General features: G+C 43.1%; 4 protein-coding genes across 15 annotated transcripts in view; 1 reads left to right on the top strand and 3 right to left on the bottom strand.

Moving 5' to 3' along the window:
• The window catches only part of rxrba (retinoid x receptor, beta a), a 34,185-nt gene extending 28,014 nt beyond the window's left edge, over positions 1 to 6,171 (bottom strand). For 8 of the 10 annotated variants that reach the window (XM_063185554.1, XM_063185561.1, XM_063185558.1 and 5 more), the window contains exons 1-3: positions 6,088 to 6,171; positions 5,297 to 5,447; positions 3,865 to 4,094 (exon numbers count right to left, since the gene is read on the bottom strand). In XM_063185554.1, the coding sequence (XP_063041624.1) occupies positions 3,865 to 4,094; positions 5,297 to 5,312 (246 nt within the window). In that variant the 5' untranslated portion in view covers positions 5,313 to 5,447; positions 6,088 to 6,171. Of the gene's footprint in view, positions 1 to 3,864; positions 4,095 to 5,296; positions 5,448 to 6,013 lie in introns of all 10 variants that reach the window. The other 2 variants (XM_063185555.1, XM_063185556.1) reach the window with 2 other exon arrangements.
• A 6,992-nt stretch (positions 6,172 to 13,163) lies between these two features.
• sdha (succinate dehydrogenase complex, subunit A, flavoprotein (Fp)) lies at positions 13,164 to 32,393 on the bottom strand. The gene is made up of 15 exons (XM_063185553.1): positions 32,314 to 32,393; positions 30,960 to 31,043; positions 30,521 to 30,682; positions 29,241 to 29,384; positions 27,843 to 28,007; positions 27,132 to 27,280; positions 24,434 to 24,558; positions 23,293 to 23,461; positions 21,616 to 21,811; positions 20,208 to 20,379; positions 19,463 to 19,581; positions 16,512 to 16,623; positions 15,375 to 15,505; positions 14,484 to 14,597; positions 13,164 to 13,891 (listed from the first exon to the last, which is right to left on the bottom strand). Exons 1-15 carry the CDS (start codon positions 32,371 to 32,373, stop codon positions 13,805 to 13,807), a joined length of 1,989 nt encoding a protein of 662 aa, XP_063041623.1. The 5' UTR covers positions 32,374 to 32,393; the 3' UTR covers positions 13,164 to 13,804.
• Positions 32,394 to 32,677: 284 nt separating this feature from the next.
• On the top strand, positions 32,678 to 35,527 carry ccdc127b (coiled-coil domain containing 127b). Its single transcript, XM_063185565.1, has 6 exons — positions 32,678 to 32,743; positions 32,935 to 33,054; positions 33,720 to 33,888; positions 34,184 to 34,268; positions 34,621 to 34,737; positions 34,934 to 35,527. Exons 2-6 carry the CDS (start codon positions 32,940 to 32,942, stop codon positions 35,237 to 35,239), a joined length of 792 nt encoding a protein of 263 aa, XP_063041635.1. The 5' UTR covers positions 32,678 to 32,743; positions 32,935 to 32,939; the 3' UTR covers positions 35,240 to 35,527.
• A 14,987-nt stretch (positions 35,528 to 50,514) lies between these two features.
• oxr1b (oxidation resistance 1b) overlaps positions 50,515 to 68,814 on the bottom strand; it is a 96,227-nt gene continuing 77,927 nt past the window's right edge. For 2 of the 3 annotated variants that reach the window (XM_063185550.1, XM_063185551.1), the window contains 7 exons: positions 65,244 to 65,412; positions 60,113 to 60,193; positions 57,298 to 57,423; positions 55,018 to 55,170; positions 53,887 to 53,982; positions 53,455 to 53,528; positions 50,515 to 52,300 (listed from right to left, as the gene is read on the bottom strand). In XM_063185550.1, coding sequence (XP_063041620.1) covers positions 52,165 to 52,300; positions 53,455 to 53,528; positions 53,887 to 53,982; positions 55,018 to 55,170; positions 57,298 to 57,423; positions 60,113 to 60,193; positions 65,244 to 65,412 — 835 coding nt within the window. In that variant the 3' untranslated portion in view covers positions 50,515 to 52,164. The remainder of the gene's footprint in view (positions 52,301 to 53,454; positions 53,529 to 53,886; positions 53,983 to 55,017; positions 55,171 to 57,297; positions 57,424 to 60,112; positions 60,194 to 65,243; positions 65,413 to 68,814) is intronic. The other variant, XM_063185552.1, reaches the window with a different exon arrangement.

Below are 68,814 nucleotides of genomic sequence, written 5' to 3'. Positions count from 1 at the left end.
TAGTGTAACCTACCTTTTGGCAGTATAGACCAATGACAAAAATATTGTTTCAGTTCGATATTATGAAATTTGATATTGTTTGACAGAAATAAAATAACACAATAAAAAAAATCGATATATTGCACAGTCCTAGTCTACCTGTAGCCTTGAGACTCAAGCTGCGATCCGATAGCCTACTCATTTTTCAAGGGCTAAGCATTGTTTGGTAATTTCCATAACAACGGAATGCCCCGACCCCCCAGTGATACAGCCGTTTCCATCTGACTGAAGGGGTCAAGAGCTCGTGTCACAACCAGCGGGATGGCTGCGGACGTTACCATGGCAACATAAGCTTGTGGGAGAACCCAAAACACCGTCTGTGGCACCGGCTGATAGAGAGGTTTACACATCACGACAAAACCTTAAAGGTGCACGGTGTAAAAGTTGTAGTAGTTTATTTCCAGAATTCACGCTGCCCATTCACAAATGTTCCCTTTTTAAAAAATACCTACCACCACCACCATCAAATTCTAAGTATTCTTAATGACAGGGAAAATTGTACTTTTTATACATGAAAAGAGGATCTGGAGACATTGGCCAATGGACACATTGGCCGCCACTTTGAATGTCCAGATATAGACATTTTTAGCTGCAAAACTTACTGTACTTTGGTCAAACAAATATAAAATTTAGTAAATATTCACAAAAAGATCAAATTTGGCAATAGGCAGCACAGTTTAAATCAGGGGTGGGGAACCCATGTCTCGAGGGCCGTCTGTGGCCCTTGAGGCCATTTTATCCGGCCCCCGGTATAATTTTAATGCTATGCAGCTTCACATGAAATATGACATATTTTGTAAAGGAATCTTAGAAAATACATGTGCAATACAATTAAGTTATATTCAGGGGACCTAGAGAAGGTGTGGTGTGTTATATAGGTCTCTGCCTTCAATATAGGCCTAAAGTGCATGGGGAAATCCTGGTTTGTTTTCATAGTACGGCCCTCTGAGGACTTTTACGGCCCTTGGATGTGTCCCCTCGAATGAACAAAGGTTCCCCACCCTTGGTTTATTAATAATAATAATAAACAGCATAAGTTGCAATACCTACTCTGACCACCATCCAACACAGTGCACAGTGTACCACAGCAAGCAAGATAATGCAAAATAGACCTGGCCACTCAAGGTAGGGCAGGGCCATTTTCCAACCTTGAACTCTCAGCAGAATACTTCACGACAATAAATCCAACAGACATGACCGAGAAGGCTACAGGTGACGGCTGTAAATAACTGGGGGTGAATGACCCTGGGTCAGTAAAATAGGGCTTCTAGCTAAAGCCGGGCATACACTGTGCGATATTTTCACTCGTGGGTTGTAAGCTTCTGCTCACACTGCACGATGGAATTTCACTGTTTAAAAGTTCACAACTCACGACTCACGTCCTCACACTACACAAGCCGACAGTCGGATGCGAGCGAAATGCTTCCACCGTACGACGCGACAGGCATGTTTCCCCGGTCTGCAGAGGAGGGAACATGCGCACCTGAGGTGGAGATGAGGTCACGCTCAACAGCGAATCGCACGGCCCTATTAATTTGTGCATGTGAAGTGTCCAATCGGGTCGTAGCACTGCTTTAACTGTGCGATTTACGCACGAGCCACGACCAGAATTTCAAACCGTTTTGATTTTCTTGCGACCCTGCGATTGCACGATTGTGAGGCGAAATCGCTTGTCGTTACCCCATGTACACTGCACGATGCGAGACTCACGATTGACCTGCGATTGAGCAAGAAATCAGCCCGACTCTCAAAAAGTTGTGCGAGTGCCAAATCGGGGCAAAATCGGGGCAAAAGTCGCACAGTGTAAGCCCAGCTTAAGTCAAGTGTTCTATTTAGGTGTGGCTTTGTATTCTTCTCCATATTTGAGTGTTTCACGGTAACTAACTGCTACAATGAAACAGGGTCCAGAAAGATACCTTTGAAAAATCCACCAAACTGACTTGAAATGCTTATCAATTTCAATAATGCCAGAAAGGAGATCAACTTAACTACCCTTTGACACTGATTCTGCACGCTTCAAGCCAGCAAATGTTGGATATGTCAGAAATGATTAATACAAAATGTATCTGGCCAGAGCAAGATCACTGGATGGAAAAAAAGGCAACTCCTCCTGGTGTATTGCCAGAGGCCTTGACTAAACCTGATGCAAAACAAGTCCGAACAACTTTCAAGACCAGTGCCAAAACAATATGATGCATCATTTAGATTTACGTAAATTTACTATTAAATTACAATGTGTTACGTGATAGATTGATTTAATTGCTGATATGGAGGTAAAACGGGCCTATGTGTCATGTAGAGAGCAGACATTACATTATTACTGGTGCATTACACTTAGCTGACTCTTTAATCCAAAGTGAGTTACAGTAGTTATTGACAGGGTATTGGTTATAGTCCCTGGAGTAATATGGGGTTAGGTGCTTTTCTCAAGGGCACTTCAGCCATGGAGTGAAGAAAGCAGGGAGTGGAAGGGTGAGATTCGAACCTGCAACTCTCTGATCTCCCATCTCCTTACCCATCAGGCCACAGCTGTCCAGCAGACACACCAAGCAGTGTGAAAGGAGGTGAATGAGATGCACCTGAGAGCAGAGAGAGGATAGTACTTCCTCCGCATTACCGGGTGAATACACCGGCGACAACAAGATCAAGCAACAGAGAATCGCTGGACTGTGCAGCCAGAGCGATACGAGCGATAGAAGCAACAAAGTATGTTCGTTAAAAGCAGAATGCCAGCATTCCAATATTCCCATATAGCATCACCGCATCATAGCTAATTTGCATAATATTCGCTCAAGTCCAACTACAACACAAACCAACGGTGGCTAAAGTCGTGCGAATCACCACTAGTCGCCCAAATCGCTTTTGTTGCGTGACTCAATACAAAATCAACTACTTCCGATGCTGGAATCACAATTGTCACACTTGGTCTATTCATGCCTTTACAAGTCAGGCTTTGATACTAATGTTAGCATACAGTTCCAAGTTTTTTTTCTTTTGAAAGGAATTCAAATATGGCGTGCAATGGCTAGAGAACAAAAAAACTCACTAGTAACTTAGGTTTTTCTTCTTCTTTTAAATTCACAAATAGCGTGCAATGGCCACTGAACAAAAAACTACCCATAGCAAAAAGTTTCTGATTTGCAAACTTGGTGCTTTCTTAATCTCACTGACAGCTCATCACAGGATGCCATAAAATTATATACACAGAGTGGCTAAAAAAAATGTCACTACCAACAAATTTCTCACACACACGGATACCGTTGGACCGCCTTTAGTTTTGATTATGATAATCATTTGCCGTTTTATTTTTTGGGGGTTCATAGTCGACGGAAGGTGTGTATGAGTGTGTGTACTGACCTGCGGACTGCTGATGGGTCCATAGTCGATTGAGGGTGTGTGTTTGTGTGTGAGTGTTGAGTGTGTGTGTGTTTGGACTGACCAGCAGGCTGTTGATAGAGGGTATGTGTTTCAGTGTGCGTGTGTTATTTATAACAATGTGTGTGTGTGTGTGTGTTAGCTGACCTGACGGCTGCTTATGGGTCCATACCTAATGGAGGGTGTGCCGGGCAGGCGAGCCCATGGAGGAGCTGATGACTGATACCTGACACCTATGATGCAGTGTGTGTGTGTGTGTGTGTGTGTGTGTGTGTGTGTGTGTGTGTGTGTGTGTGTGTGTGTGTGTGTGTGTGTGTTGACCTGCGGGTTGCTCATGGGTACACAGCAAGTGACGTGTGTGTGTGTGTGTGTGTGTGTGTGTGTGTGTGTGTGTGTGTGTGTGTGTGTGTGTGTGTGTGTGTGTGTGTGTGTGTGTGTGTGTGTGCTGACCTGCGGGCTGCTTATGGGTCCGTATCCAATAGAGGGTGTTCCGGGCAGGCAGGGCGAGCCCATGGAGGAGCTGATGACGGAGAAAGGGGAGCCCATGCTGCTGATGGGGCTGTTCACTGCCGACGTGATTGGTGGCAGCGACGTCATGGCGGCGGCTGAGGGAGCCAATGGTGGTGAGCGCTGGCCAGGGGGCGGGGACGACACAGACGAGCTGTCAGGGCTGCGGGAATCTGATGGGGGGGGTGGGGGGTGTGTAGGTGGAGAGAGGTGTGTGTGATGTTGAGGTAAGACGGTGAGGTGGAAGTAGGCAGAGTTGGTGTGTGTGTGCATGGAGGTGGGGGTAGTGTGGCGGGGGGGGGGGGGGGGGTGTAAACAGGGTTAAGAAGAAGAAGAAGAAGAAGAAAAAGGAGAAGGAGAAGAAGAACATTAAGACAGTTAAACACTCAAAAAAGGTAAGGAAAAAAGTGTAAAAACAGAACAGTCCAGACAGCTACAGTCTGACAGAGTACAACCACACAAACACAAGATCTACTGGTTATGCAACCTCAAAGGTCACAGGCTAAGGCATGGCAACACCAAATTGCACCAACTGGTTGAACATTGCCGTGTCAAATCTAACAAAACGGGACTGTGTTTATACTCATACGCTTACGCTGTGAACTGCACTTCACAGAACACTGATAACCACAATGCACATTGTACCTGAGGGAATAACTGGGCAAGAAATGTGAATTCTTAGTTTTTATTACTGCCTGCATGTGGGGTGTTTACAGTGCCCATGGTTTGTAAAAGGGCAATTGCATGCCAGGGACGAGCGAAAAATTAGCGTCAGTGGAGAAGAGCTAGTGGAGTCGATCTGAGTGCAGTTCCTTGCAGAAGCTCCGTCGACTGCTGCCCTATCAATCCATAGGACACAATTCGTTCAATTGCACTCGAGTAACCCTATCCTCTCCCTTCTAAATGTATCATCTCGAACAGTAATAACAGCCCTACAGTACATGTAATTATGATGTAGCAAGATTACACCGTCTGGGTGAAATTTGTATCACCATCACAATGGACTGTTCTTTCATAAACAAAGGTTGTAAAGCGCTAAATCCCTTTGAAGTGTGGTAATAAACCTTGACGAATGGTTTGTTTTATGGCTGCCAATCGTTTACAACCTCTTACACTTTTCATAAGACGGGCAAGAAAGTGAAGTTATTTTTTGGGGATTCTTCACTTGTTGGGCCTATGTAACGACAGAAGAACAAATGCAAAATGTAAGCTTATGCCTGCAGGGATATAATAACTAAGGGCATTTAGAAAATCACGCGTTTAGCACAGCTACAAAGTAAACCAAAAAAATAAAAAGGCCCTCATTAATATTAACCTGTAGGAAAGCCAAACCGTTAAACATTTATGAAAAACTATGTTTTTTTCCGCAAATTACCTCTACTGTCGCCCATGACGAACTCCGATAGCACAGCGGCTTGGTTCCTCGCTGGAAGCCCGATCGACGTGCTTCTTGCCCTCCCAATCACTGAACTCAAGACCGCGGACGTGGGCCCGGGCCGCTGGGGTTTCTTCAATCAGTAATCCACCTAAAAATTGAACAAAAATGCCATGCAACAGACGTGATGCTTCTAGGCTGCATTTCGTTATATGACTGCACCACAATAGCATGCAACAAAATGCATTCTGAAACTTGAAAGTAAAACCCAGGAATACAATTTATGTCGAGCGAATGTTATTGTGCAGGTCACTTCGCCAACAGCTTGGAAGCCACGATAACAGCTATCGCTAGCAGCTCTAGTGTTGACGTTAGCAATAGCTCACTAGTCGACAAAATAATGTCTGCTTTCCATCGTTTAAACCAAGTTAACATAGGATATACATAACATAAAGCATTCACAAACCAAATATAACAATCGCGTTTAAGCAAAGTGTAAAAGTGTTCGAGCTAACCGACGTTAGGCCTAAACTATCTATCGGCCAGAAGGTGATTAGGGGACTAAAGCAGGATGCAGGCTAGCTAGCACTAGCCTAGCAAGAAAGAGACAACAACAGACGGAAACATCGCACTCGCAAGCTGGTGGCCAACCTCATCGTTTATCGTGCTAGACACAATATTTCTATATCAACAAAGAAATTACGGCTGCAGACATACTAACGTTATATTTCCAATAATGCCGCCTATTTCCAGAAATGTGAAATGTAAGGCCTGAAATATTCCTCTCCCACCTCCTGTCTGCCCCCAGCGTTTGCTTCGTCGTCAATCCTTCTTCACTGAAAAGGAAACAGTATTTACATGAGGTGCCTAGAAACTGGCGACATTTTGGCTCCCACCAAGAGGCACCGAGGAGCCAAAATGAATACTCTAAATTTTGGCATTGATAACGATACAATAATATAATGCAAAATGAAAACGATTGTTCACTTTTTATGGTAAATAGCATATTCACAAATTAGTGGCTCAGGCAGGCTGATATTTTTGTCTAATAACGGCAACAGACTGCTTGATCAAGCTTGATTTCCCAGATAGGCCTATGTGTGCAACCCTGGAGATGATGTTCTGTCTAGCTTTGTCATTATGCCTCATTTCCTCCCAGTCCTATCTGGCAGAGGCTATTTGAAATAGTTGTAGCATGTGCTTTTTGTATCAGATAGCTTGGTGGTAGCTGTTTAATTAGGGTTGAGCAACATCTTCCACAGTTTAGGCTACTTAGAGATATAATATTTTTGGCAGCCATCCAAGTCAAGAACCTCTCCCGTGGCTACAGTTTTCTCATGGTAAAGCGACTTTGTCCATACAAGAGAGACCTATACTGCCATCGTCAGGTCAAGACAATCAATTACACTGCTGCTGCCCTATGTAGCCTTAGCAGTTGACCAGCGGGCCCATTATAATATGGGGCTATTATAAAGTTGAGTTTTCTGTGGGCATCATCAGGGTAACAGAATATTGCCGTCAGTTATGCATTATAGACAGAGATGTAAGAAGTAGTAGGCCTACTCTAATGTGATTATAACTCTAAAACATGATCTTACACACAGTAGCTTATGCAGCGAGGATATAAAACGCATCAGATAAATGTTATTTAAATGTAAAAATGTAAATGTACAGCAGTTATTCCAAAGTAGGCCTACCTGATATAGACGCATGGTTAAAGTAGGCCTATGTCTACTAGTTTTACTTCATACACCTCAAATTTAAGACACACAATTTGTATCATCATCACTCAGAACAGAGGTTTTCCTTGCCCTGCTTTCACTGATAATTGTCTTTAGACAAAAGAGTTCTGAGAGTGCAACAGTAGGCCTATTTTATTTTTTTTGAAGTTGGTGGGTTAGATAATGAACTGCTGTGGCAATCAACCCAATAACCCACTTTTAGTACTTTGCGAGACTTTGGCTCTCCTGGAGTCTCATATTATTAGACATGGTGAAGTAAGGGACATGTAGGGGTAAGGCAGGGGTGGGGAACCTTTTTCATTTGAAGGGCTACTTCAAATTCATCTGAGGGCCGTAAAAGTCGTCTATGAACACAAACCAGGATTTTCGCCTTCACTTTAGGCCTATGTTGAAGGCAGCCACCTTTTAAACAAACACCACCTTCTCTAGGTTCCCTGAATATAACTTAATTGCAAATGCAATTTCTAAGATTCCTCTACAAAATATGTCATATTTCATGTGAAGCTGAATAACAATCAAATTATATCGGGGTGCGGATAAAACGGCCTCAAGGGCCGCAAACGGCCCTCGAGACATAGGTTACCCACCCCTGGGCTAAGGGCATGAACTTGATGGTCAACATATAGCCTATTCCATATCAATGGCACATAGAACAACTGTGAAAAGAAACACTTAAAAAATAATGGTTACTTAAAAGTTTTATACACTATCAACAAAACATTTACAAATAAATGTAAATGAGCAAGAAACACTAGAACTATGCACTCACCGGCCACTTCAATAGGAACACCTTTACAACTTTTCATTGAGGCACATTTCTAATCAGCCAATCACATGGTGGCAACTCCGTGCAATTATGCATGTATGGTTGAGATGATCGGATGCAGCATCATAATGGGGAGGAAAGGTTATTTAAATGACTTTGAACATGGCATGGCTGTTGGTGCCGGAAGGGCTTGATCAAGTCAAGTCAAGTCAGCTTTTATTGTCACTTTCATCATATGCACAAGACATACAATGAAAAATGAAATTACGTTTTCGCCCTATACCATGTCAAGACAAGACATTTAAAAAAACCCTGTCATTTTTCAGACTGACATAAAGTGCAAGACAGGACAGGTAACAGTGATGGACTGGTAACAATGGACGATAATGAATACAGTATAAATGAACATTTAACATTTAACATTTAACATTGAACATGTAACAGAGATAAGATAAAGAAAGAATGTAGACACTATAATAGAAATAATAACAGTGAAAGAACAGTGAAAGATCTGAGTATTTCAGAAAATACTGATTTACTGGGATATTCACACACACAACCATTTCTAGGGTTTACAAAGAATGGTCCGAAAAAGAAAAAATATACAGTGAGCAGCGGTTCTGTGGGCAAAAATGCCTTGTTGGTGGCAGAAGTCAGAGGAGAATGGCCAGACTGGTTTGAGCTGATTAAAGGGCAACAGTAGCCTCTAGTGTAGATGGGGTTGCCGGCAGGCCTATTCACTATTTGCTGAAAATACCAACTACATCATAACAACATTGCTAGGACATTACCGAGAGCCTTAAGTAACAGATTAAGACATAGCCATTAGAATTTTGGTGACAGTTAGATTATGATAGGCTCTGTGCTAAGGGGTTAAGTCAAATAACCACTCATTACAGAGGTGTGCATAAGAGAATCTCTGATTACACAGCACATCAAATCTTGAGGTAAATGGGCTACAGCAGCAGAAAACCACATTTGGTGCCACTCCTGTCTGCTAAGAACAGGGAAATGAGGCAACAATTTGCACCTTAAACAACACTAGAAGATTGGAAAAATGTTGCCTGGTCTGATGAGTCTTGATATATACTGCAACACTCAGGTGAATGGCCAGAATTTGGCGTCAACACATGAAAACATGAATCAACCCTGCCTTACATCAACATTTCAGGCTGGAGATATAATGGCATAAGGATATTTTCCTAACACAATTTGGGCCAATTAGTACCAATTTATCTTTGTTGCCTACCCAAGTACAAACCCCAACTCCATAGAAGTTGGGACGCAAGGTTAATTGCGAATAATAACAAAATACTGCCATTTTCAGAAGTCTGGTTCTGACCTTAGTTGGAGAACGGTATATGGAAAACATATCAGCCATCAAAACTGACCAAAATTATTGTTTTGGGGGATATTCATGAATATGTAAATCCAACGTGTCTCAAAAGAGTTGGGACGGGGACAATAAAAGGTAACAAATGTCAAGGAAGACTAAAAACAAAACAAAAGACAACACTTAAAAGTTAATAGCATTAACTGATGAGATGCTTTTATATAAAAACAGTGTTGATTCCTATCTTGGACATGATTTCAACAGCTTAAATGGTAGGTGTATTCCTTGTCATGTTTTGCAATGTTTTCCTTTCTGTAGTGCTTACAGTGTGACAGGTCTTGACCAAAAGTCTGCCATTTTATGTCCTGCTGGTCCTTATGTTGGAGTTTAACTGTTAAAACATAGTAGAGAATACAATTTGTCCTACTATGTGGCAAAATATATTTATATTGCACAAGTGGCTTTTCATGCTGTTTAAAACCCATTTATTTAATTCAGTACTGTATTCAATTCTATAGGTGAGTTAGAACAGCTTAACCAATGTAGACTACTGTCTACTACTGCATCCCCATGCTATCATGGAGGCTGACTTTTGAAGTTAGCACTCACACAAGTTGCATGGTCAATTTTCACTGTAACACAGGATGTGCAAGACTGTATTATTTTCAAAAAGAATTTACTTCTGCAACTGCTGCTGACTTCTGTAAGCAAAGGACAGTTTCCCATGTCTTCTGGGTCTATTTCAAGTGAGCTCGGGTGGATAGGAGAATGTTAAACCCCTCTATCATTTGCACACATGAAGCGTCCTTAATATGGTCAAGTTTTCACTAGCTGTAATTCTGGGAGTGCTAGAGTGAGACTACAGCCAATATATATTCCATGATGTCATGAACCTATACAATGATTTTAATGACAAAAATAGGTCTTATATACACTCAATCACAGTAAATCAAGAGAATTCAAAACTTTATGTAATAACTATGGTAATTGTTCCCTCTGCATCTTTAATTCTGAGTGACTCAGCCTCTTTGTGATTGTCTTATACCTGGACATTCAAATTGTTCATCAGTACAATTCATTTTGAAATGTTCTTCCTTGTTGTTTTATCTTATTTGGATGTTTATAACATTTCACTGATCCCCGTCCCAACTTATTTGAGACGTGTTGCAGTTATCAAATTAGAAATGTCCCCTAAAACAATATTTTTTCTCGGTTTTAACACTTGATATGTTGTCTTTTCACTATTCTCCATCTAAGGAATGTATTGAATGTTTGGAAAATGATAGCATTTTGATTTTATTCTCTGTTTACCAAACATCCCAACTTCACCGGAGTTGGGGTTATTATTGCAGGCCTGATTATCATCGACGTTCAAATCTCTTCGAGACTTGGTCTGACCAAGAGTATAACAATTAACATTTTCCAAACAGCATAGTTGACCCGCCTCCCTTGGTTTGCTTATATTCATTTGCTTACTGATAAAGTGGGAGGAGTTCCCATATTTTCGGGAACTCAGAAAGTACTTTCATTGCTCTTGACCTGACTAGTTGAAACGCTGAAAGTGTTGCGTCTCTCAGAGGGCACAGCCTGGCTAGTTAAGGCAGTTCTGAAGGCAAAAACGGGTCCAACCCAGCACTAGAGAGGTGTTCCTAATGAAGTGGCCGGTGAGTGTATGAACACAGCAGGCACTGTCCTGAGATGAAACCCCATGATATAGAAGCGTCCAGAAGGTAGCCTGGAAAACCAGCGCCAACTGCTGGACGGCAACATGTTTTGCCTGCATTTGGTAAATTAGACATCCAATCCATTTAGGCTGGTTGATCAGGCTATCCGGAAGGCACTCATCAAACCTATCTGTGCTCCACTCCACTGTGCAGCTGCATAATTGGTCATTACTCATTTACAAACATTTCTGAAATGTTTTGTGGAGTATTAGTTCATTAATACATTATAATACTGTGTTAAAGGGTTTATGAAACGAAAACAAAGTAAAGGAATTTGACCATTTCCAGGACAGATTCTGAAAGTTCTAAGCCTTGTGAATAAAATGGGATATTGTCTGGGTGATATTTTGTCCTAAAAGTAATGTTAAAACGTTCCCTATGTTTACTTTTTTTCGTGACATGCAAATTTTATGCAAATGATATGCGTGACATAGAAGGGGAAAGTTCACCTCATTCCACCTTGTTCAGATCAATGGCGGCTAGTACCAAAACAAAGCGCAGTGTCAAGCAGTGTGTTGCTGGAGGGCCGAACGGTGCCAGCTGCAAAAATGGCTACTTGACAGAAGGAATATCTTTGCACAAGTTCCCTTCTGTGAAGAATGATGGAACTGTGGCCGACAAGGAGAAGGCTAAAACAAGCTAGGGCTCTGTGGATCCAATGCGTGGTTTTGAAGCAAGCTTCACCACAAATGTGGAGATCGCGGGCATGGTTGGACTGAAGAGAATGCTATTGCCTCAAGCAGTTCCAACAATTGACATCGCCGGCGTGCAGACTGAAACTCCCCCTGTAACTGCTTGGGCACGAAGACAGTTGAGTGCACTGCTTGGCTTTAGGCTACTCATTTTATCTTGTCCATCTGCTTTGTATGTTGTTTTCAGGAAAGGGTAATGCACATTACATGCCAAACCGATGCGAATGCTCTCGGAATATGCACTTTTTGTTGATTGCCTTTCAACTGGTCAATAAATTGGTTTTGGGAGGATATCCGCGCATCAGCGTGGTGCTCTCGGTCGAGGACAGCCAACTCACAGACTGGTCTACTGCTTAGCGAATAAACGGAGATGCACATAGTGTAGGCCTACTTTGAAGCGTTGATTGTTTGTTTTTAGTATTGTGGTGCACGTGTGGCTGACGTTTGGACACACCTCGTCCTCAGAGTCAGGGTGAGGGACACGCGACGCCTGTGACTTTGAGCACAAAAAATAATAATAATGATAAACGCTAAAAACATGCTGAGGACTCAGGCTATCTAGGGTATTTTTCCAACAGCCTAATACCTCCGTTTTGTCTCTAGTTGATGATATTTTTGCATGTAGCCTACATGCATTTAAATCACACTATATCGCGCAATTGAATCAAAATGCCCCCCATTTGTCAACAAATACACACGCCATGTCATCTTTGGGTCATGGCAAAGCGCCCTTAGCAACCGTAACCATAAACAAAACGAACTGTCAGGCTATGTCAACAACCGTCACTTCGCCTGTCAGACATGTCACTTTCTGCAGATGTATCAGTGCCTCTGAAATAGATTTGTGCTGCTGTTTTTTTTTTCTCATGAGGTTGGATGTGTGGTTTTTTCGACACGCTGATGTTTGTATCAGAATTTTGGTTCCTTTATAAGATGTGGGTCCATCAAATGTGTGTTGTTTTCTCAGATCGCCATACTAGCAAACCAGGGACTCTCCTCTTTGATGTCACAGCCCAGCTCATTAGTCACACCAAATTTCACAGAATTCACACTTTGAGTTGCCATTTTCACAAGTTCCTCCAGGATGATTGGGTTCAAAGTTTCATCGATGCTATCAGAAAAAACAAGGCTTTAATGGGAATGACCGTTTGTTTTCGTTTCATAAACCCTTTAAGTTTGTTAGAGGGACTGTTCTTTGTTTTAAAGCGATGCCAAAGTAAAAACTACATGAACCACTTGTCTCTTCATACGAGTTGTCTTCCAGACAGCAATGTATTGGGAACTAAAATCAAATTTTAGTTTTGGAGCAATTGTGGGCCAATGTTTAAACTCTACAGTGATTCTCAAACTGTTGGCCAGTGCCCTGAAGGTACTCCGAGTGAGTCTTGAAATCTTTTTCTAAAATCACAAGATTTGTGTTATTTTTGACTAGTTATTTGAGTTTTATTGTTCACTTGGTAAGATGTGAGCCCCTAACATTTGTGAAAGTTTGAAGTGGGCCCCAAATTGGAAATGGTTGGGAACCCCTGCTTTACGTGATAAAGCGTTAAATATTGGAACAGCAATGGAGCAGCTTTGTCTACATTACAAACAAATGCTGGATGGCAAGATATTGTTCAAACAGAGGACAACAGAGTATCTTTATTGAGCTTAAATAAAGCCTACAAAAACAATCCAACATGCAATTTTTATAATAAAGAACTTAACATACTGAGTGTGTGTGAGACCATTGTAAATGGAAGGCCACGAGAGTTAAGACCAATAGAGTTAAACAATGTGATAAGCCTGGAGGAGCGCTTCCCCATTGCATAACATGCTGATACAGAAGTTTGTTGCCTCATAAAACGTTAACCTAAAGAATTACTCAATATTTAAATATTAAATATTTCATTTATTTGCTTCAAAGAACATAAGCAAAGGCGATTTATGATGTCACTAATCACTCTTTTCTGCAACATGGTACAGTAAAATTCAGTATAGATATACAGTAAGCACAAAACAATCCACACTGTTGATTGGCTGAAGGTCGTATGTTGATTAAATAGTTTCTTTAATCGATTCTTATGTGTTGTGCTGAATGAACAGCGTGCAGATTCAAGTCCATGGTAGCTGCTGCAGAACAGAGATCTTCCTTTTTCTTTAAAAAATAAAAACCAAAGAGATGGTAATTGAGAAGTTCAAGACAGAGAGAGAGGGAGAGGGAGAGACAGAGAGATAGAGAGAGAGAGAGAGAGAGAGTGTGCGAGTGTGATTAGTAGGAGCGGATGGCTGGGGGAATGGCAGCACAGTCCTCCATGTTCAATGTGTCGTCGATAACAGGTCTGTACTCCAGAGACACCTGAGGGAATGGAAGCAAAAAGAAAAAAATATGAGTTTGCATTTTAAAATGTTTTTTTGTTTAAAAAAAAAAAAAAAAAATTCTCATTTAAGATGGTCATGATGTCATTGTGTGTGTAACACATTACCCTACCAGGACTTTTACTTTGTCTGTCTGTCTGTCTGTCTGTCTGTCTGTCTGTCTGTCTGTCTGTCTGTCTGTCTGTCTGTCTGTCTGTCTGTCTGTCTGTCTGTCTGTCTGTCTGTGCGTGCGTGCGTGCTTGCGTGCGTGTGCCTGTGTGCGTGCGTGTGTGTGTGTGTCTGTGTGCGCGTGTCTGTGTGCTGCTGTAAGGCTGATTGCTGTACTCAAGTGTGTGCGCTATACGTTTACTGCAATATACAATAATATGTATTAGTTCCTTGTGTATTTGTGCATTTATGTAAGCTGACAGATACCTTTATTTCCATCGGGATTAATAAAAGTACTTTACTACTGTACTCCATTACCATTATGCGCAACTTTTCTTCCACAGAGCTCTTATACAGACAGACAGACAGACAGACAGACAGACAGACACATACACACAGATTACTTGAGTGATCCTCATGCTCACCTTGCCAGTGGCTATGTCCACGTTGGAGAGTGTGTGCTTCCTCCAGTGCTTCTCGTAGGGCACCTTCTCCTGACCCTGCAGAGGCTTGGAGTAGTCAAACTCATCCACACGGTCCTACACCGGAACAGAACAGAAACGCCATGTTGATATCAGCTTACAAGCCCATGAAACACTTACTTTGTAGATCATTGATCTTGATATTGTATCAATTGGCAACATTTGTATTTTTTTCTTTTTCAAATCTCAATTGGTTGCTGCTTGTACAGGTAACCACAGGATTCAGGCACATACCACACTTTTGATTTTCCATGACTTCACGGCACCGTGAATGTGTGGAATTTTGTATACTCTTTTAGGGATAAACATGAAATGTGACCCCTTTCAAATCACCTTATGGTGTTACATAATAATACTTTTCAATAATTCAAAATATTGTCAATGCATATATTGTAATATGCAGTATCATTGATTCAGAAATAATCATAACTGACAAATAGAAGGCTGTAGTTACATAAAAAAAAAACTGAAAAATCCCATGGCTTTCATTGAATTTACAACATTATCCATCCCTGTTACTTGTCCTGTCTTGCACTTTGATGTCAGTTTGTAAATGACAGTCCTGTGTATGTCTATATCCTTTCATTGTATAGGGAGAGAGAAACGTAACCATGGGAACCCTGAGTGGTGTAACCATGGGAACCCTGAGTGGTATGACCATGGGAACCCCGAGGGGTGTAACCATGGAAACCCGAGGGGTGTAACCATGGGAACCCCGAGGGGTGTAACCATGGGAACCCCGAGGGGTGTAACCATGGGAACCCCGAGGGGTGTAACCATGGGAACCCCGAGGGGTGTAACCATGGGAACCCCGAGGGGTGTACAGTATCTCACCTTAAAGTCCTCCCTGGCGTGGGCCCCTCTGCTCTCCTTGCGGGCCTCTGCTGACACGATGGTCTGCACGGCGTTCACCATCAGGTTCTGCAGCTCCAGCGTCTCCACCAGGTCAGTATTCCACACGATGCCTATGGACAGGAACAGGACAAGGAGATGTTGGCATGGGAACGGTTAAAATAGAGTATGGCAGGTAGCAGGCTTCACTCAGGTTTCTTGATTAATTTTGAGGGTGCTGGCCCAAATGAAATAGACTTAGAATCAAAGAGAAGGGGGCGCACCTTGCATCAAACCGTTTTCTTTATTTTTGTGCACAGATGCGTTTCGGCGTGTGCCTTCCTCAGTGTGCACAAGGCGAAACGTGTCTGTGCACAAAAATAAAGAAAACAGTTCGATGCAAGATGTGCCCCCTTCTCTTTGATTCGAACGGCTAAAATAGTCATGATGACTGCTCCACGACAGGTCACTCACTACTTAAGACGGAAAAACAAGACATAGGTCGTCTCCACCAAGTCTATGAAACTGCTACACTGCTACATAACAGGTGGTCTCTGTGTTCAACGGCATAGGTTTGGTTTGGAAAATGTTGGGGACAAATTGTCCAGGGTTCATATTTTCACTTTACAGGTATATTTGTCACAAAGTGGTGTAGACAAATTGTTCAGGGTTAATATCTTCACATTTTATTTGCTATAAAGTCGCAGGGCACAATCAAAGGACGGTCAATTGACCACAGCTATCAGCCAATCAGAATCGAGAACCGGACTGCACAGTGGTGGATACGACTGTACACCGCTGTAAACAGGTGTTGAAATAAAACTACAGAGATAACAATGCCACAGTAAATTAGCAATATACAGTGCATGACTTAATAGTACTCTTTTTATTCATTTATTTATACTGTGTAGAGAGAAATTCTCCCTTGACTCAGCACATACATTGTCTGACGAGATATGCAACAATATTCAATGTACAACAATATTTTTTGTTTGGGCCTTTTTGGTCACTTCCTCCTTCCTGCTTAAAATAATTTAATAATAACATTTTTTCCCCAATAATAATGATGCATATTACCAATACCAACACCCATTTCACATGCAATCACCATATTTAGTGCAGCCAAGCAGCAAAACCAACCTCTGTCAAAGGTCTTGATGTGATTGAGAGTCTGGTAGATTTCGTCCATCTTCTCGCACCCCTCCTTCAGCACCTCCCCGGTGCGGAACACGGCGGCGTGGGTCTGCATGGTCTGAGGACACGTGAAGGTCGAGGGAGAGAGGGAGAGAGAGAGAGAGAGAGAGAGAGAGAGAGAGAGAGAGAGAGAGAGAGAGAGAGAGAGAGAGAGAGAGAGAGAGAGAGAGAGAGAGAGAGAGAGAGAGAGAGAGAGAGATTGAGGTTGCGAACAAGAGCATTAGGCACATGCATGCACCGTCAAAGGTCGTGACCTACTGGGGTTAACTCGAGTTGGTAATCTCATGGATTATTTTACGGGCATGTTTCTTTTCTGAGACAGCGACAGCTACTGTGGTGGTATGGATATATGGGAGAGAGACAACTACCCAATAGGTACTGTAACTGCTGCTTGACATATTAAAGCACCCTTAAAATAGATATCTATCTGCAGTGCATAACCACCTCCCAGAGGCATAGAATAGAGTCATGTGACTGTTGAGATTGGTAATGGATTGGAAATTTGTCTTGAGCATTTGAAGAACCACACACTGACCAGCTCCCTTCGAATCCATTTTTTATTTTAGCGACGTTTCGGGTCAGACTGAATCTGAGGAAGGGTCGTGGTGACCCGAAATGTCACTACATTACATTACACTTAGCTGACGCTTTTATTTTATTCAAAGCGACTTACAACTATTATTTTCAGGGTATTGGTTACAGTCCCTGGAGCAATGTGAGGTTAGGTGCCTTGCTCAAGGGCACTTCAGCCATGGATGGAGATGTAGGGAGAGGTCAGGGGGGACTTGCCACCGGCAACCCCTAGATCAGTGGTTCCCAAACTTTTTCAGACCAATGACCACTTTTCCCCCAAAAAGATGTTCAGGGACCACCTGTCAACTTAATTGACAGCTGACGGGTGCTAAATTGACACTGCCAATTTCAATGCAGATAACTTACTTTTTACTCACATTACAAGCCTGTCTTATTGTGGTAAAAATATGTTAAGTTTTGTAATAATGTTACAAGTATAGCCCACTGCTAGCCTGTCTTGGAAAAGTAGAAATCCCCTCGTGGACCACCTGAGTTCTGTTGTGGACCACCTGTGGACCCAGGACCACACTTTGAGAATCACTGCCCTAGATTGAAAGACCAACTCTCTAATCACTAGGCCACGACTGCCCACACTAAAATGAAAAAGGATTAGAAGAGAGCTCATCGGTTTGTGATTCTTCCTGTCCCTACATGAACTTTATGCTTTGACCCTACACCCGGCTAAAAGGGGATTTGGATGTGCGCGAGATCTGACTGGTCTTCAGCATTGACCTATTTTAGACATCGTGTACAAACACTGACACTGACGAGTGAGATGATATCCAGGGAAAGGTTAATCTGGCCACTAGTATGACGGACAGGATTATTTAGGGGGTTAGGTCTCTTTCAGATGTGGCTGTTGATGTGGGGACAGTCAAGCAAAAGATTGAAAGTTGTACACTGTACATTTGTGTTGAGAACCGAACCAACGACCAGCGCTGGTGAAAATTCAGTTTGGCTGGTAGAAAAGAACGCTTATCACCCTGTGAGCAGACGGAACGTCTTCTGATTGGCTGAGCAGGTGTCCTTTATTCCCCGAGAGCAGGACACCTATGATATCATGCGGGCGTGTGGGTGTCTAAGGTGCCTTTTCCACGTAGCTGGATATTTTTATATGTGGATATTTTTTTCTCCTGGTTGCATTGGTTTTGGCCTTCTGTTTCCACGTAGCAGATATTTAAAATCCAGGTATAAAAAGCAGGAGAAAAAAATATCCTGTTTAGGGGGCTGAAACGAATGTTACAATGGAGGATTTATTTTTATCCACATGTGGCGTTTACACCTCAACAGGAGAAAAAAATACCCTGCTAAAAAAAGTTGCTTCTTTTCTAACTTTCTGGCGAAGTGCCGTTACTAATTCTATCGCATTTGGTTGTCTAGTCAAGACCCCATTACCAATTCTATCGCATCTGGTTGTCAAGTCAAAAACCCAGTCGTCAATTCTATCGCATGTTGTTGTCAAGTCACCCCAACGTTCTGCGCGCGTCCTTACATGCCTCTGATAGAGGCGCGTCTCACTAGATTAGGAAGAGGTGCCCATAGCAACGTAACAAGCACAGTGGTTAATCTACTTTCTCACTAAGCCTTAGATCAACATATTAATAAATTAATTCTTTAATGCTGGTAACCGGGTGATAAGCGGAATAGCGGTTGACGAGGTGTCCCGATATCAAGGGGAAAATGGACTTGGCGAAGCGAACAGCTCTTCGGCTGCGCCGTTGGGCTGTTAGAAGTTAGAACGCTCCGCCTTGTCCATTATTTCCCTTGATATCGGGACACCTCGTCGGCCACTATTCCATACTTACCAGCCACTGACCGATTAGGGAGTGTGTTTAACATCTACATGCTATTTTGGATGGTGATGAAAAATAACAATTTAGAGCCCGGCCAACTATCCTTCAGTAACTGGTCCAATTCCCTCAGTGGTATGCTGCAGAAAGCAGAACATGCATTAACCCATTGATGCCTGATGTTGCGTTGCGCAACATTGGCCCTGGCACCTGGAGCTGCATTACGCAACATTCAGGCTCATGAGATTTGAGACAACTTTATTAAAAATCTCTGTTCCTTTGAGATGAATGAACACATTCTAATGAAAGATAAGGGTCTTGGTGTTTAAATGCAACTTGGTGCATATTTGTATGTGCTTCAGAAGCTGAGATATTTAAGTTTTTATAGGCTGAGGGCAGGATTTCTTAAAAAGGGGTCAGGCATTCAGCACCCTTTTTTGCAGGTGCTTTAGGCGTCAATGGGTTAAAAGCCAATGGACCAAGGTCAAGGAGTAGACAGAGCTTGCCTTCTTAAAGGGACTAAACAATACAAACCTTCTGCATCTTGAGCCTGATCTCCGAGGTCCTGATATCTCCGTTGGCGAATCTGATCTTGTCCAGGTTTGCTACGGACTCCTCTCCAGCATTGGCCTTCAGTGGTGGCAGCTTCTCACCTACATGCGCCAACACACACACGCTTACATGTCAATGTTAAGCAACCTTTCATGTTTTGGAAGGCACAATAGAAAACAAATTCATTATCCTCATACAGTGTAGCAGAAGGGTCCGTCCATTCAGCAAAGGTGGCATTAATTTTTCCTTAACTATGCAGTCCCTGGATTAGTTGTAAAATTATTACGACTGGTAATCGATTATATACTGGATTATCGTTCGCCTAGCCGACGTCCTTGGTAGCCATAAGCAATATTCTTGGAGAACAGGTTTCAGAGTGGGAAGATCTAGCAATGGCATCATTCGCGTTGCCATTGTTACAGCCAAAACGGATTTGTTTACATCTTTGTTACAGCCACATGGCCAAAACCAACTATTAACGCATCCTCAATCAGTGACCACAAATACTGGCTTTGCGCACAACATTCATTTGATGCACAATGGCATCTAATCAGACAACTGTTTGTGGAGAGTATCAGGCTCTGCTGCCTTTCATTTCCACCACGGCCAGTGTTCTACTTATTTCACACTGCCCTGCGCGCGTCACTCTTGTTCAAACTCCCCAGTTCGTATTTTAATGGGAGCTCACCCCTTCTCTTCAACAGGGGGGGGTTCTGATGGCCATTACCTGGAGTGCAGATGTCAGCAATGGTGAGGGCGCAGGCGCGACCAAACACCACCAGATCCAAGAGGGAGTTGGCACCCAGACGGTTGGCGCCGTGGACGGATGCGCAGCCGGACTCTCCGCAGGCGTACAGGCCGGGCACCACATGATCCTGGCCGTCTTTGTAGGTGATCACCTAGAGGAGTGAAAACACATGAAAGCTGATGGTGAGCCACTGCAGGCGTTTGGGGGCGCACGTGAGGAATTCTCCTAAGTAGAGACCTCTGCGAACATAACTAGAAAAGTGTGAAGACACAAGCAACTCAGGTGATCCCATGACCTCCTAGGTGGGGGTAATTAGAATCGCTACTAGTGAGATGATGCGTCCTGACATAATTTTTTTTTTTTTTTAATTGTTGTACATCCTTCTCTTTTTCAGTTAGTATTGCAAATTTTGCAATACACTGTAAAACACTACTTTATCCAAGCTGGAAAGTACACAATCATGACTGAGTAAAAACAAAATGGTCTAGTGAGAGGTGCACTACACGTAAAAACTCTGCATGGCCTTCGAACGTGTCAAGTTTTATTTCACACCAAAATCTCCCTTTATTAACAGAGTAAAAAGAGTACAAAGTCAACATGAATCTTTCCCAGGTCTCCAACAAGGGAGCTCCTGCCAAGAGCCTGGAGACAGATGACCTTGAAGCTCAGTGAAATAACCTTAATTGATCACCTAAGCCAGTCCCAACCAGGGGTGCGTGTACCACTAGGGTATGCGAGCACGCTGCAGGGGGTACTTGGAAAAATGTAATTTAAAAAAATGTATGGAGCTTAGTTACATTGGGATAGAGAAAGCCATATAGAACCTGACTGGGGGGTACTTGTGGCACAATGAAAATGCTTAGGGGGTACACAAGACAAAAAAGGTTGGGAAACCCTGACCTAAGCAACCTTGCTTGCATAAGCAGATGCACAACACAATACATACTGCATTCCAGTAGTGTAACTCCAAAGCATGAATACATGCTACAGTTTCATGTTATACCGTCTCAAGTAGGGGATGCATATTATTGATGAATTCATTAATTGTTACCTCATCAATTAATTTAAGGTTAAATCAAAAAAATAAAATTGAGATAAAATGCTCAATTTAAATTAAATTCTATTCATATTCTTTAATCTATTTACATTCGATTAATTGTTGACATCACTAGTCTCGAGTTAAGCATTGATGCAGTCGGTAACTCTGGGGCCACCCATGAAATTGCTTGTTTTCCCTCACGTTTGCTAATTAATATGCCTAATGACGGGCTGCGATTGGCACAGCACGACCACATGTGGAGCATTCGGAGGGGAAAACAATGCAGTTTTCTGGGCGGGCCAGAGGAGCCGACTGGGTCAATAGTCCTGTGTGCGTTATATACAGTACCTGTCCCTTGAAGTTGGTGGGGATGCCACCCATGTTGTAGTGGACGGTGGGCAGCACGGGGATGGGCTCCTTGGTGACGTCCACGCCGGCAAAGATCATAGCGGTCTCGGAGATGCCGGGCAGACGCGTCGCAAGCTGCTGCGGGGGCAGGTGGTGCAGCTGCAGGTACACATGGTCCTTTTCTGGACCCACACCCCTATAGGGGAAGAGAGGGAGAGACAGAAAAATACACAAAGGGTTTCAGCCATGTACTAAGACTTATTATTAGTTATTATTAAGTTGAAAAATACTTCTGAAAGAAATTACATAAAAAAAAAACATTTAAAAAAAATTAAAATTTTTCTGTGAAAATGGCCGTGGGCAGTGGTATAGTCTACGTAGAACGCAGGTATAGGCAGTATACCCACCTCAAAATTTCAGGGATTTCAGTATACCCACTAAAATTGATTGATCCATTATTTAGAATAGCACAAATATATATGATCCATTATTTAGAATAACTCAAATATATACAGTATACCCACTTCAAACAATGCTCAAATATACAGTATACCCACCATAAAAAGTAGACTATACTACTGGCCGTGGGCTTTCTTTCCAGGTTTGCGTGTGGCCTGTGCCACCATGGTCATGCCTGGCATGAGGTATGCCATGCAGCCATGAAGAAGCCGTTTCCTATCTGTGAGATAACAGCCGCCCGCCCCCTCACGTAAGGAGCACATGGGTCTGTCTGTGTACAGTACTGTATGTCTGTTTATACAAGTGTGTGTGCGTGTGTGTGCGCTTGCGTGCAAGAGGTGTCGTCTTCCAAAGATGCCAGAAGTGTCAGCTGTATATGAAGGGGGGGAGGTGAAGGTTTAAGTTTGTGTCTGTGTGTGTGTGTGTGTGTGTATGGGGGCATTGAAACCCCCATGTTGACATTATGACCAAAGAGTTTGCGTCGTCATCTCCTAAAAACTGAACACAATGTTCCCAGGAAAACATGCGCCAGCATGACCATCATGGTATGACCAGTGTAAATCAAGTCACCTTTCCTAAAACACTGGTACCATAACATAACATTAAACTTAGCTGCCCCTTGTTAATAAGTACAGGGTGTTTGTTGCAGTCCCTGGAACAGAGGGGGGTTGGGGGTACCTTGTTCAAGGGCACTTCAGCCATAGATAGCATGGGATTCAAACCTGGAGCCCTCAAACTCCACAAGACTTGCAGCCCAAAGGTTGACGGTTCGACTACCGACCAACCAGGTTGGTGGGGGGAGTAATTAACCAGTGCTCTCCCCCACCCTCCTTAGCATGACTGAGGTCCCCTGAGCATGGTACTGTGTACGTTCCAATATGCAACCTTGCGTCCTCCACTTGCGCTTGTGGCCTCGTACCAGGAATTAATATGTCATGATGACATCACTGACAACAGCATTATATTTCAATATCTCGCAAAAGCTCAATTCTAATGTCATTTTCTCATTTGCAATTGGGATAGTGAAAGAAAAACAGTCCCCCAAAAGTTGTTGTGGCTAGGGTGACAGCTGGGAAACTAGTCAGGAGGTGGGGTGAGGCCACAAGCACAATTGGAGGACGCAAGGTCGCATATTGGAATGCACCCATTGTCCCACCGCAATGCTCCCTGCGGGGGAGTTCTGCCCCCCCTTTCTCCCTGGGACAGCTTCCTTCATACCTTCCTTCACGGATCTCGATGGTCATGGATCGGGACACCACATCTCGAGAGGCCAGGTCCTTGGCGTTGGGCGCGTAACGCTCCATAAAGCGCTCGCCCTCGCTGTTGATGAGGATTCCGCCCTCGCCACGGCAACCCTCTGTGATGAGACAGCCGGCGCCATAGATACCTGGAAGGGTTGTGATATAGAGAGGGGAGAGCAGTGCCATGTGAGGTCAGGCATGCGGCAGGGGTTGGCTACAGAGGTGGACTTTCCATTAGGCAAACCTAGGCAACTGCCTGGGGCCCCGACCAAATCTGTCCTTCATAGGGGCCCCAACTGTCATACGTACCAGTCGCGGTAAACACACAAAAAAATGTAATGTTACTTATGTAAAGTAATCAAAGATATATATGAGACAAAGGACATGCACAGCACCAAAACACAGAATTTTATGTCTATATAATGGGTTTTTTAGGGCCCATTGTTTAAATTTCGCCTAGGGCCCCAAGATGGCTCGATCCGCCCCTGGTTGGCTAAAGTTAACGACTGGTGTCATATATTAGTCCACGTGAGTGAGAGTATATTTAGCGGACAGACACGCATGCATTGCACACACAGGACTTACATCTGGCATATGCTGGCTGTTGAGACTGTGAGGCACGGGTATGTAGTCATGCCATACTGTGTTAACAACACTATGGCAGCTGGGTGCTTGTATTCATCAATCTATTCTAACATGGTTTTAGCAGAGGCTTATTTTTAACTGACAATAAATGAGACAAGCATAATTGCCATTAAAAATACTGCATATTAAAAAGAAAAATCCACATATTAAGTGAACAAGAAAATATGTTTTTGCTACCATTTCCACCTTTGAATTTAAAATTATTGTACCATCTATGATATCGTTTCTCATCAAGGGCGCCACAGCCCCCCAGGGGGCGTTGAGAAGCAGAGTGGGGGAGAGGCTTAGTACCCATTGGGGGGATTAGTCTATTTTATTTTTAAATACTAAGAGTGGCATTGGCTATTCCAACCTGGTTCTCACTGGCAGCCTTATTGTGAGGGTAAGGGGGCATTGGGGATGAGGTCAAGGGGAGGTTTTTTTTTTTTTTTTTTTTTTTAAGGTTGAGAACCACTGATCTATGATGCCCTCACCTGTGGGGTGGAACTGCACGAACTCCAGGTCCTGGCAGGGCAGGCCTGCACGCGTTACCATGGCGTTGCCGTCTCCAGTGCTGGTGTGGGCGGAAGTGCAGCTGAAGTAGGCGCGACCATAACCGCTGCAGACGTAAGGAGACATGGACATAGAAACACAGGTTACTTATAACCACTGCAGACACATAGAGGAACAGGTTATAACCACTGCAGACACATAGAGGAACAGGTTATAACCACTGCAGACACATAGAGGAACAGGTTATAACCACTGTAGACACATATAGGGGATTCAGGCCGACCAGAACGGAGCCGGTGTCGTTGCCCTCACCAGTTACGTCCGGCACTATAGTGCTTATCTGCGAACCGCCCGTGTTCAAACCGGGCTCCAAACTTTTTCCGCACGTGACTCTGTTACCCGGATGAACCTGCTGATGGCCACGTTGTCGTCACGGTTCACAGAGAAAAAACAAGTATTTCGTGGTTCGCATTGCGAACCAACTTTCCGGTTCGCGAACGTTATATCTGTGGCGTGAACACGACGGACAGTTCGCGATTAGGTGAGGAAACGGGCTCCAGCATGGTTCTCAGTCGGCCTGAATGCGCTAATAGATGAACAGGTTATAACCACTGCAGACGCAAGGATACAAACATGCCCCGTCTCTCAATCTACGCACTTGTGCACTTCGAGCACTGCACTCAGTGCCTAGGGCGCTCTCGCTGAAAATTTCGGTTGAGTCAGTGCACTGAAAGATGCTCCCCTAACAATGGCGGAAAACGCAGTGCTTGAACGATGGACACTGCACACAATAAAACGTAGGTAATGAGGCATTCAGTTCAGTAGAAGAGTTTGGTCAACAGTCTCCAAATTCTGTAAGCAATGTTGCTGAGACACCAACCTTTTCATGCCAACCCAAGTATTACATGTGTGATTGTTGCGACTTGAAGATATTTGCACGGTATTGGTTTGTTACAGTCCCTAGAGCAATGTAGGGCTCAAGGGCACTTCGGCCAGGGATTTAGGAGTAGGCTCAGGCAAGGGTGGGATTTGAGCGTGCAACCCTCTGATCTAAATCATACCAACGCCCTAACCATTAGGCCATGGCTGCCTCCAGTTGTCTCATCTTGTGTTAGTGTAGTAAAAGTGATGTCTTCTGAGATCATCTGGACCCTATTTAACTACAGCACCATTGCTAACCAGTTAGCAACTACATGGGTTGCCAATGGGAAATTGCATTGCAACCAAGTAAGCGAGAAGTGCGCCCCTGATTACTACCGGTATGTGTAATTATTTGTCTTTTTATACTGAAGCACCACATACCAGTAGTTTAGTTTAGTTTAATGTTTATTTGGCAGGGGACAGTGCACAAGATGAGCCAGATTGTAGCCACAAGGCTATTTTTCATCTGTAGTCCCTGAACAGGAATTGATGTGACATGCAGCAAATTGATCAGTGAGAGACAGATTTATGTGACAATTAAAAAAAAAGTTTTGCCAGGCTTATTTAACAACAAAGTAAAAGTTAACTAGACACCAGCATCCACAATTTCACTATGAAGAATTTCAGTATGAAGATAACCTTTCAAAATGACTCACAATTTGGCCTCCTGCATATTGCGACATCATTACAGCTCCATAACACCTCCTAGTGTTAGGAAACGTCATTTGAGAAAGGGGTCAGAAGTACAGCTAGCAAGTATCCTGGCCAGTTTTTACCGTTACGCAAGGCTGGAATTGTAGCCATGGAGAACTAAAAGTCGGCTCCGGAAGGGTAGTCAGGAGGAATGAGATCATGCGCCATCTGGTGGACGTTGATGGCAATGCCAACAGTGTGCATTTGCGTGCATGCATTGATGTCAAATAAAATCAATACTTCAATTCTTTCTGCCACCGCAATAGCAAGTCTAGCGTATGCAGCCATCCATCCTCTTTTTATCAGAAAGCGTGTTTAACATGTCTTCTGCATGTTAGCCCATTGATGCCTGATGTTGCATTGCGCAACATTGGCCCTGGCGTCTAGAGCTGCATTACGCAACATTCAGGTTCATGAGATTTGAGACAACTTTATTAAAACTCTGTTAGTTTGAGATGAATGAACACATTCTAATGAAAGATGCGGGTCTTAGCTTCTGAAACACATAAAAATATGCACTACGTTGCATTTAAACGCTGAGATATTTCGGTTTTTATAGGCTGAGGGCAGCTTTTCTTAAAAAGGGCTCAGGCATTCAGCACCCTTTTTTGTAGGTGCCTTGGGCATCAATGGGTTAATCAGGCATGCCAATGGGAATAAACTGATATGCGGAGTAGATTGAACCACTGTGAGACAGGACTTCAGACACAAATCACATTTTTACACCTCTGGTTTCATAATTTGTATTTTATATATGGTATATATGATGACTGCTTATTTTTAGACTATTAAAATATTTCATTAATTATGTTTCATTTTACAAGATTAAGAGTACCTTGGATCATTTTAATTCCTAATTATAGTTTTCTAAACCAAAGAGGACCTTAGCATGCTTCAGGAATTCTGCAGCAAAGCAACTTCTAGAAGTCTACAGCACAGCAGACAGAAAAATGACACGCATGTATACTAAAACAAGAAAACATGTAACATGTAAACAGACAGTCGCTGTTAGCATAGCATTTCATCTTGGCCCAACCAAACAAGTCGTAAAGGCTGTCTGCTTACCCGGTGGCGATGACTGTGTTCTTGGACCTGAAGCGGTGGATGGAGCCGTCCTCCATGCACAGGGCGATCACCCCTCTACACTCCCCATCCTCCATCAGCAGGTCCAGGGCAAAGTACTCCACAAAGTAGCTGGTGTCGTACCGCAGAGACTGGACCGAGAAAACAAACCACCAATTAGAACCACATCGTAATACCGCAGACCATGGACCAAGAAAACACGCCACCAGTTAGAGGAACTACACCGTGATGCCAAAAGTTGACGCCTTAAGCTAGCGTTCTTTGTATCAAGAAAGACCCATTTTGATTTTGCTGTTGCTTTTTCAGTGGCAATTCTGATTCTCATTGAGTATGAACATTAGCAACAGCGACATAAATAGATAACATTGGCTATATAGATGTTAGGTGTTGAAATATAACCACATAATGGACCAGAGCAGTGTTTCCCGCAGAACATGTATTCAAGGTGGGTGGTCGGGGATTAGCCATATCTGATCAGAGACGTGTGACTATCATCATTGGAAAGGCTACTTTGTACAATCTCAGATGAATCAGCCAAAAATGTCGGCAAGTTGGTTGGCGTTTGTTGTCAAGGTGCCTGCCTTAACTATAACACTGGGGGAAAGCCTGGGCTAGAGCTAGTCCTGTCAGCTACACAGCATCACACATTGGAACACACACACATACACCAAGGGAGCGTCATCATCATCTTACCCGTCCGTATAACGTGTGCAGGAGGGAGTGGCCCGTCCTGTCGGCCACGCAGCAGCATCTGTGGGCCTGGCCTCCCTTGCCAAACTTCAGACTCTGGCCTCCAAACGCACGCTGGTAGATCTTACCGTCCTCCGTGCGGCTGAAGGGCATTCCAAAGTTCTCCAGCTGCGAAAAAAATTGACCAAAAAATGTACGATAAATTGACCAGAAAATGATTGTGTCAGTATTGACGTTCTCGTGGTCATTTTCAAGCAATATAATGACTGACTATGGGATAAACATGCAATAAAAACACCCTTTCTACATTTTGAAAGCATAGCGGCAGTGGGTGCTGAAGGGCATTGCAAAGTTCTCCAGCTGCACAGAAGAACACAATAGGTGTGAGTGTGACGGAAAAAAAACCTTGATCACAATAAATTAGTCAAGGGGCAAAGTCTGAAGTCCTGATTGTATTCTAATGACCAGGGGTGCATTTCTCAAAAGAGAAGTTGTTAGCCTGTTATCAACTTCGAAAGTTGCCAATGGGAAAATGCATTGAAAACAACAAAGTAGCTAATGTAGTAAGCAACTTTGGTTTTGAGAAATGCACCCCTTGACAGGCAGAATCGGCACATAGGCGGCTCAAATATAGAGCTTCAAATTGATCAGGAAACGGTCTGGAAATGTCATGTATGGTTCTCTGTGTGTCTGTGTTTGTGTGAATTAGTCAGTGTCTATGTGAAAAACAAAGCGTGAAAATGTAAACAAGTTTTACAAGTTAAGTCAAAGCTATAGTGAAGTTGAAAGCACCCCCTCCCCCCCAAAAACATGCCATTCCAGCACGACTATTACCGGTACACTACCACACTAACAGCACATCCGTAAGTTTAAAACAGTGACTCCCAACCCTTCATGGCATGGGACCCCATTTTGGCATCCCAAATGCCTGGGGACCCCATACATATCAAAACACCCACAACAAAAATGAAAACTTGACTGAACTACTTAAGTTGTAGGCCAGGCATTAAACCTATAGATATTTATGGCAGTCTAAGATTTTAAATGGTGTTTCAAAGAGAATGTTGAATATTTCTATATAATATTTATCAGTATTCTTCTTTTCACACACTTCCAGACATTTCAGGCGACCCCATTTGAATTCCAGGCGACCCCAAATGGGGTCCCGACCCCAGTGTTGAAAAACACTGATTTAACCCATTTTAGCTTAAGCCCTACGAAGCACATAAAAAACATAAAATAAGTTGCATTTGAAAGCTAGAACCTTCATTTTGCACTAGAATGTGTTCATTCAGCTCTAACATACGCATATTTTTAATAAAATAGCTCAAATCTCAAGAGCCTGAATGCAGCGTATATGTTGCTCCACAATGGGTTTGAAGCTGGAAACTGTGCCCTCACCTCTACCACAGCAGCCGGGGCCTGCTCCGTCATGTAGTGGATGGCGTCCTGGTCACCCAGCCAATCGGATCCCTTTACAGTGTCATAAAAATGCCACCTCCAATCATCACCCTCCATGTTCCCGAGTGCAGCGTTGATTCCTCCCTGGAACAACAAAGCAGTACATGAAGTTGACTTTGTTAATAATAATAATAATAATAATAATAATAATGCATTTTATTTAAAAGCGCCTTTCAAAACACTCAAGGACACCGTACAGAGAGAAGCAAAATAAAGCAAGACAGAAACAGATTGTAAACAAAAACATAAAATAAATAAATAAATAAGATAAAATAAAACAGAGTTAAGGAATCATAAAGAAAAGGCTAACTGAAACAGATGAGATTTTAGTCTGGATTTGAACTTTGGTAAGTATACAGTCTTCCAAGGATCCCACAGACACTTGTCAGTATTAACTCAAGACTGTGCGGACACAGAATGAGATTGTTATTCTACTCACAAGTATTAGTAGTACTCACAGAATGAGCAGGTTGTTCTACTCAGAAGTATCAGTAATAGTAGTAGTAGTACTCACAGAATGGGCATATTATTCTACTCAAAAGTGTTTGTGCAATCAGAGCACAACCACTACCATCAGAGAATCAATCCTCTTAGAGTAAACAGTAAATACATACATTATAGAAAATGTACGTAGACAAAAACAACAAATGAAACAAAACAAAAAAGTATGCTTATGCAGAATACGTTGGAAATGCATTCATGACAAACAGTTCAAATACAGTTAACAACAGTAAATAACAGCTTAACAAGCATGACCTTACTCATAATAAGTAAACCATGAGAGTAGAAGAGTGAATGTAGAATTCCTAAGTGAACCTGATAACGCTACACGCAAAACGCATTGTTCGCTCATGGGGAATTTAAAATCGGTGAAACCAAGCAGTGTGCGGTGGTCCACCTTTAACGTTTAATGAAAGAGTCTACTAATACTGAATCCACAAGCCACTATAGCACCTGCACTGGGGTGCATTTCTCGAAACCAAAGTCGCTTAATACATTAGCTGCTTTGTTGTTTTCAATGCATTTTTCCATTGGCAACTACCGAAATTGCTAACAGGCTATCAACTATCAACTTCGAAAGTTGCCAATGGTAACATGCATTGAAAACAACAAAGTAGCTAATGTAGTAAGCAACTTCTCTTTTGAGAAATGCACCCCTGTTCTGTGCACACACAGTAGTTTGAACATTTTGCAGTAGGGCGAGTGCTTTGCAAGCGTACCTGTGCGGCCACGGTGTGAGACCTGGTGGGGAAGAGCTTTGTGATGCAGGCCGTGTTGAAGCCGGCCTCTGATAGGCCGAAGGCGGCGCGCAGACCAGCTCCGCCTGCCCCCACCACCACTGCGTCAAAGTCATGATCCACCACCGGGTACTGTGTGGAGATCTGTAGACAAACACACAAGTGGACAACCACTGAGCATTATACAAACAAATGTGAATGTGGAAGCATTAAAATGGGTTTGAAATACTTTAAACATGGAGAGGACAATTAAACAATAATACAAGTATTCAATGCATTCGTTATAAATGCATTAATTCTCTCGATTCTTGATTTATTAAAAGCATGTATTGCTAGATATTTCCTGAAATGTACAGCAATGTGTGATAGATATTCAACAATGTTCAAGTGTTCAAGTGTTGTATGACTATGTGAAACTTACCCCTGCTGAAACTTTAGCAGTGTCCCTTTGCCCATTGATGTTGAAATGGAACTTTCTTGATTTGCCCTGGCATACTGCCGGAAGCTGAGAGAGTGGAAAGCGCAGTAAGTAAATAAAATGTTCTACATCCCATCAAAATATCCTCATGAAATAATTTGACATGGCAGTGTGACTTTACGTAGTGCAGTCAAGTAAGGTAGAGGTGCGCACATCTAAAACACAGGTGCAGGACAAAAGGGTCTGACAGTCATGCCACAAAGTTGGATGTTGAACGTCTTAGAGAAAAAATAAACGGAAAAAGCAAAACGGGAGCAAGTGTGCAGACATTCATGTTTGTTTCCATGATGAGTGACATTAGTGATAAGTGTTGTGATACATGTGAAATTTTCAAAACTCAAACGACAACACTGACTCAGTAAAAACATTAAAACCTTGAAACCCTTGATTAATGTAGTGAGATAAGCAACCTGCCTGCACTGTAGAGTGCAATGACATAACATACCACGGTAGGTTAGTTACAAGACAGCAGCAGTAATGTATGCCTGACATCTACCCGTGAAGTGGTCTTATTACATAACAAGCAGTGTTCACTTTTCAACTTCGAAGTGAAGGGCGACTCAAAGACGCTTGCACAAACATCTGATGGTCATAACTTTTACACTGCCAACACTCAAAAAAATACTAGATATACTCCTGCTGCAAATCCACGTATGGATAGTAGGCTACTGAATAGGACATTATCTGGTTGAGACTTGAATGGTGTAACGTTGACTTGACAGCTAAGCCTACAACAGGGATGCCATAAAATTGCGTTCAGTCTTTATTATCACTCGATCATCTAAAACACGACCGTTCTGAATACTTACTACCACATAATTACGGACATAATTACCGACGGCGATTCTTAAAGGCTAACCTGCTGTGCTGAGCTAGCGTGTGTAGCCAAGACTCGTAGCTTCCCTTCATTGACCTTCACTGGCTTATTGTTTACATGGCTAGCCTTGAGCTAACTGTCACATATCATGAGTTATGTGATAAATGTGGGTTGCTGTCAACCAACACGTCAGCTTTGATTTCCTGGCAAAGTCATACTGTTAATGGCAAATTGTCTGCATAATTAAAACAGACCTTATTGACAAAGCTTAACACTGATGTCTCAAGCTAACTCCTTAGCTAGTCTGAGGAGTGATTATCTAACCCTCGGCATGCCTGTTACAAAACCGGGAACTGTGGAAGGAACAGGAAAGCATCAGTTTCAGAAAATATACTTGCTCGAATTAAAGATGTCTACATTAACAACACCTTAATATTTCACACACCACACTGTTCCCTTCGGTGATTGTAAAAGACTTACCGCTTTTGATGACAACACCTTTTTCCCGAGGACACGGGAGGCTGTGCACACCGAAGCCATGATGGTTGTTTCGAAAGACACTGAGGAGCACGTCACTACGTTAGACTACGTTTTTGAGGGTGACGTTGGTCAGCATGGAAGATTCCATTTAAAAGTATGGGGTCATACATTTAGACCGAGACGCATGTAGAATAAATATATTTTCATAAATGCAATATACACTACATTTTCCCACATTAATAGTTTATAAAACAGAATAATAAGATGAATATAATGCCAAAGTATTATTTCTAATCATGTGTAATTTTGAATTCCCCACATACCCACCCGCTCTTGTCAAGCAAGAAATGTAGCACGGCTGGAACGGGAAGTAGAGTGAGGATGATGACAAGAAGGTGCACAGTTATCTGCAAATTTCATTGACCATCAGGTATGCCAAACCAACAATTGTGTGGAGAAATAACCAAATGCTATTACACAATTGGCATCGTGCAAGTAAATACAATTAAGTATGGCCATGTTGAACATTGTAACAACATGTAACATGCACGTTCTCTGTTTGGTAGTTCCTATGTACTTTAACGAGATTACTGGTTTGTTTACCTTGTTATTTCAACACAGGGGAGATGAACAACTTAAACGACCCCGACTGGAATATAAGGCCCGATGAAGGGGCAGGTGGAGGGAACAGCAAATGGAACTATGCCCTTCTGGTGCCCATGTTGGGGCTAGCAGCTTTCCGTGAGTAGAGCTGCCTCAGTCAGTGTCCTGACAGAGTCCCCTAATTCCCTAACAAACCGACTGGGCTAATGCGGTTCAGTGTCAGCTGTTGTTATCGCCGTCTCTAGGCCTACAGTAGGCTGTGAACAGAACATTGCACTGTTGATTCCACTACACCACCACCGTTCCAACTAAGCTTACTACTACGACTACTACTACTACTACTACTACTACTACTACTACTACCAAAGATTCTCTGTTCTAAATGCATTAAGAACGTCTCTGCTACTACTACTATGGTGCAACTCTAGTATTTGATGATAACGATGATAGCAATGAGAAGAATAGTCAGGGTGCAATTTGTAGGGGTGATGATGGGGATTAATTGTCCCCTCTTCTGGTTTTGATATAGCCACGTTTTCTACATGAATTTATAATCACAGTTTAATGTTATTGCATTGATATTGATGGAAATCTGAAAGTTATCCCCCCCCTTCTGGTTTTCTGATTAATCGCACCCTGATAATAGTAGTGGTGGTAGTAGTAGTAGTAGTAGTAATAGTAGTAGTAATAGGCTGATAATAAATAACACACATTACGCACACCCAAAGACGAAATTCGGAATTCGCTCATAACATTTTTCAGTCAGTGGCAGTGCAACACTTGTGTATCTCCAACCTCCACAGGATGGATCTGGTCCAGGGAGTCAGAGAGCGAGATCCAGGAGGCCAGGAGTAAATACGACAAGAACATGAAGGCCATCCAGGCCGAGCTGGAGCTCAAGTACCGCCAGTCGCTCTTGGAGAGCCGTCGGGAGCTGGTGCAGTTGGAGCTGGAGCTGGAGAGGGAACGCAGGCGAGTGAAGGGCTTTAAACAAATACACACACACACCATCTCTCTCTCTCTCTCTCTCTCTCTCTCTCTCTCTCTCTCTCTCTCTCTCTCTCTCTCTCTCTCTCCCCCCTCTTTCTCTTTCTGTTTGCCGCTCCTCAGTATGTACAGTATTCCAATTTCAAAGGTAGCATTCGCTCTAAAACAAGTTCCAGAATATTCAACCTTGTGTGTGTGTGTGTGTGTGTGTGTGTGTGTGTGTGTGTGTGTGTGTGTGTGTGTGTGTGTGTGTGTGTGTGTGTGTGTGTGTGATAACCAGGCGAGTGGAGGGCTTCAAACAGGCCCTGACCAACCAGAGCCAGCAGCTGATAGAGGAGAGGAGAGGACTGAGGCGCGAGCAGCAGGTGAAGTAGCAAGTTTATGCTCCTTTTATGTTCCAGTTCTTTTTCTTTTTTTTTTACTAGGGTATTCACATTGAGGCAGTTGCCTCTTTTCCAAGAGAGCAGCAAAAACGCTTCCCTGCCATATACAATAACCCCCCCCCCACACACACACACACACACACACACACACACACACACACACACATATTTTATGTCTATACTGTCAGCGCTGTGTATTCTGTACTGTATGTGTTGGGTGTGATGCGGCAGTTGGTACGAATGCATTAACGTGTTGCTCCCTTCCCACTTACACACACACACACACACACACACACACACACACACACACACACACACACACACACACACATAGGCCCTGGACCTGGCGAAGGGTCGTCTGCAGGAGTCGGGGGCCATGGGAGCGCTGCTGGACGACGCCCTGGAGAGGGAGCGACGGCGGGAGCAGGCGGCCATGACGGCCCTGAACAAGGTGTGTGTGTGTGTGAGAGAGAGAGAGAGAGAGAGAGAGAGAGAGGTGGCAGGAAGAAGAGAGAGAAAGAGAGAGAGAGTTCTATGCTGTACTCTATACTGACCCCACGCTCTGTACTTGCTTGAATCTAACTTGCTTGTAATATAAGTTGCTTTGGTCAAAAAAAGCATCTGCTAAATGTAATGTAATACTGTAGGTGGAGGAGCGTCTGGTGGAGAGGCAGAGTGCCTACTGCAGCATCCTGGTACCGCGGGAGAAGAGGCTGGACATAGAGAAGGAGCTGCTGGTGACGTCGGCCCGGGAGCCCTCGCTGGCACGCCTGGGCATGGAGGAGAGCCTCCGCGACATCTTCAAGAACGACCACAGCTGCGCCGAGTACCTCAACACAGACAAGCGCAGGAACGGCAGCCTGATGTGGGCGTACCTGCGCTACTGGCAGCTGCAGGTCAGGCTGGAAACGCACCAGAGGGCAGAGGCGTCGCTACAGCATGGGAACAAATGAGGAACGCACCAGAGGGGTACACATGGGTTTTACATTTTTGTTTTCCCCTGACTGCGCGAAACTAACTGCGCACAACTCAACCTCTGATTGTTGTAAACCGCTGTCGATCAAAAAATTAGCTCACATGGTTGGCTGCCAGTGTCTTGCCCCTCCTCACAATATTGTGTTTACAAACACGGTGAACCGGTGTATACTAAGAAGCTGGTTCAGGAGTAAACTATTTTCTTAAAGGGGCACAATGTAGGATTACGTAGTTAGCGAGGTGCCCGTGGCATGCCTGTCTCAAAATCTACACTTCGTGAAAAAAAATTCTGTTTAAATAAGCTCGCTGTGAGAATGTTTTTCCATCACAGAATGCCAGCAGTTGATACAAATGTGAATATGTATCTGGCGGTATGTAAAGCAAATTTTTCGTATGAGAAGTGTTTCCCACGACACTCGTTCGGGTCGCTCTGTCAAAAGTTACATTTGGGGTTCTCTGACAGCGGACCGTGAAAGTGGTCGCGAGAGTCATCGTTCACTTACTATTGACTCAAATAAGCATCGGCTGACTCGGGACAGTGATTAATTAAACTTTTAGTACTACATATTGCCCCTTTAAGAAAATGAGGACTCCAGGCTCTTCTATTAGACGATTTACCTCTTAATTTAACCTGGTTTACTCCTGAACCAGCTTCTTAGTATAGGCCTCAGAGGGCCAACGCATCGCTACAGCAGGGGAACAAATGAAACGCACCAGAGGGAGATACTACAAGGATATAGTGAGCAGTGTTGCCAGATGCAAAATGTTAAACTCTCGTACCAAAACCAGTTTTTTGGGGGCTTTTGGGAGGAAATTATCGTACACAAAACAAATGGTTGTTTCAGAGCAACTAATGATATCAACTGAATGATATCGCACATCATGTGTTTTTGATCGTACAGAGGACAATGTTATGGAACAAATATGATCACCATACATTCGGCAACACTGACAGTGAGATTAATTATTTATAAATTGTCGACGTTGTACTTATTTTCGTACTAGGATTATTCTTTTTATAAATTGCTTATTTATATAATACTTTCCAAACAAATTATTCAAGTAAACATCTTCAAAAGGATCCCTAATACAAGGATTATTCTAAGGACTATTTTATTCATGTACTACACATTCCCTACATGCGGTATATGGACAGTATGGTGATGTGGAAAAGGTTTTTGGAAAATAAATGAAAACGCTTGAAATTAAAGAAAAAAATCTTTTGACTGCTTCTTGCAGATGTCAATATTAATAGCATTGGTGGAACAAATGGACTGAGGCTGTAGGGATCAACATGTTGAACTCAAAAGCTAAATTACCGGTATGAACTCAAACAAAGTCTATGAAGGTATGCACTTATTTTAAGGACTTAAGTCCTTCATGCACTACACATTCCTGACAGTTGAACCATATGATGATGTGAAAAAAAGCTTTTTGGAAAGTAAATAAAAAGTGCGGAAATAAAAAATATATACTTTTGACTGCTTCTTGCAAATGTCTCTGAATAAAATTAGTAGAAAAATGGCCCATCTCATGAATCTTTCCTATGTCCTTGTAAATTGTTATGGTATTAACATGTTGAATTAAGTGTCGCTTTACCAGACAAATCGATTTACCATCTTCCCTCCCATCATGTTAATAATATACATAGGCCTACTTTCTATGATGATGAAACCCCACACACACCCTAGCAGTAGTATATTTCACAGTAATAAGATTAAAAAATGGTGTTTCAGATCAGAAGGTTGCATTACTTTGCATCTGTCTGAAGAGCTTACTGAAAGACACATAATTTCACTGCAGTTGCTGACAGCAGAACTCCTCATTGACTTCTGGTGCTTGGTACAGTACTGCAGTAGATCCATAGAGCAGCTATTTAAACACTGCCTACACTATTTTGGATGAATGGATAGATATGGGAGAATGGGAGGCAGCATGAGCAGGCTGTGGTGAAGGTGGAGGAGAGCACAGACCTACAGTTAATTTGGAAGGGAGAATAGACGATATAAGATGGCGGGGAAAACATACACCTGATATTCTGCAGGGAACAGCAAGCCTATCTCCCAACCGCCTTGCGCATTCAGCACTTCACTCAACACTGTTGCTGCCCCAGCAACCAACGCACCCGAGCACAGCTGCTAGGAAGGGGTTAAAGCCAGCAGCCAACGAACACCAACAGCTCAACTGCCTTTATTTTTCCTGTTAATATGTTTTATGTTTATCAAATGTATGGAACGTAGGCTATGTATTGTTGGTGTAAGCTGTACGCCAGGAGCAGATGGGCAGTGAGACTGGCCACCAGGGGTGGAAAGTAACTAATTACATGTACTCAAATTACTGTAATTAAGTACTCTTATGAGTAACTTGTAATTTTTTAAGTAGTTTTTAAAATTTTTACTCTTACTCAAATTACATTTTGGCCCAAGTAGTTTTACTTAATTACATTTGAACCTGCCTTGAGTACTGAGTACATTCTGATAGGTAGAGAAAAATTAAATGCAGGAAAACATCTGCCAGAAATGAAGGAACCTGTGCGTATTTATCATTTCACATGTAAATTATCTATTTTGGACTAATCTATTGGATGATTACCGGTATCCAGGGCCCACCGGTAGGCCCATCATGTCACTGGTCTGACAGCCCACTAGTCAGCAATGGGCCGACCATGGGCCTGCTTATTATTTTGATTCTGTTCAAAATTCCATGACCAAGTCAGTCTGGCAAACATGGGTATTTGAAGTTCATATCCATCTCATTTTTGAAGACAATAAAAGTTTAGTATTTAAACTTCCCCACTGCAAATTAAGTCAGAGGCAAGAGTGACCTGATTGATCGTTTCAACCATAACGAGGCATTTGATACACGTAGATGCAGGTTGAAGGCCCTCTAAGAATACGGTACTCAGTCAACGTTCGCCGAGTTTTGTAGTCACGATAGCCAGGTTATTGGAAGATGACTGGTGCAGAAATAGACAGAGGTCACGGAGGGTGCTATTCAAGAAGAAAAATGGAATTTCTCGATAGAAAAGCTAACTGAAAGTAACTTAGTAACTTTTACTCAAATTACATTTTGTAAAGTAAGTTTTTACTTTTACTCGAGCATATTTTTAAAGAGATACTTTTACTTGTACTCTGAGTAGATTTCAAAACAAGTAATGATACTTTTGCTCAATTAAATTTTTTTCTGTACTCTTTTCACCTCTGCTGGCCACTCACTGTCGGCCCACCAACTGGAGTTGGCGGTGTTGTGGTTCATGGCCGAAACACAGCAGAAAAGGCTGGACACCACCTGAAGAGATCTGCTTCTGGCGTAAGGCTACAGCTACCTGCGAAGGTGGTTGAATAAGGCACCTCCTGTTCATGCATTATGAATGTGTATTCCCTATGTTTGTCTAGTAATTGATACAATAAAGATGTTTGTGTCACAAGTCTTATTTTCTCTCGCTGACCCATGGGCACCGGAGGAGGTGCGACAGGCAGCAATGCCCAGCAGGTATTAACAGCTACCTGTACAATCCTCATATCACAGAAAGAGAAAGTAAATTAATCAGAAATGGGAAAACCTGAAGAACAGGAAAGTCATGTAGTCATGATCCAATGTTTTATGAATACTTATTCTGTGACAATCAGATATGAGATGTTGAATGCCAAATATCTTGGATGCTTGTATGACATATTAGGGGAAAAACACACACACACAAAAGACCGAAGAGACACTCCCAGCAGGGATCTGCATGACTAGGCTATAAGACAAGCTGAAAACAGACACTTAATCAAAGTGCAACCGTCAAGTGCAGGTGGCTGGTTGTTTTGTATTTATTTAAAACGTAGGCCTATACAACTGCATAGGCCTACATCTTACAGTTTATAAATGAAGTGTAAAGATTACAGTAAGTATTTTGAAATCACTTCACAATTCTCTACATCTAGAAAACTACAGAAATGAGTGCCCAGAACAATCTAAATATTCAGAATGACCAAGTTAACCCGAATGACCAATATGCGAATAATGGACTGAACAACAACAGGAATGGAGGGGGAATGGACATCATCAAGGGTGTTTTTACTGTGTGTTTGCCCATGCTGGCCATCGCAGCATACCGTAAGTAGCCTGCAAAGGTGTGCTGCGAAAGTAGCGTTTCTCAACAGGGTCAGCACAGTCCCCCAGAGGGCATTGAGAAGGATGCAGTTGAGAGAGGGCAGTGCTTAGTTGTAATTGGGGGTGTTAGTCCATTTACATGATTTAATAGTAAGGGGGGTGTCAAGGTCATGGGGGCATTTGTTCAAAAAAGGTTGAGAACCACTGCATTAAAGGGAAGAGTAGCCTCTTTGTAGGCCCGCCAGGGGGCCTGTTCAGGCTTTGCTGAAAAGACTCAACTACATCAACAAACAGCATAGTAGCTATTACATTACTGTGAGATTGAACATTTCACTTTTGGTGACAGTAAGGTTATGACATAAATCTCTGTGCCAAGAGGTTAATAGTTAAAACAACAACAAAATATAGCTGCAAGCAGCAATGCGGGGCCAAGCAGTAAAGTTGCCAAAGTCGCCACGGCAACAAAAGGAGCTGCAGCGCCCCCTTTGGCCCAAAATGTTGGCAATGTTGGTGTGCATTCCTCGGAGGGGAGTGTGATCACATGAACCAAGTTTAGTTTGAATCCATTGAAGAGCTGCCGAGATATGAGCTCACTTCCTGTTACCTGTTGGTGGCGCTAGAGAGTTTGAGCTTGGGGTCTGGATTTTTTTGTGGGAGGTCATGGGATGGACTAGTATGTTTGCAAAAAATCCTAACAGAATTTGACAAACGATTGCTGAGGTATGACCTCACTTCCTGTTTCCACCATTTTTACCACAATTTGATTGGCTGTCACCCTCCAAACGATAAGAGTATCAAAAATTCTTTGAATACCCCAAAGCAAATCAGTGCCAAGATGAAGTGTGCCCTTTTGTAAGGCATTCTGACCAAAATTGTGGGACAAGTAGCATTTTTATTGAATTTCACAAAATTCAAAATGGCGGACTTTTTTCTTCCAGATGACATGAAGTCATATAGTGCGTTGGATTCGGCTTGGCCCAAGGATTCTAGTGATAGTATTATTTTCAAAATTAGGCATACGGTGTAAAAGCTACAGGCAAAAATGTAGCTAAAAATTTGACCTGTTGGTGGCGCTACAGAGTTTTAGCTGGGGGTATAATTTTCTTTGTGGTAGGTCATAGCATGGACTACTATGTGTGTAAAAAATCCTAGCCTAATTCGACAAACGGTTGCTGAGATATGACCTCACTTCCTGTTTTGCCAATTTTGATTGGCTGTCACGGCTAAACGATTAAAGATATCTAATATTCCTTGAGACCCCATACAAACCTCAGTACAGAGATACAATATACCGAATTTCGGGCGAAATGATCAAAAATTGCGGGAAAAATAGCATTTTTATTGCATTTTTACAAAATTCAAAATGGCGGGAAATGGCAGGTAGAAAATTACGCCATAGGGTGCGTTGGATTCGTCGTGGCCCAAGGATTCCAGGGATACCAGGTTTATGAAAATTGGCCCAGCGGTTCAAAAGTTACAAGCAGAAATGCACCTGCGACTTTCACCTGCTGGTGGCGCTAGAGTATTGGGGCTGGGGACCTATAACTCGCTGTGGGTAATGTTGATACTGCCTCAAATATGTGTGCCAATTTACAGCATTTTTCTATGTATGGTTCTATGGGCTACCATAGACTTACAGTGAATTTTACAAAATTCAAAATGGCGGAATTTCCCTTCTGCGTTGACATAACTTCATATAGGCGTTGAATTCGGCTTGGCCCAAGGATTCTAGTGATAATAATATATTTTACATCGTGCATAGGGTTTAAAAGCTACAGGCAAAAATGTAGCTAAAATTTTGACCTGTTGGTGGCGCTACAGAGTTTGAGCTGGGGATCTGATTTTTTTTTTGGTAGGTCATGGGATGGACTACTATGTGTGTACAAAATCCCTGCCCAATTCGACAAACGGTTGCTGAGATATGACCTCACTTCCTGTTTCGCCACGTTTACGACAATTTTGATTGGCTCTCACGGCTAAACGATAAAAGATATCCAATATTCCTGAAGACCCCATGTGTAGCTCAGTACAGAGATACTATATACCGAATTTCGGGTGAATTGGTCAAAAATTGCCGAAAAAATAGCATTTTTATTGAATTTTACAAAATCCAAAATGGCGGGAAAACTATCCTGGCGGAAAATGACGTCATAGGGTGCGTTGGATTCGTCTTGGCCCAAGGATTCCAGGGATACCAAGTTTATGAAAATCGGCCCAGCGGTTCAAAAGTTACAAGCAGAAATGTACCTGCAACTTTGACCTGTTGGTGGCGCTAGAGCGTTGGGGCTGGGGACCTATAAATTGCTGTGGGTAATGCTGAGCCGGGCCTGAATGTGTGTGCCGATTTACAGCATTTTCCTACGTACGGTTCTATGGGCTGCCATAGACTTGCAGAGGGAGAGGAATGGTGACTAGAGAATAATAATGAAGAAAACCTACTAACTCTATAGGGGCCTTCGCCAGCTTCGCTGCTTGGCCCCTAAAAATATATATATTTCAAGGGTAGGCATATATGGTGTAGTATATTTAGATTTCCAATCAACTTTTACAGGTTGGGCATGGTCTAGGCATTCCAAGAAGGAGATCCATGAAGCCACTCTGAAATTTCGAGTGAAAATAAATTCAATGACGGCTGAGAAGAAAGAACTTGAGAACGAGAAGGAAGAGCTTGAGAATGAGAAGAAAGAGCTTGAGAATGACAATGGCACGTTGAAAAAGGAGCTGGCGTTTACCCAGGAGGCCGTAGCCACCCTGAAGAAAGAGAGAGAAGAATTCCGCCGTGTCTTGGAGAAGGAGAGCGAGTGGGAGACAGCAGCATTTAAAGAACTTGAGCAGGTGAAGAAGAAGTTGATAGACAGACAGATAATCTTTTGTAGCCATTTTAAACACAGAGAGCAGAGGAAAGCCATAGAGAACCACCTTATATGGCTAGAAAGGACCCCCTCACTCCACTTCAGATGGAGGAAAAACTTAAGGCCATCTTCAGGAACGACCAGGTGTGTGCAAGCTGCATGAATACTGATGGAATGCAGAACGGGAGACTGATGTGGATTCAGCTGAACGACTGGACAAATATGGTGAAACTGCTCAAACATGAGAAAGCTGCAAAAGTTTTGCTGGATAAATAACCTTCTAAAAACTAAAGTAACCGTCAGAATTCCACAACATTAGCTAAAAATGTGACCTATTGTGGCACATCTTGTCACCAGGCTAGGCAGACAGCTGCTTGGGGCCCCCAACCATGTGGATGGTGAATAACAGCAAAGACTTTAAACTACAGTCGAAGCGATTTGTTGCGAATGTTATTTCTTTTGAACTTTCGCTGGGGCCTCTGCCTATAGTAGATGTGGGCATAGTTCTAAACATCTTGTACTTGTAGGCTACAAACCTTACTTTGTGTGTATTGTTACCTTGAATAAAGTACTTGACATTCCTTACTTTTCATTTCTTTTGAACCACTTCTTGGCCTAATTGCAACATAAACATTAGGCCTACATGTAAATTAGAGTTTTGAAAGGTGGAAGTGATGATGATGATGATGATAATGATGATAATTCAAAATGATGGATTTATATGCAGAGGATCAACCTATTCATACATGAAAATGTTACTTTCCAACTAATAGGTACTTAGAAATTGCTTATTTTATTATTCAGGTCCAGTCAGGATGTGTTGAGGTTGGGGGTGGTGTTTAGAAGGGAATATCTAAAAACAATGTAACTATTCCTGTGTATTTTTCCACTATCACTTTCAATAAAAACAAGTCAAAACAAAGAAATTGATGGTAGTAGTCAATAATCATGCAAAAAAATTCCATTGTCAGCATATTGTATAGAGGTACAGAGGTCCACAGTGAGTCATTGGTATTTATAAGGCAATTTTAATTTGCCAGACAGACTGTTCAAACCAGCCTTGAAGTTGTATAAGCCTTCTCTTGTGTTCCGTGTTGAAATGTCAAAATCAAACGCAGGACGAAGTAAATTTCCAAGATGGCGGGAGGCAGAACATTTCATGATTTCCTATAAGTCAGCTGATATCACAGACAGAATGAAAGTAAATGAAACGAAAACTGGAAACCTGGAAGACAGGAATGTGTGTGTGTGTGTGTGTGTGTGCGTGTGTGTGTGTGTGTGTGTGTGTGTGTGTGTGTGTGTGTGTGTGTTTGTGTGTGTGTGTGTGTGTGTGTGTGTGTGTGTGTGTGTGTGTGTGTGTGTGTGTGTGTGTGTGCGTGCGTGCGTGCGTGTGTGCGTGCACGTGCACATTTCAATTCAGTGACATTTCTCACATGAGGTCCCATGAATAGAATGCATAAAGGGGTATGCCACTATTTTGGCCAGGGTTTATATAGGTGGTATAGTGTCTTATTATATCCCCGAAACGCGGAGCGTCGGGGATGTAATGGTTTTGCGTGCGCCGCCGCGTCCGCCGCCGCCGTGTCCGCCGCCGCCGCCGCCGCGTAAGGTCTTTCGTGTTAACGCGATAACTTTTGAACGGATGTTTGGATTTGTCCCAGATTTTTTGGGTGAATGCTCTAGGGCAGGTTCATGAACTTATTCGAGTTTGGAGGTCAACACTTTCAAGATGGCTTAATTCAAGATGGCCGAATTTTTGTTTGGTCCTTAACTTCTGACCGGGTGGATGGATTTGTCCCAGATTTGGTGTGTGAATGCTCTAGGGTAGGTTCATGAACTGATTCGAGTTTGGAGGTCAACACTTTCAAGATGGTTGAATTCAAGATGGCCGAATTATTGTTTGGCCCATAACTACTGACCGGGTGGATGGATTTGTCCCAAATTTTGTGTGTGAATGCTCTAGGGTAGGTTCATGAACTGATTCGAGTTTGGAAGACAACACTTTCAAAATGGCGGAATTTTCATTTGGCCCATAACTTCTGACTGGGTGGATTGATTTGCCCGGTAACACCTTATTTGAATGGTTCACCATTTCAGTGAATCTACCATATTAGGTACAGTGTAATAACCAATGTAACAATATTTAATACCATGTAATACTAGTGTAATACCAGTGTAACAATATGCAATATCAGGTATAGTGTAATAACGAGTGTAACAGTATGCAATACCATGTAATATAGTGTAATACCAGTGTAACAATATGCAATACCATGTAATACCACTTACGCACAAACACATGATGTAAGTAAAAAATGGCAGTGTTACACTGGTATTACATTGTATTGAATATTGTTACACTGGTTATTACACTGTACCTAATGTGGTATATCCACTGAACCATTAAAACAGTATTACCATTTGCCCCATTTTTTGCTTCATTTTCACAATAGTCGTTTGGTTTTAAGCCTATGCACGTCATGTCACGTCTGTATGTATCATATACGTTTACAAAATGGTGGACGGGAGTGGTAGGAATGATGGGGGACTGGAAGCGTCGCGTTTCGGGGATATACCTTAAGCAGTCGAAGGCGACTGCACAGGCAGTCTAGTTTTTCATGTAAGCTGTTGTCTTGCTTTAAGACAAGTTAAAAGAGGGAGTATGTCGCTAAGCTAGTGAAAGTCAATGGATCACTGTAGCATACATGCTACAGTGATCCATTGACTTTCACTAGCTTAGCTACATACTCCCTCTTTTAACTTGTCTTAAAGCAAGACAACGCTTAACATGAAAAATAAGACACTTAACCACCTTTATAAACCCCAGCCAACAAATGTAACTGTATTAAGCCCCAAAATAGTGGCATACCCCTTTAAAGACAAAACGCAAGAGATTGAATAGACACTCCCACACGATAGACCTGTAATAAGGCAGGTTGAAAACAGAAACTGTCATATTTTGTTACACTGTCATATTTCTTAAAAGCATAGCTACACATGGCATACAGTTTGTAAATAATGTATCACAATTAAAATGTGACTTAACTGTTTTATTGCTATAATTGACTTGTCAATTATCTACAAAATATATACACTGAAAACAGGAACAGCCTGAATTATCAACACTGGAATATTGGACCGGAAAACGACAGTGCTGGAATGGGCAACAACAAAGCATATGTCCTTTTGGCTCCAGCGCTGGCCGCTGCTACATATTGTAAGTCAACACAGTGTATTGTAATTTTGTGAATATTCACTTTTAAGTGAACTTAAAAGTTACAATTGTTTATGCACAAGCCAAAACAATTCTAAACCCTAACTGTCAGTAAAGGCATATTCTGTCATTTGTTTGAGTGTTACAATTTTGTGGATATTCGCTTTTAACACCGACCATCACTAAAGGCATGTTTTTCCACATCTATTTTTTGTCTGAAAATACAAGCCCACATGGCGTAAAGCTCAACGTGAAAAACTGAAATGAATCCTCCCTCAGCCTGAAAATGATGCCTAAGCGTTGTATTATATGCGTTCTCATGAGAACAGAATAGTAGAACACACAGGGGAACAGAGAAGGCTGTGATATAGTTGGAGTAGGGCCTAATATATTTATATATATTTCAGTGGAAAGAAAAGAAAGAGATTTATTTAGCAGAGTCCCTGAGGCAAAGCAAGTCTGATTTTTAAAAAAGTAGCCCTGCAGGGTTGCTCAGCTCTATTACTACCATGTAATTTTAACTAGGAATGACGTTCAATATGGGCTAAATCTCAAAAAGGAATCATAACTTATAGACTTAAGGTATGATATATTCAGCTCTTCAATCATCTTTACAGGGTGGACATCTAGAGAGTCCAAGGAAGAGATCCATAAAGCCACTGTAAAACTTCAGGAGAAAGTGCACAAGACCCAAGCAGAGTTGAAGGCCCAGAAGGAAGCTTGTGAGAACGCCACTGGCAAGCTGAGAAAGGAACTGGAGTTGGAACGCAAGAGTGCAGCAGCCACCCTGAAGGCACTAAGGGTAGTGGTCTTCAATGTCTTGGAGAAGGAGGGTGAACGGGAGAAGGCGGTGATAGATGAGCTTGATAACGTGCAGCAGAAGCTGGTTCACAGGCTGTCCAACTTGTGCAAGACCCAGGAGCCGAGCCCCCCAACTCCACCACCTCCACCACCTGGGGGACCTTGTGATTATGGTAGGTATGCTGAAATAAACTCGTACAATAATCGCAAGTATCAGCTGCGTTGTGAAACAAAGGGCATAGAGAACGAGCTACGAGATGCAGTGAGTAAGGACCCTCTCTCCTCGCTTCACATGGAACAGAGGCTGGAGGACATCTTCTTGAATGACAAATGTGCAGACTCCACGGATGTTGCTGGGTGTATAACCGGGAGCCAGATGTGGGGTCACCTGAAGTACTGGAGGAAAACAGCGGCACAGCTCAAACATGTGAAGCTAGAGAAAGCATTGCAGCAAGAACCCCCTGAAGAAATAGTCAGAACTCTAGATGATTTCTGAGATTTTGGGGTCCGTGTATATTTTCGTTCATTCATTATTCTATTTTGGATATCACACGCGAAAGGAATAAGGACTCGTTTATGATGATTTACGCTTGAATATCACTTATGAAATGGAACGAAGCGCCATATTTTGCTATTTTGTAGGTACTGAAAATGAAATGTTGAATCTTAGAAAAGAGAGAAAAGCAATAAAGAAAAATGTCCTTCTGAATTGCGTCTTTTGTTTATTCAGAATTCGGGTGACCTGAGAGTAAATCCTGGAAGGCTGGTTTAGCCTTCATTACATGGTTTCTTTGGAGGCAAACGGACTTTGCAGGCATTGTTGATGCAATATACAGAACGTTGCTACACTTCAACGATGTGGTCGATCTGTGATGACTGTGCGAGGAATTTGTGAGATGGTTGCGTGGGCTATCCATATCAAGCAAGCGCCACAAGCATGTGCATACGCGTCACCACCATTGAGTAGGGCGTCCTAGAGGGGGGTAGAAGAATGATTTACCGTCTATTTTTTTTACTTAAACCTATCAACCAATTTAACTTTCGAAACAACATTTCATGTGCTTAGGCCTGGTCTTAACACTTGATTGTATTTGGCCATATAGCCTATTATAGCGTCCTAATCCAACAGAAGTGCAGCTGTGCGACCGGGACAGATATCTTCGATGGGAAGGGGTAGACCAACTGTCATCGAGAACATTGACAGTTCTTACGATCAGCATCAGTTTCACAGTTCATCTCAAGCCTTTAGGTGTATCTACCCGGACATATTGCTTTCCAACAATATCACTAATGTTCCAAATACACCAAAGCGAAATGTGTATTCAACATGCGTAAAACCCGGTATGGAGAGTGCGCGCTTCAGCTCATTACACTTGCCAGAATACGCAACAGTTTGCGTGAGAACACTGCTTTGGACCGTTTGCTCCCTTATGCATATTACTATGTGAAAGGGTATAATAGGTTATTGATTCCAGAGACTTTAGCCTTTATTTAGGCTATAAAGTTGAGTCCATAACATAAAGGGAACTTCATCTCTAGTTTATAAGGCGGACGCACGCTCCAATACAGGCCTAACCATCACGCGTGCTGCGCATAGGCCTACTAGCCTGTACATCGCAAAAATGTTTTTCATCATTATATTATTTTTCTGTTGTGTCTCTGGCTCCAGCTACTGTTCTGTGTCTCGTTTGGTAGCTAGACCTTTTCTGATGCGTTTCAGACGGCAAACTTTCCTTCCGGGTAAACAGAGGGGGAGGGGTCAGTCAAATGAAATTCAATAAACGAATAGCCAAATATCACAAATTGAAAAACGATAAAAAATATCGTCATTTTTTATAATGCTATTATGGGATGAAGTAACACTTGCAGAAAACAAAATACAGCCATTTCTGCTTGTATTGCTTTAATCAAAATAAGAAGTTGCACCCTTTTTTGAATTTCATATTTCATTCCAAAATAGAATAATGAATGAACGAAAAAGTACACGGACCTTTTGGGCCCACACTGTCAATAATAATGCAAGACATGAATTGCACATCTTGTAGGACCCTGCTTTGTCCTTATGTACATGTGAAATCCAGAACGAAATAATCTGAGTGTTTTCTTTTCTTTTGGGTTTCATAGAGGTAGTCAGATCTTTTCTTTTTTTCTCCTTTGATTATTTTCATTCAAAACGTGGATCTACTTATACTTCAAAAATATTGAATATAGGCATGTTGTCATTGTTTTTTTAAAAAGACGATATTGTCACTGACAACTCTTCTTCTATAACATTTTTCTGCCAGCTTGATGGAACAATGGGACATGTCTCATCTCATGATCATTATGGCCTTCTTATGGCCGTTTGCTACTAACATGATTTATTTCCATGATGACACACGTCACACACACATAAACAGTAGAGTCCATCAGAGTATATTATTTTGATTGGAAGCTTACGATATTCATGTTTTAAGAGTTTTCTGAACTCCTTATTATTGGCTTGATACTGCAGTAGATCCATACAGCTATTTGTAAACACTGTCTAAACTTTCCTTGATGTCCATATCTTAATAAAGGACTTTTAACGGACTTCAGAGTGCCTCGGACCCTCTCTCTTCACTGCCTAAACTATTTTGGGTGAGTGGATAGATACAGTTTATAGATACAGTTTATTTGGGAGAAGGAGAGGCAGTGTGAGCAGGCGTTTGGTCACGGCCCTGGTCAAGGTGGAGGAGAGGCAGATGGAGGAATGGATAGCTTTCAGGCACGTCATAGGAGTTATTATTCAGTGACACTCCTCTATCCTGATACGAGAAGTTGAATGCCAAATATCTCACCGCTGACTTTTAAAGGACACTGAAGAGTCACTCCCAGGAGCACAAGGTGCACAAGACCTTCACGTTCTCATTCATATTCACCTGGAAAAATCTTCTGCAGTCCTTATATAAATCCTGTAGATGGCAGCACTAGCACTACTACTGATCAGGAGGGGGTGGGGCATGACTTCCAAGACAGACACACAAATATTTCATACTAAGTACTAACAAACAAAAAAATATGCACAATTTAACACAAGGCAGCCAAGGCAGAATCACATCAATTTTTATTTTTTATTCATTGTCTACTTCTGCATTACATTGTTATTATCTGGTGTGGTTATTACAGCAGGACAGGAGGATGTTACAGCATCTTTTGTGACTCCACAAGGACATGTATTTGACAAGCTACTGTTTGGTTTTTATTGTTTTGGAAGACTGGAGAAGGGCAAGGAGGCATTGAGGTGTGCATGACGGGACCATCTCATTAACTAAATAGTCCACAGTAAACAGTTAAGCCTCTGGCTGTCTGTCTGAGTGCTCACTACTTGACAAGAAAGAGGGTCACCGGAGCATCTTCAGGTGTAGAAGATAGTTTTCCAGCTTTTTTAGTTCAAGTGCCAAGACTAATGTTTCGTCTTGGCACTTGTCCTAATAAAGCGTATAACTACCTTCTACATCTGAAGATGCTTCAGTGACCTTTCTGACTTGCACTTATATTAGTCCTCTCCTGTGACGCACCAGATTGTGAAGTGCAGGAGCATGGAGGGTTTATTTCTTTCTCTCCTTGCTCACTAGTTGGATCTTCATCCCATCCACCCAGTCCTCTCCATCCTCTCCATCCTATGCTGTATTCTGGGTGAGAGCGGCGAGCAGCTCATTTGCACGATGCCCTTTCTAAATATTGCAGTAGCTATACCGCAGTCTTTTCCCCACCACACTATCAACACCTTTGTGATATCTGCACTGTGTAAGCCCAGGAGGCTGGCTCCAGTTGCATGAGACTTCAGTGACAGCCCCACATCACCCCCCGGGGTATTGCAAAAGAAAAAAAAAAAGATAATTGCACACAGGGCCCCAGGGCAAAACACTGATAGGGCCCTTCATATGGCCTGCCATGGTCATAATAGGGCCTCCATCACCCATAAGAAAGGGCCCTGGGCCAAATACCCTGCCTGCCCCGCCTCTGAGCCCAGGCCACCTTATAGACTGTAGCTAGGATACTATTGACGTGAAATACAGCTGTCGTCCTGGCACCCCGGGACATGCTTCCTCTTGCTCCCATATAACAGAAGTGTATAACAGGCTACAGTGAACTGCCCCGAGCAACAAGCCGCAAAAAAATAAAATAAATCAACAGCATCTCTTAGGATTAAATGTATACATTTTGTTTACAGATATATAGTGGATCTATCTCTAATAATTTACAAGGATATATACATTCAAAATTACGCAATTTCGAAGTCAAGACATTCTGCACAGAACATATCACTGTCACACAAATAACAGCAATATGTATTTTATATGTACACATTATATTTTATAAATATATATATTTCCTATATATACGTCTATATTTATATATGCATTATAAAATTTGTCATTTCTATTTTTTTAACTCCCAACTGATGTAACAGTGTTGTCAATCATAGTTCTCCTAGTTGGCTGTGAAAGTGGAACAATAGAATGACGAGTAACAGGGCTCTAAATTAACTTTTTTTCCATCACCAGCTAAAATTGATAATAGATGACACATACACTCCCTACCTAATGTGTCAAAGTGGCTGGTAAGTTGGTCTTTTCTACCAGCCAAACTCAAATTTCTCCAGCATTTGTCCGGTTGACTGGTGTTAATCTAAAGCCCTGACGAGGAAGCTGACTAGTATCGTGACCCATGGTCACCACAGTAGATCTGGGGTGCATTTTTGGAAAGCGTAGTTGTTAGCAGTTAGCAACTTCGGTAGTTGCCAATGGGAAATTGCATTGCAACCAACAAAGTAGCTAACATAGTTAGCAACTACGCTTTCCAGAAATGCACCCCTGCACAACTTAACATTTCTAGAGCAACACAATACAGTATAGGGAGGGGGCACGCCAGGGCACAGCCCCTGATGAAAAGGAGACAGCAGGACTTCAGCACACAGTGGGCTACATCGTCAGGAAGTGCATCTTTGTTTGTATTGTGAAGTCACTGTAGTATGTGCTCCTCAGGACACAGTGTGTGTGTGTGTGTGTGCGCGTGTGTGTGTGCGTGTGCGACCATTGCAACACCCCTGTTGTTGGTGAATTGCTGCCGAAAACGCATAAGCTGCAGACTTGCTGTGTGTGTGTGTGTGTGTGTGTGTGTGTGTATACACTGCCACATGTCATGGAAAGGCTAGGAGATGGGAAGAGCTGCTACACAACTGCTTCATCCTACTCCGCCAGCCCTCCCGCCTGCCTGCCACTCATACCACTACACATTCACTATCGCTTTACATTTGGTCATTCGCCTTATGCCCCACTGTGACTATGGCTTTCCCCTTCACATCTCCGATTTTAGTGCTTTGGTTTGCGATTGCTTTTTGTTTTGTTTTGTCTGAAGCGGCAATTTGCACAATCTAATGTCACGATCATTTAGACATGCGTGTGTAGAGATGGTGGTGGGGATATACAGGCCAGGGGTAGCCTACGGTACGTCACGTGTTGATGTATTGAGCTTCCAGAACAGCATCAAGCAGAGAGGTCCAATGGTTGTGCCATGATGTCTTAGTAATACCCTGACATTTAGCAGGGAAAAAAAGACAACAGGACAAGTGGGATGATGATGATGATGATGATGAGAAAACCTGAACTCTACCCAGCCAGAATGAGAGAAGTTTCCATTCTCTCACACTCTCAAGACTCATTCCCATTCACAAACACTGACACGCAATGCAATGGAAATAAATGGATGACCCCATGTGGTCCGATATGCTGACGGTGACTGACTGGGCTCCTCCGAAGAACAATGTGCGACTCAGGAGGGTCTGGGAGGGTTGTTGTTGATTTTCTCCAGGCGGGCGGGCGTTGTTGTTGTTGTTCTTTTATTATTATTATTTATTTATTTTTGTACAGAATTGTCTCAGTCCAGGAGCGCCCAGCCCATCAGGGGGCGCTGTTTACTCAAATGCCCAGATCTCAATGTCCTGCACCACAAAGTCCTCGCTTTTGGAGAGGGTGGGGTTGCCAAACGTCTTGCAGGAGTGGGTCCGTCCCCGGTAGAGGTCTCCGTCCAGCCACAGACCAAACTCTCCACTAAACACAAATAAAAGAGAAATGTTCACAGATGAGCGCAGAGCAAAACACGAACGTATAAAATCAATCAAAATTACTTATAATAGAAATATTCACACATGAGCACATAGCAAAATATGAATGCATAAAATCAATCAATCAATCAATCAAAATTACTTATATAGCACATTATCATAGATAATTGTCATTCAATGTGCTAAAGAGTAGAGAAAGATAGAAGAGAAGAAAAAGAAACTATATTGTGTTGTAGATAGTAGATAATAGATGAGAATAAAGCCGTTTTTAATTTCTTTTTGAAACAAGATACTGTTGGGGCAGTTGTAATTTGGACAGGAAGTTGGTTCCAGCATTTTTCATAATGACTGATTGCCATTTCACCCTGTCCACACTTGGCCTTAGGCACAACCGGTAGAGGAGATTCTGAAGACGTAAGACAGTGTTTCTCAACAGGGGTGCCGGGGCAACCTGGGGTGCCGCAGGCCCTCCTCAGGGGTGCCGCGGAAACGTGGCTGATAAATAAATTATGCATTAAAATACTTATTTGTCTAAATTGCGAAGTTAATGCTAGTCAGTGGAATCTTTCATCTGCCATTTACGCACAATAAAGTAAATATACTGTAGGTCGCCCCAGTCAGCTGCAACTTCGAACGTAGGTCGTGTGACATCTCCAAATGTGTTACTTTTCTAAGCTTGTGTGGTATCGGATGCGATGCCATGTTACGGTTTGTTGGTTTGGGGTGCCTTGACATTTTTCATAAATTGAAAGGGTGCCTCGCCTCAAAAAAGGTTGAGAAACACTGACGTAAGACATCTATTAGGATATTGCTCCAGCATATTTACAATATATTTAGGGCCTAAGCCATTTAGTGACTTATAAACTGTCAGAAGAGTTCTAAACTCAATTCTAAATCTCACTGCTAGCCAGTGCAATGACCTAAGTACTGTAGTGATGTGGTCTCTCTTTTTTTTGTTTTAGATAGAATTCTTGCGGCAGCACTTTGCACAAACGAGCATACACAAACACACATACAAAGATACAGATACACATGCACGCACACACAGACATGCACACAAAAAGCTGCTGCATGACTCGCATGTATAGAGTGTTCGACTACTAAAAAGAAACACAATAATATCTCTATATTCCATCTTACCTTCCACCACCAAACGCTAAGGAGTCCATATCCCCCTTCATGAAGAACATGTTATCCCCAGTCCATTTGAACACCTGGCGGAAAAATTGACAAGAAAGCCACAAGTTATAACAAAATATAATAGCCACCTCGGGGGGGGACTCAGGGGACGTTAGACCACATATATTAAAGAAAATAAAGAAGGTCTTCTTTAGGTCTTTGCTTTGATATTTGAATACACAAAAGTGGCCAGCACCTCAAAAAAGACTTTATTGGTGTGCGATACCTTCTTTTTCTCTAAATAACAAATATGTTATCATCCACCTTGGAGGACTATGCGTAGGGAGTTATCCCTGCAATTCCAAAAATGTAGGTCAGGTCAGTAAGGCGCTCGCTCGCTCGCACGGTTGGCTGAGCGGAGGGGAGGGGAGGGGAGGGGTAGGGTAGGCTCACCTCGAAGTCTGGGCAGAAGGTGAAGAGGAAGGTCTCTCCTGTGCCGTAGAAACCCTCGCTCACCTTAAACGGCTCGGAGGCCAGCGCCCCAAACACCTGCAAAACAGATATATACAGTACAGTCTCATGACATGTCATCACTCATCAGCAAGTATTTTTTTTGGCTTTATTATGACAGGACAATATGAGAGGAGACAGGAAACAGTTGTAAGAGAGAGATGGGGTAGGGCTCTCCCTGGACATGTACTGTAAGCCCAAATGTGGGGGGCTTAGCATGCTGCACCACAGCGCCCCCGACATGCCATCACTTACAGCAGTGATTCCCAGCCAGGGATATGTGTACCACAAATATGACACATATGTCAGTCACATTTGGATATAGAAAGACATATCGAGCATCGGTAAAGGGATACTCAATGTGGGGCAAAAATGCTTAGGGCATATGGAAGAAAAAAAGGGTTGGGAACCACTGACTTGTAATACGGGCCACACCACACAAGTCTCAGCTTGAGTGCAACTATACTGCCCTACAATTTCAGAACGCAGTATAATTCAAAATGGCAAACTGAGAAAAAAGGCTTTAAAGTTTCCTTTCTGGCCACGCAACTGTGTTGGAGGTCAAGTGATGATGACACTTCCATATAATACTTTTTTATGGTGGAAATTTATGCACACAAGAAAAAAAGCAAAAACAACATTCTCATTACTTTTTAGCTGAAAAATCATTATACTGCGTTCTGTTGTGGTATTACTGTCTACACCAAAACCACGGTGTCAATGGAGAAGTGCAGTATAATGCGCGTTATACTGCGTTCTTGGCTAGTAAGACGTAACCTCCTAAAACCAAAAAGCGCAGTATAATCGTTTTTTTGCGTTTTTTTCTGAAACGGGACCAAGTTGGACCAAAACATTTTAACACAAGAAAAAGAAGGTATTTTAAAGCCAATTTGCGGTCTAAACCCATTTTCGACCATTTTCAAGATACTGCGTTCTGATATTGTAGGGCAGTATACACCACCATCCCCTCTCAGCTGCATCTTTCTGAACATCCCCCTAGGGCTCCTCAACGCCCCCTGGGGGGGTGTAAAGCCCCCGTTGAGAAAAGCTATATTCAGAGTACATTAGACTCACCTGTCCGTCGTTGTCTTTGACGACCAGGAGGACTGGGGAGTCGAGGCCTTGCATGATGCGGTACAGGGTCTTGATGCTCATGCCGTGCTTGGAGGTGCTGAAGGCTAAGCTCCACGGGTAGCCTATCGTCCGAGGAGGCAGGTTCTTAGACAGCTACAGAGGGCACATGGGGAAGAGTATTCAGTACGCAGGATGGTTATCAAGTCAAGTCAAGTCGGTTTTATTGTCAATTTCTTTACATGCGCTGGTCATACAAAGAATTGAAATTACGTTTCTTACTTTCCCATGCAGACAGACATAGACTCTAGAGTCTAGACTCTAGGTGTGGACATAGACAATTAGACATAGACAGTATACATACATTACACCTAGAGTACCTATACAATACCCATACAGACATATAAAGTGCAAGACTGGGCAACAGCAGACATACATAGAACATATATTAAAAAAGAGGTAGTGTTGTGCATTCCAGTTATGGGGAAGAGTATTCAGTATGCAGGATGGTTATGAAAAAGAAAACAACAAATGTAGCAGTTTGTACTTGTGAAATTGAATTTGATCACAGTAGTTCAATCAAAATTTTACATTTATTACATTACACTTACGCTGACACCTTCATCCAAAGCGAATCGAGCAACCTGCGATAGCTCTGGCAGACCACGTAGTCAACGCGCCCTATTGCCTACTGGCTGACGACGACCCAACCCATACAGCTCTCCACGAATCAGCTGTGCTTTGGTTAATCAGCTGCTGCTCGCAATTGGATGCTGACCTTTGGCGCGCTTTACTTAAACTACCGAATTTGTTTTCCTGTCATTGCTTTTTGCTGCTTGTTTTGCACCCACCACCTCCCCTGCTCCACCAGACTAATCATTGCCAAACAATGTCATACTGTTGTCATTGTTGCTTACTCTGTTCTAGGGGGTATGTTGCCTTACCAGCTAAATGGAAGGCACTGCTGTTTCCTGTCTTGGCTTCCATGGAGCTCATAGAGAAGCCAGGGAACTTCCTCCGAACAGAGCCATACCGCCAAACAAAAATGTCTGCATTCAGAAATAAAGCTTCCGAAATGTATCTCTGTTTCATGTCTCATTTTTGACTAGAGTGATTCTGACAGAACTTACAGTTATTTAGATACAGGGTATTGGTTACAGTTCCTGGAGCAATGTAGGGTTAGGTGCCTTGCTGAAGGGCACTTCAGCCAAGGATAAAAGGTGTAGGGAGGATGGGTAAGGGTGGGATTCGAACCTGCAACCGTCTGATCCTAAGTCCACTTTCCTAACTACTATGCAACAGCTGCTACATTTAGGTTGTGGATTGAAATGGTCTGCTTTGGATGAAGTGTGTCCTCTCTTAGGCCAGGGGTTCCCAAACTTTACCATGACAAAGCCCCCCATATACCAGTAGATGCCAGCCAAGGCCCCCCTGACATGGATCGTGCCACAGTATTTTTTCCCATGTACCCCCTTTCATAAGTCGATAAGTGCAACCCTAAATCCATACAACAGTAAATATAGTGTGTAAAGCTGTGCTCACTATGGCACGAATGAGGCCATTTTGTTTCGCAATACTTTTCTTTTCAACCTGCTGCGGCCCCGCAGGGATCCCCGGCCCCTACTTTGAAAACTGCCGTCTTAGGCAAGGCAAGGCAAGTTTATCTGTAGAGTGCTGCCTTTTCATGCACAGATACAGTTCAAAGTGGTTCACAAAAATAAAAGTAAAAAAGAAATAAAGAAAACGTGTTTTAGCGATGACAAACCTTGATAGAAAATGATTTAGTCTTAAAAGCATCCATAATCAAACTCCATCTAACAAGATCCTTCTCACCTTCTCACAAACAAATGTCATTTCACAAACCCAATTCCAGCTTTACATTTACTGTAGGTGGGATATTAAAATGGGCTAATTTTTGGTTAAATAATCCTGACAGCTACGATCTAATGAATGCATCTTTATTGACCCATTTATACTGGATGCTGTGTATGCGTTGCTGCATTGACGCAGCATACAGGGTCATGAAATTTGAGGGTTTTTTTCATGAAAAATGTGGGTATGTTAGAGCTGAATGAACACATTCTAATGCAAGATGAGGGTAGTGGCTTTTAAATACAACTTATTTCACACTTTTTGTGTGCTTCAGAGGCTCAGATATTTAGGTTTTTAAAAGGGCACCTTTTCCCCAAACAGAGCTTAGGCATTCAGCAGGCGGGTTTTTTTGCAGGTGCGTTAGGTTAAAATGGGTTAACAAACATCCATGAGAAATAAAATCCGTCTCACCTTCTCAATCTGGTCGGTCTGTAACAAGTCACTGGGCTCGCTCAGGTTGGGCCTAAACACCTCTGGCTCCGGCTCAGGCCTGCTGCCAGGGCTGAGTTTGGAGTTGACCTCTGCCTTGGTGGTGATCTGAGGAGGGGACAGAGGCCACACATCAGTGTGAGAGTGGTGGTGTGGTGCAACAAGACCCACATGGAGGGAGAGGAGAGGAGAGGAGGGGACAGAGGAAAAAGTAGAAGTTCGCACACTGTAGCTCCGCTTTGAAATGTATTTAGGTCATACAGCATTTCGACCCAACAGGGTCTTCACATGCCTGATGAAGACCCTGTTGGGTCGAAATGTTGTATGACCTAAATACATTTTCAAAGCGGAGATACAGTGTGCGGACTTTTACTTTTTCCACTATCAAATGCGCCTTTGTCCTGCACCTGGCCTCAGAGAGGTGGGATATGCATACTCCTAGTCTTATGAAGAGGAGGGGACAGAGACACGAGGGAGAAGAGAAAAGGATTTCAAACAAAGCACACAGCACTCTGCATGGGATACTATGAGGGTTTTAGGAGTCTGAGGTGGGGGTGGGGATGGGGTAGGGGTTAAGAGGATTCAGGATAAGGTGGGAGTTTAGGAGTAGGAGTCACACGGCAATGTTGTAGGGCAGAGGTCATATATACATCTTCGATTTAGATGTATATCGGGAGGGTTGGGTGGGGATTGTTTGTGGAGGGTGGGTGGGGGTGGGGGTCGCTGCCATGCTGGAGGGGGGTTCAAGTTGTATTCAGCTTTCCCTATAACTTCAGCATTGTCTTATCTGAGGCAGGTTTTAAAAGGGGTTAAAGGGTTAAAACAAGAGTAAAGGAGAGGAGCAGCAGCATCAATGCAAAGGAAACCAAAGGCAAATATCCAAGAAGCACAGAAAAAAACTATGTATGTTTTCTTTTATGAATTTGAAAGACAAACAATCAGCTAAAAATGTTTCAGAAATGTCTTCCATGTCAACTTTTTCACTCTTGGATGTTTGCACCATGTCAAAGCCAATGGTTTTAGGGTATTACATGTTAGATGCGGCTTAAGAAGGCCACACAAGGTTCATATCATAGAAAAAAATGTTAGAAAATGGCTGCGGATAGGTAAAGATGAGGAATCCCCATCAATAAAACCTCAGGAAGTTCAAGTCAACGTCACCACTCCAGTCATTTCACACTGCCTTATGTCTTGGTGTCCGGTGGGAAAAAATAAGGTTTCTCAGTTGTAGAGCAGAACAGGATGGATTTTTGGGTGCTTTACCCCCAAATACACATCCTGATTGCAAATGAACACGAAACTGATTAGACACACAAAGATTATTAATATAGCAAAATAGCCTTTTGTATTAAGATGTCAGACATGTTGGGCCCAGCATCATGAGGCTGAAAGACAGAGGAAACGACTCAAGTTGTGTTATTGACTTGCACCCATGGAGTTGAATGGATGAAGGCTTGCGCTTAGTCATGTAGTCTGCACCGCACTTTGTGGAGAGGTCTCCTACCAGCTTGGGGCAGAACCCAGTCCAAGAAGCGCAGTGCAGAGCTCACTGTTCTCCAGTCAGTGCGTATATGCCTGACTTTGTCACTGTGTATGGCCTATTTTTTTTACTTACACGGCTTCTAAAGCTTCTAAACACTAAAACAGTGTTCTTCCATTAGTATTACACAAGACACTGAGACAAAAACGTGTTTCTTAACCCTGGGGTGCTCCCCACCCCGTATCATTTCAACAGTCAAGTCGAAAGTTAAATAAATGAATAGAAATGCGTTCTGACGGCTAAGGTGAGGTTGCGCTCGGGGAATGACGGAAGAGGGCCGGGAACGGGAAGGGTATTTATTAGTTTATTTTTTCTAAAAAAAAAAGTGAAATCAATCGTTTGCATCCTTTGGCATTTCAAACTTTCTGGCCAATCTCAGAGTTCCTCCATCTCCTCAAAGGCCACAGCAGTCTGCTAATTAGTAGAAGTCCTAGCATTAAGTTCCCACCACCCCGGCCCCAACCAAAACCAATCAACTTCAAAATGTTAACTCATGCTTGCAGCTGCCCTTTCAGCAGCTCAGTGATGAGGCAAAAATGCTGTTTAAATGCGACTAAAAATGGAACCAAAAGGAGATGATTGAGATTAAGCCGGAGCTATCAAAGTAGGGTAAAGGGTTTAGTCGACTGGTCTCCAATAATTTTCCCCCAAGGGCCAAATTATGTAGTGCAAATCAGGTTGAGGGCCAAAGAAATCACCCAACCGTAAGGCCACAGATAGCACACATGTACGTTTTCATTTGTTCGAACCTCATGCCGGGCCAAACGTTGACCATTCCAGGGCCGGATCTGGCCCGCAGGCCGCCATTTGGAGACCACAGATAAAGACCAAAGGCCCTAAAGTTGAGTTGGTGGACAGGACAGACTTTTAGAGGTGCTCCTCCTCAGAGTCCTCTCAGAATTTCAGTTCACTTTTTTTCTGAATAGTCCTCCTAATAAAAGATTGGCAGACTGCGGAGGTCAGTGTGTGAGCGCAAGGGGAACTGTTACTACCATACAAAGGCAAAGTGCAGTAACTGTAACTACACATTGCTTCAAAATTGAGTTGAGACAAAAAAATGGTCTTTATCATGTCTGCTTTAACTTGTGGCATAGCCTTATGATTCAAATGTGTTCAGTTTTAAAGATATTGCGAATTCGAATTTGCAGCAACTGCAATATCCAACAATACCAAGACTTTGAAGGTGTTTTTCTCAGTTTCAGCATTGTTGTAGTTACTGCACTTTGCCTTTGTATGGCAGAGTAGCTGACTGTGCACCTGTAGACGTTTGCAGAGCGAGCGCAGGTCCTCGCTGTTAAGGGCGTCAATCCGCCTGTAGTACTCGGTCACCGACACTACCTGTTACACACACACACAGGGAGAGCAGGCGTCGGTGGTGGTGGTGGTGGTGGTGGTACCTTTTGACTGCCCTGGGGCTGGGGGTCAGTGGGGGTTAGGTTAGGGTGAAGGGGATCCGGTGCAGCGGGACAAAGCCAATGATTGTTAGCAGAAAAATTAAGGGAGCGCCCTCCCTCCTCTGTTTGAATCGATCAAAATCCTGTTGAATCAGCAAAGGAGTTGAAGTATTCAAGGCACTCTTCCCAAAAAAGTTAAAAATAGCTTTATGAAATGGCTAAATTATAGTAGAAAAGTTAAAAAACGGCAACGCCTGTTGAATCAGCATTTGCTGTCTCCACATGTTCGTGGATGAGAGAGGGGCTTTGCTGTGATTGTATAAAAAAAATCGTTGGAGTTAGATCAGGATAGCGGTTAGTAGATCTAGTAGCTTGTTATGTTGTTGTTCACCTAGAAGTAGGTTACAGAAATCCAGCTGTTAGTGAGCATAGTGTAAAATTCCGTGATGGGGATCCTGGAATATGCAGCTACAGTACAATCCAATTCCACATATTCCAAATGTTCAAATGCCCTAATTGGACAGGTAAAACCGGGTCTTATGGAATATGTGCACTGGATTGATTATAGCTCCTGAATCCATGTTGCGCACCACTGGTAAAACTTTAAGACAGAGAGCAGAGAGCAAAAGCATGTGAAGAACGGGTTCCCTTCCCAACAAGGAAAAAAGACCATGCATCCTTCATCAGGGCCATGCCCATCAAATGACCCCCCCCCCCTCTGTCATCTACAGCAGTGTTTCCCAACCAGGGGTACGTGTACCACTAGGGGTACGCGATCACACCTCAGGGGGTACGCGGAAAAATGTGATAATGACAATTGAATAGAGTAGTCATACTGGGATAAAGGAATATATATAGAGAGCATGGGATAGGGGGTACTCAAGGTACAACAAAAAGGCTTAGGGGGTACACAAGTCAAAAAAGGTTGGGAAACACTGATCTACAGAATCGAAAAAAAAAAAAAAATCAGTCTGAGAGATCCGATCACCCACTCTCCCTTTCGTAGGGAGAGATGTTTTGCAATGTAAAACAACGGCAATATCAATGATATTCTAAATGTATACATGGCAAGCAACGGACAGTTGTAGTGTGCAGTGCATGTCCATGCAGCTCCACATAATTACTCAACACAGTTTATCCAAAAGGAAAAAAAAGAATTTGGAGAAAATCTTCGCAACAAGAGCGCAACTGCTGTCTGGCGAATTGCTGATGTGCGCAAATAGCCTACGAGACTAATCCGCACGTGTGGACCAGGGTAAATGTAGGTTAGCCTCACATAGATAGGGCTAAATAAAAAATAACAGAAGTATAATGCACTGGGAGATGGTGCATCCTCAATACTGCATTTAGATTTAGAAGCAATTAACTTTACAAATCTGATTTCACATTAAAATAGGCCTCTGTTACGCGCGCAGAAGCAAACATATGTTTATCTGCTGCGATATGATCTCATGACTGACATTTTACGAAATGACAGTGTTTTGAAGATGCCAGAACTAACACGAACGTGTTTACAAGTGTGTGCCGTTTTGGTTAACTCATAACCCATTCCATTTGGCGTCGTATATCAAGTTGACGACGTAACCCACCGCTACAAAAGTTATTTGAAGCGACTGATGTTGGTTTGGAACAGGTGATAACGCGCGCAAATAGCGAACGTTTTCACACGTTTTCGCCACGTCTCCCAACTCGCTAAGCTCCCCAAATCTGCAAAAACCCTTCACCGAAACACCCAACGCACACACACCAACAGATAGAACTAGGCTAGTTCTGCCTGGCTACTTTAATACAATACGAGAAAGTGCCAAAAGAACGACGTTACCAAGCCACAGCTGTACTTGGGCGTAAATAGCGGTGTCTCTCTGATTCTTCTGGCGAAAAACATGGCAAAGTAAGGTGGCTCCGCTTCGTGACATGCATAAAATCCTGTGGTCAAGTCGCCAAGTGGTAGACAGCGCAAAACTCGAAAAGCCAACACTCCCTGTCAGACACAAACCCTTGACTTTAACAGGTCTGTGCAAGCCGATGTCGGAATCCGTCACCAGCCAATAGGAATCTAGAAAGAGAGATTACTCATCTCCAATTTGTGTCTTGTTTAATAAAAGCTGAACTTGGCAAGTAAAGACGCATGATGACACCAAACAAACTCCAGTTCTTTTAATTCCAAAAGAGCGGTTCATCTAATCTTTCACTTCTTCCGAGGTGACAGGTCTTGTTTGCATGGACAGGACAGAAACTTCTCCTCACTTTACTCACAAAACATTCGATCTAGGTGCACCACAGACTTCTCATTGGATTTATTCTCTAATCTCGTATTTGCTTGGCACACAGAGACTCCCCCCTCAATTGTTTCTTTGGATAAAAACCCTCAACTCAGTGTAATGCTTACTCAGTCTAGTATACTCACATCAGGCACAATCATCCACAATATGGGCTACTCATGCCTTAACAAAATGTAAATAAATAAAAATAAAAAAATGCTACATTTTTTGCACCTACAAATAATGATGCAACATGCAGGTTAACCATGTAAGATAAACACTGCTCTGCAGGGCCACTGACAGCTTTGGCTGGGCCCAGGACAAAACCATCTGAAAGGGCCCCCCTTTATATGCATACAATATAACTAGGATTTGATTCTGGGCCCCACATCTTTCTGGGCCCGGGACAATGTGCCCCTTTGTCCCCCCCTGTCAGCTGGCCAGCTGCTCTGTGCTAAGAATAAGAGTAGGGACACATAGACGCGAATTTGGCCAAGTGAACTCCTATGAGAGAGGTGAGGGCAGGCGAAAGCAAGCCAACAGGAGCGAAGCGAAGCAAAATTATTAAACAAAGTTTAATGTTATGCAAATGAGGAGCGAATTCGCCTGCCGCGGCCCAATCAAATCAACAACATAACTGTTCCATTCCATTCCATTCGCCGCGACAACCTGATGACGGTTGAGCCAGAGATTCTTTATATAGAGATATGCCAACATAATAGGTTTCTATGGGCACCTAACGTGACCAGGTTCCGGTCTGCCTAAAGGGACGTGTCATAATGCTCCTAGCATTGAATAGAACAGTCCTTAGGTCTGCCTAGGTCTGCCTAAAGGGGGATTTCCCCCAACCCCCCCCCTTGCAATAATAGAACCCGGAAACAATGGGCCAATGGAACCTCTCTCTCTCTACTCTCTCTCTGGTTGAGTTGTCAGTGAATTCCGCCTCTCTTCGCCTCACTCGTTTCGCCTGCTATGTGTCCCTACCGTAAGAGAGGTTCTTCAGTCAATACCCATGAAACTTTCCCAGCTCATTACACAATGCCCCATATAGCCTACCAGTAGATTTCAGCCAAGGCCCCCCAAACATGGGCCGTACCATACTATTTTTTATTTCTTCTATGCACCACCTTTCACAAGTCAATGACATTCCTGCATTCTTAAATCCATCTACAGCAGGAAACAATTTATTCAATGATTTTTGTTTTGCTGTACTTTCCCTTCCAACCAACTGTGCCCCCCCCTGGTACCCTCTTGCGCCCCCCAGGGGTCCCCGGCCCCCACTTTGAAAGCCACTGGTCTGGACAAACAGTGCAGGGAGTAACGGAGTAACACTAGGCTGCAATGATGGAAACAGACCAAATGTAATTACGGAGGGGAACATGGATGTGTGAGTCACTACCAAGTCGATGTTATCACCCCTAATGCCCCGTCACGACAACGCGATGTGAACTGTGATCTCATACAGCTACACAGGGCCGCTGACAGCTTTGGGCACAGGACAAAATAATCTGAAATTCCTCCCCTAGCCAAACACATACAATGCAATAAGGACCCAATTCTGGGCCCCTTCTCTCCCTGGGCCCGGGACAAATGTACCCTTTGTCCCCCCCCCCTGTCAGCATCCCTGCTTCTGCATAGCACTCCATTGCATCCTTGCACAAAAATAACGTCATCTTTTTGCACAAAGAAAAACAAATGAAAACAAGACATGTAATTGACACTGACAGACACCAATATCATCCATGCATACAAGCAGGCATATAAATAGGCACATACAGTAAATAATTGCAAACACACATGACAGATCCTCCACGTTTTGAACAAGCATCCTCTCTCATATCACCATCAAGATGAGTTTAACTGGATCATCGAGGCACAAAACACACAAATTGGATGTCCATAAAAAGATCACAAGACATGATTAAAAACCACAACAGTCACAATGATATTGAACACACAAATCACACATTTTGATTGTAACAGACCACAATGAACACACACACATACAGTATGCCAACCCATCACAGATGATAACGTATAAAAATAGCAACAGAATTGAATAACAGGCAAGATAATGGCTAAGACTACATAAGTGGCACAGACAGCTGTTGTCAGCCTGTTATGGACATTGTATAACAGTGCAAGTGGATGCATTGGTGACACGGCAGGCAGCATAATGCACCTCAGTGCTCCCTCCCTCCATCTCTCCCTCCCTCTCCTCCATCCCTCAGTTCTTCCACCCTCCATCTCTCCCTCCCTCTCCTCCATCTCTCCCTCCCTCACCTCCATCCCTCAGTATTCCCTCCCTCTTTCTCTCCCTCCCTTTCTCAGCTCTCCCTCCCTCAGTGCTCCCCCGTCACCAGCCTCCCTCACCTCCTTTCCTGACCTCCCTCCCTCTCTCTCGCCCTCTTTCTCAGCTTTCCCTCCATCAGTGCTTCCCCATCACCTCCCTCTTTCACCTCCTTTCCTCACCTCCCTCCATCTCTCCCTCCCTCACCTCCTTCCTCAGTGCTCCCTTCCTTAGGGCTCCCGCCTTCTCTCCCTCCCTCAGTTCCCTCCCTCAGTGCTCCCTCCCTCTTTGCTCCCCCGTCACCTCCCTCCCTCCCTTCCTCCCTCACTTCCTCAGCTCTCCCTTCCTCACCTCCCTCCCTCCCTTCCTCAGCGCTCTCTCTCTCTCTCTCCCTCCCTCTTTCTCTCCCTCCATCCCTCAGTGCTCCCTCCTCCCTCACTCACCTCCCACTCCTTGGCTGTGATGTCCGCCGCCGCCGGCTTGTCTTCGCCGTCCTCCGCCGACTCCTTCTCGGTCTTCTTCACGACCACGAAGCCCGGCTCTCGGGTGACGCCGCTCTCCCCATACATGTCAGGGGTCCACTGGACGAAGAAGGAGTACAGATGGTCTGACCTGAGCACAGGGAGAAGGGGCAGACAGAGATCGTCTTTTTAGAAGTATTTTTTGTGCCTTTATGCCTTTATTCAATAGTGACAGTGATGAGACAACATGAAATGGTTTGGAGAGAGAGAGACGGGGTAGGAATGATCCAGCTATGATTTCAGCTGTGGCTGATGATGTAGGAAAGCACCCTCAGTCTCCCTACTACTGGTAGCAGTAGGATTTGAACCCATAACCCTCTGAGCCCAGGAGTCTCAGGCCAAGGTTGCCCCATATTTCTGACCACATGCGTACCTGTATGTACAGTACAGTATATAGGCCCCTTGACCCGTTTATGTCAGGGGTGGGGAACCTATGTCTCTAGGGCCATTTACGGCCCTTGAGGCCATTTTATCCGGCCCCCGAAATAATTGTAATGTTATGCAGCTTCACATGAAATATGACATATTTTGTAAAGGAATCTTAGAAATGACTTTTGCAATATATATTCAGGGGACCGGTGGGGCAGTAGATAAAAAAATGGTGGCTCAGACAAAATAGAACTCTGCCCTAAAACGCAACACATCAGGAGATGTTGGCGGGTGTGGGAGGTTGTATTGAAGTTTTGGCAAAGGACGTGCTCAACTTCTTGGAAAAAAATGAAAGTCTTTGGGTGCGCGATAAAATGTATCAACAAAATGTAAGAAGAAAAGATAAAAGAAAAGAAAAGAAAAGATAAAATGGAAGAAAAATCTGCACTCACAAACTGCTTGATGAAGGCTTGATAGCCAAAAGGCGGTTTGCTTTTGGACAAGGTGGTAATATAAATAAATAATGAGACGCAGTTCGTGAGTGCGGATTTTTCTTCCTCGAGGTTGTATTGAAAACAGTGGAATCGAGCATTGGCAGAGCAGTGCTGCACTATGGCAGAAGCGGTGTGCGGAGCCCCTAAGCCGGTTGTTGGGATGCCGTGGGATAAGAGAGAGTAGAGAGAGAGAGGTTCCATTGGCCCATTGTTTCCGGGTTCTATTATTGCAAGAGGGAGGGGGGGGACCCCTTTAGGCAGACCTAAGCTGACCTAAGGACTGTTCTATTCAATGCTAGGAGTATTATGACACACCCCTTTAGGCAGACCGGAACCTGGTCATGTTAGGTGCCCATAGCAACCTATTACATTGGCATATCTCTATACTTAAAGGGACACTCCACCCATTTTGCATTAGGCTTTCCATTGCTAGACACCCAGTCATACTTTTGAATGGTCTTGCAAAAATCTCTCAATTCCCCCTGAGATAGGAGAAACCCGCATTCATCTCTTAACACTTCCTATGTCAATGATGTAAAAATGGTCATTTTGCATCATCGACATAGGAAGTGTAAGAGAGGTGGATTTCTGTTGAGACTACAAGCCTTTTTCCCACCTTTTCAACCCCGCCCATAGGGGGTTGGACCTAATGCTCTAACAGACCTATCACAGATCAGTGTCCCAGTGCTTTTGAAATCACTGGCATTGAGGCTCCGGTAAGCAGTGTTGCCAGATTGGGCTGTTTCCCACCCAATTGGGCTGCTTGAGATAGCCGTCTGCGGGTAAAAATGGCATGTTACAGGAAAACTCGCCCAATCTTTCCCATCGACATCAATAGAATTGGGTGGGATTTAGTGCTTCCAGGTGGGTTTTGAGCATTTTTTGGGCTGGAAATCATCAGCCTCATCTGGCAACACTGCCAGTAAGTCACTGGCATAGCTGGAAAGGAGAAGCTGGACCACACTGCAGCTTAGTTTTCAAGACTTTATTTTTGTACACACCCGACCAACGTTTCGGTGTTGCTACACCTTCTTCAGAGTCAAATGATAGCAAGAGAGAGACACACATTTCAAGACTTGACATTCAAAGGTGATCCCACTTGGTTTGGCTAAATTGGTCTCATCTCATTGCAGGTAATTGACCCCACCCCCCAACACCAGGACAAGATTGCAGACAATTAGACAGAGAGGCTTCGTAGAAAGGCATTTTGGATTCATACTCTAAATTCAGTGGAGCCTCAGGGCATAAATGAGGAACACAATATGTCTTGCTCTCTGTAACAAATTGTTCCAACATCGCGGCTGTGGTCTTGTAATAATTGTAGCTGTGGTTTTATTGACAATGTTCTTTGTGTATTGTTTTTTTCACTTTTTTATTTTGTTTTGGGAAGTTGGCAAGCTGTCTAATTGTCTACAATTTTGTCCTGGTGTTGGGGGGTGGGGTCAATTACCTGCAATGAGATCAGACCAATTTAGCCAAACCAAGTAGGATCACCTGTGAATGTCAAGTCTTGAAATGTGTGTCACTCTCTTGCTATCATTTGACTCTGAAGAAGGTGTAGCAACACAGAAACGTTGGTCGCGTGTGTGCACAAAATTAAGTCTTGAAAACTAAGCTGCAGTGTGCTCCAGCTTCTCCTTTCCAGTGATGTCTGTCCCACTGTGATGCACCTGCAAGCAGGGTTGCCAGATGAGGCTGATGATTTCCAGCCCAAAAAATGCTCAAAACCAGCCTAGAAGCTCAAAATCCCGCCCAATTCTATTGATTTCTATGGCTAAAATTGGGCGGGTTTTTCTGCTAAATGCCATTTTTACCCGCACACGACCATCCTAAGCAGCCCAATTGGGCGGGAAACAGCCCAATCTGGCAACACTGCCTGCAAGCTGAGGGAGGGATGATGCATAGAGTCCCAAATAACTGGGTGTGGCCTGTGGAACTTGAGCAACGCAGTGCATTATGGGGATTGTTGTCACAAATCCACAAGCACTAAAAAGTCATTTTCTGCCTTTTCTTGGCCAAGAAGGCACCAAATTAGAAATGTATGTTACTATTCTACTATAAATATGACCTACTTTCAGTAACATATTCATGTCTCCACCGGTGGAATGCCCCTTTAAAGAATCTCTGATGGGATACTCAGGGGGCTGGCTGGTTGAACTGGATGACACCAGTAAACACTTTGCAGGAGTATAAATGGTCCCAACGCATGTAGGCCTACTTGTATGTCACCACACATGTCACTAAATTAAGTTACTGTAAACTGACCTACATTTAGATTAATTCAGTTAAAATGTGTATGTATAATTTAAAAGGCATGCGAAGGCTGTTGGCAGTAAAAGGAATAATTGAAGTAGCTATGGACTCATCAACTAGGACTCTTTACCCAGTGTAACAAGGTATTCAGCAATGACTGTAATATGAACGCTCCAAATACAGTAAAAAAAAAAAAAAAACAGAAAAGAAGAAGAGGAAGAAGAAGTAGAAGAAGATGAAGAGGAGGAAGAGGAAGCAAGGGCAGGAGAGAGAAGAGAAGAGAAGAGAAGAGAAGAGAAGAGAAGAGAAGAGAAGAGAAGAGAAGAGAAGAGAAGAGAAGAGAAGAGAAGAGAAGAGAAGAAGAAAAGAAAAGATAT

This window comes from Engraulis encrasicolus, chromosome 20 (assembly GCF_034702125.1).
Source record: "Engraulis encrasicolus isolate BLACKSEA-1 chromosome 20, IST_EnEncr_1.0, whole genome shotgun sequence".
Classification (NCBI taxonomy): domain Eukaryota; kingdom Metazoa; phylum Chordata; class Actinopteri; order Clupeiformes; family Engraulidae; genus Engraulis; species Engraulis encrasicolus.
The sequence above is the reverse complement of the archived record's forward strand: the minus strand, read 5'-3'. Positions and strand labels throughout refer to the sequence as shown.

Excerpts from the sequence above, each read along its gene's own strand:
- sdha (XM_063185553.1), bottom strand. The coding sequence starts at position 32,373 with ATGGCTTCGGTGTGCACAGCCTCCCGTGTCCTCGGGAAAAAGGTGTTG. Across the intron at positions 21,812-23,292 it reads ATCGAGATCCGTGAAGGAAG|GGGTGTGGGTCCAGAAAAGG; the intron begins GTATGAAGGAAG and ends CTTCCCCTATAG. Across the intron at positions 19,582-20,207 it reads TGCTGACATCTGCACTCCAG|GTGAGAAGCTGCCACCACTG; the intron begins GTAATGGCCATC and ends TGGCGCATGTAG.
- ccdc127b (XM_063185565.1), top strand. The coding sequence starts at position 32,940 with ATGAACAACTTAAACGACCCCGACTGGAATATAAGGCCCGATGAAGGG. Across the intron at positions 33,055-33,719 it reads GTTGGGGCTAGCAGCTTTCC|GATGGATCTGGTCCAGGGAG; the intron begins GTGAGTAGAGCT and ends CAACCTCCACAG. Across the intron at positions 34,269-34,620 it reads GACTGAGGCGCGAGCAGCAG|GCCCTGGACCTGGCGAAGGG; the intron begins GTGAAGTAGCAA and ends ACACACACATAG.